This window comes from Rattus norvegicus, chromosome 2 (assembly GCF_036323735.1).
Source record: "Rattus norvegicus strain BN/NHsdMcwi chromosome 2, GRCr8, whole genome shotgun sequence".
NCBI classification, from domain to species: domain Eukaryota; kingdom Metazoa; phylum Chordata; class Mammalia; order Rodentia; family Muridae; genus Rattus; species Rattus norvegicus.
This window is the reverse complement of record NC_086020.1, coordinates 182,757,382-182,829,470: the sequence shown is the minus strand read 5'-3', so window position 1 is coordinate 182,829,470 and position 72,089 is coordinate 182,757,382. Positions and strand designations below refer to the sequence as shown.

At 40.4% G+C, this 72,089-nt stretch overlaps 1 protein-coding gene and 2 pseudogenes across 1 annotated transcript; 2 read left to right on the top strand and 1 right to left on the bottom strand.

Annotated features, from left to right (window-relative positions):
* The first annotated feature begins 14,451 nt into the window (after positions 1 to 14,451).
* LOC120101030 (TD and POZ domain-containing protein 1-like) lies at positions 14,452 to 44,071 on the top strand. The gene is made up of 2 exons (XM_039103928.1): positions 14,452 to 14,531; positions 43,336 to 44,071. Exons 1-2 carry the CDS (start codon positions 14,452 to 14,454, stop codon positions 44,069 to 44,071), a joined length of 816 nt encoding a protein of 271 aa, XP_038959856.1.
* Positions 44,072 to 57,458: 13,387 nt separating this feature from the next.
* Nip7-ps10 (nucleolar pre-rRNA processing protein NIP7, pseudogene 10) lies at positions 57,459 to 58,132 on the bottom strand (annotated as a pseudogene).
* A 12,047-nt stretch (positions 58,133 to 70,179) lies between these two features.
* Positions 70,180 to 71,259, top strand: LOC134485748 (TD and POZ domain-containing protein 2-like; annotated as a pseudogene).
* The last annotated feature ends 830 nt before the right edge of the window (positions 71,260 to 72,089 follow it).

The window sequence follows — 72,089 nt, the reverse complement described above, 5'->3', positions numbered from 1 at the left end:
CTGTAAAGGGGGTTGCTTGCCCTCTTCTGTCTCTCTTACTCCTCTCTTCCTTTTCCTCTTTTCATGCCCTCCTTGTCCCTGTCCCTTCTCTCACCATCCCCCCATTCCCTTTCCCTCACGTGTCTGTGACTGGTCTTTCCTCTCTTCTTCTACTCTTCTGTCATTAAACCTCTCCACACAGAACCATATTGGCTTGGTGTGTTCTGTCTGAGTGCAAGCCAAGATTTAAGCCCCAACAGGGGCACCTTTTCATACCTCATTGTTTTAAATTCTCTTTTGTAAGTCTCCTTTTAGGACAAGAATTACATAAAATATTATCCCAAATTAGAAGTATCTATAGAGACCTATTTGCACAGTTGATTCATGATATGTGTTGTCTAGAATGACTCTAACCCTGAGTCACAGGTTTTAAGCCAACTTTCTGTTACCAATGTTACAAATTTTTAATCATATCCAATAACTTATATGCAAAAACTCTACAACCAAGACTTTTAAGACTAGTCAGAAACAAATATGAGACTTCTACACACATTTACTTAATTAAACCAGAAATTTTTTTCTTACTTTTTCTAGGTCTAATTTCAAAAGAAAAGCACCGGGTCATATGCTGAACTCAATAAACACAATCACAGAGAGTTTTCTAGGAAAACAACCATCAACTTGCTTACCATAGAAGCTGAGAAGCAGGGGGCCCCTTTAAGAGCAGCTCGTGTAGACAGTCGGGCACTGGCAGAGCTTCTCCAGCTGTCCTTGACTCCTATCTCCAAGTGCAGAGCAACTTAGCAGTTTTTGTTGCGCACACTGAGACCACCTGTTGTTTGTTGTTTGTTTTGTTTTTTGGGGGGTTGACATAGGTTCAAACTAAATCAAGAGGTGAATTAGCAGATAAAAGTTTTAACTATTTTTTTGCATTGAACATGAAACACAGAGAAACAAAACAAAAACACAGACATAAACTAACAAATATGGACAAATTGGTGTGTCATGGACAAACAATAGAGAGAGAGGGTAGAGAACGAAATGTGTCACTAAAGGGAACCACATATCCTACCGAAGGGACCCAGAACCAGAACTAATTATACCTCCAGTAGGAGCCAGAGAGGAAGCATGAAGTTTCCTGACTCCTTCTGTCTCTGGGAGAGCTCCTGAAGAGATTAAGTTCATTTTCCTTCTCTTTCATTAAACCATCCCCTACAGGTGATAGAATGGTTTTCTGAAATCTATTGTCCCTCTAATGTCCAGGACTAAACTGTCTCTAATCAGGGTCCAAAGACTAAAACCACATATGTGAATTATCTTCACTTCTCTAAATTTTAGCATAACTCTAGCACATGCACAAAATGCATTCTACCATTACCTTGTCCTGTTCCTCCTTGCTGGATGTTGAAAACTGGTATCTGGCCCTGGTTCCCTCTGCTGACTTGCTAAGCAGCCCAAACCTGTTCTTCCACAGAATTCCTGGAGCTAATGCTCTCCTTCTACCCAATGCCTGGTCTGCAGACCACCAAGGACCACTCTGCAGTTTCACCCTCTCTCTTGCTCACATAAATCATTGAAAGTGGAAAACACCAGACAGCATTAATATTTAATACCAATTACATTTTTATCAGTAAATCTCCAACCCCAATATTCTGGGGCAAAGAACACATAACTCAGCTATAACATTTATAAACTGCACATCTAAACTAGGTAAATAGACCACTCTACTTCTCTATTCCCAGCAATGAGATCCTGTATATTTGTACCCTGTAGCAGTATACTCCAGGACATGTTACTCTGCTCCATCCCCATGTCCTCTTCCCCCATCGTCCTTTCTCCCTGTCCTTCCATCTCATCCGCACCCCCCCATCCTCTCTCCTCTAAAACTTCTTGACTTTCTTTTCCCTTCCACTGCCCAATGATAGGATCTAGCCTTTATTTGACCAGTTTAAACAGGAAGCAGGTTTACATGGAATCACCTGAGTACAAGATGTGCTCCTCATCAAAATGCACCCGAAACCCAGGCAACCCACAAAAATAATCCATAACCATTTCAATAGTTTTCATATCATATTTGATTAGGATATGGTTTTGTCTAAAGAGCTGGTGTGTCCATTGTCTTAGTTGGTGTTTCAGCGCTGTGAAGAGACACCATGACCAAGACAACTTTTAAAAAAGGACATTTAATTGGTGCTGACTTACAGTTTGAGGTACAGTCCATTATCATCATCACAGGAAGCATGATGGTGTCCAAGCCAACAGTGTCCAAGCCCACATGGGGTTGGAGGAGGAACTGAGTACCTAGATGTGCAGGCAGTCAGGAAGAGACTGTGTGACACTGCCTAGAGCTTGAGCATATACAGTACCTCAAAGCCATGTCTTTACAGTGACAAAATTCCTATAACAAGAGTACACCTCCTCCAAAGATGCCACAGTTCCTAAGAGTGGCTCTTCCCATGTGCTGTGCATATTTAAACCACCAAACTTGAGTGTTTTTTTTTTTTAAAACCAAGCCTTCTTTCCATTTCCCTTTTGTTAATACTAAACATTCATATTTGGCTTCTTCTTTGCTCTGAGACCCTGGTCATCTTTTCTGCTTAGTGCAGTGCAAACAGGTTTCTCTGACAAAACACTTTTGGTCAGTGCTTCCAGGACATCAGTCTAAAATCAAACAAGAACATCAACAAGGTAGATGTTAGGTAGTGTCCCAGACTCCAGTGCTGTCATTTCCCCCACCCACCATTCCAACTTATTTAGAGCCATTTTAAGTCCTGAGACACCACACTGCCTTCCCCTGTATCAGTGTAAATGCTCCAGCAATACCATTGTCTAACCAGGAGTCACTGGGTACAACACAGGTTCTTGCTATTGGAAGACAGGTGTAGGTCATAGCTGGTCAGGTATTAAAAAAATCACTTAAGTAGTTTCAGAGGGAAAGCCCAGAAAAAAACTCTTCGCAGAAGCTAGGGAGTGGAATGCTTCAGCTACCAAGTGGGGATGTGACTCTACCATTGACTCTCACCCTGAGGTCTCAGAGACCTCAGAAGCATGAAATGTAATGAAAGCCAGGGCCTGAGTCTTTAGCTGCACTGTGCTGTGGAGGTCAGCCAGGATGAGAGTGTGTGCAGCACTCCTCACAGAGATTTTCCTACAGAGGACATCCTTACCTATGGCCTTTATTTATTCCAGGCCATACTTGTTAGCAGCTGCAGAAGTCCAGGGACAATGGAGAGGCTGTAGACATGTGGAGCCTTCCTGGTATAAATGAAACCCATCATCTTGAATACTTGGGGATCCAGGTCATAGATTTCAACTTGTTTCTTTAGGCTCTCCTGCCATGTTCAAACGTGGCTCTGAAAACTGGAGAATGAGTGGCTAGGATGAACTTGTGAGCTCTGAATTCCTGGCCAGATACCAGCAGGCAGCAGGCTGTGAAGAGGGAATTATCCCACAGCTCACCTAGGTCATCTGACAATGTGCACCTTGGAACCTTGATCACAGGTCTTGTGTTCTGTCCAGAAATGCTGAAGGAGCCTTGGACCACACTCACATTGCAGAGGGGGTAAGTCTGTCATCTGGAAATATCAAATGGCTTTGAGACGAGAGAATATCTGGAAGGATGAACTTTTTGTAACCATAGTATTGGTGTGGCAGTAAACGATAGACACCTGATTTCCTAGCATTATTGCTCCCCCACCCTTTCGCAGTTAAGATACCGAAGTGTGTGTCTGCTCAAACTGGGCTCTTTTCAGAGCTGAGCAACATCAGGTAAAGTGACAGGTAACCTTTGCCCTCTTAATCAACCCATTTGGGTGTACATTAAAACACCATGCCCCCATCGGCCTTTGATGAGAACACTGGGCTTGTAATGTATTCTACCATTCCCTCAAGGAAAAAAGAGAAGCTGCTAATCATCCACCTGTTGCAGAATTTCTGGTTGCTGCTACTCGGTGTGTAGTACCTGTTCTTGGCATTCAGGTCCCCTGACATTTCTGCCTAAGGTACTTTGGATATAAAATTGGAACCTGAAAATAAGAGCTAGAAATTGTTTACTCTTCAACCTATAGGATACAATTAGTGATATTTTTATATTTAAGTTTTAATTGCTCCTAAATTGTCTCTTCTATGATATTGAAAACATTTCTCTGTAAATTGTTCTGTCTAGACTTCAATATTATTTTAAAGAAAACAATCCAGGCTGTTAAATCATGTTGAATCTCTCTCTCTCTCTCTCTCTCTCTCTCTCTGTGTGTGTGTGTGTGTGTGTGTGTGTGTGTGTGTGTGTGTGTTGAGTTGTAGGAGAGTTTTGGTTATTGTTAGCATCTAGGCTCTACCCAATTGCCAAGTTAGGCGTGGCTCACTGTAGAGTGGCTACTTATCCCTGCCCCTAGCACTATTTCTGCCTCTTAGTCTGTTACTCTCCCTGAATCCCTAATCGCTTTCCTTTTTATATAGAGGTTTTTTTTTTTTTACCTTTTCTTGGTTATTTGTATTGTATTTCAAATGTTATCCTGTTTACCAGGTTCCCCTCCAGAAAGACACTATTCAATCCCCCTTCCCCTGCTTCTATGAGAATGCTTCCCCACTCACCCACCCATTCCCTCCTGCCTCCCTGCCCTGTCATTCCCCTACACTGGGAAATCAAACCTTGACAGGACCAAGGGCCTCTTCTCCCACTGATTTCTGAAAAGGCCATCCTCTGCTAGATATGCAGCTGGGGCCATGGATCCATCCCATTCCTGTGTACACTTTAGATGGTGGTTTATTCCCTGGGAGGAGCTCTGGGGGTGTTGATTGATACTGTTTTTCTATCTATCTTGTTGATTTTCTCAAAGAACCACCTCCTGGTTTTGGCGATTTTTTTTATATAATTCTTTTTATCTCTGCATGATTGATTTCAGCCCTGAGTTTGATTATCTCCTGCCCTCTAATCCTCTTGGGTGTATTTGCTTCTTTTTGTTTCACAGCTTTCAGGTGTGCTGTCACACTGCTAGTGTGTGCTCTCCAGTTGCTTTTTGGAGACACTCCAAGCTACAATTTTGCCTCTTAACACTGCTTTAGTTGTGACCCATAATTTTGGGTATGCTGTGCCTTCATTTTCACTAAACTCTAAAAAGAATTTAGTTTATTTCTCCCTTGACCAAATTATCATTGAGTAGAGGATTGTTCAGCTTCCATGTGTACGTGGGATTTCTGTTTTTGTTGTTATTAAATACCAGCCCTAGTCCATGGTGATCTGATAGGATGCATGGGATTATTTCAGTCTTCTTGTATGTGTTGAGACCTGTTTTGTGACCTATTATATTGTGAGTCTTGGATAAGGCACCATGAGGTGCTAAGAAAAAAATAGAATCTTTTGTTTTAGGATGAAGTGTTCTGTAGACATCTGTTAAATCCATTTGGTTTATAACTTCTGTAAGTTTTTCCTTGCCTCTGTTTAGTCTGTTTCCATGACCTGTCCATGGATGGGAGAGGAATAGGGAAATCTCCTACTATTATTGTGTGTGGTAAAATGTGTGATTTGAGTTTTAGTAAAGTTTCCTTTATTAATGTGGGTGCTCTTGCATTTGGAGCTTGGATATTCAGAATTGATACTTAACCTAGGATTTTTCCTTTGAGTTTGAAGTGTTCTTCCTTCTTTTTTGATAACTTTTGGTTGAAAGTCTATTTTGTTCTATATTAGAAAGGCTACTCCAGCTTGTTTCTTGGGACCATTTTCTTGGAAAACTATTTCCAGCCTTTTACTCTTAGGTGATTTCTATCTTTGTCTCTGAGGTGTGTTTCCTCATGCAGCAAAATGCTGGTTCCTCTTTACATATCGAGTCTGTTAGTTTATATCTTTTTTATGGGGGAATTGATTCCATTGACGTTGAGAGATATTAGGGACCAATGAGTGTTGTTTCCTGGGGTTGTTGTTGTTGTTGTTAGAGGTGGAATAATGTTTGTGTAACTAACTTTTTTGGGGGTTAGTTGAAAGAAGATTATTTTCTTGCTCTATCTGTGGTGAAATTTTACTCCTTGTGTTGGAGTTTTTCATCAGTTATTTTTTGTACAGCTGGATTTGTGTAAAATATTATGTAAATTTGGTTTTTGTCATGCAATATCTTGTTTTTCTATCTATGGTAATTGAGAGTTTTACTGGATATAGTAGCCAGGGCTGGCATTTGTATACTCTTATGGTCTGTATGACATCTGTCCTGGCATTTAGAGTCTCTGTTGGGAAGACTGATGTAATTCTGATAAATCTGCCTTTATATGTTACTTGACATTTTTCCCTTACTGCTTTAAATATTCTCTTTGTTTTTTGGATTTGGTGTTTTGACTATTATGTGAGTGGAGGAATTACTTTTCTGGTCCAATCTATTTGGAGTTCTGTATGCTTCTTGTATGTTCATAGGCTTCTCTTACTTTACGTTAGAGAAGTTTTCTTATATAATTTTGTTGAAGATATTTACTGGCCCTTTAAGTTGGGAGTTTTCACTCTCTTCCGTATCTATTATCTTTAGGTTTGATTTTCTCATTGTGTCCTGGATTTCTGGGATGTTTTGGATTAGGAGCTTTTTGTGTTTTGCATTTTGACTCTTGTCATTGTTTTCTATGGTTTCTTCTGACCCTGAGATTCTCTCTTGTATTTCTTGTATTCTGTTGGTGGTGATTGTGTATATAACCCCTGCTCTCTTTCCTAGGTTTTCTATTGCCAAAGTTGTCTCCCTTTTTGATTTCCTCATTGTTTCTATTTCCATTTTTAAATCTTAGATGGTTTTGTTCAATTCCTTCACTTGTTTGTTTGTATTTTCTTATAATAATTCAAGGGATTTTTGTGTTTCCTCTTTAAAGGCTTCTATGTCTTTATCTGTGTTGTCCTGTATTTCTTTAAGGGAATAATCTATGTCCTCAATGTCATCTAATATCATCATGAGATTTTAAGTCAGAATCTTGCTTTTCTGCTGTGTTGGGGTATGCAGGTCTTGCTGTGGTGAGAGAACTGGGTTCTGATGATACTAAAAGGCCTCAGTTTTAGTTGCTTAAGTTCCAGCTCTTGCCTCCCCAATATGGTTATATCTGGTATTTGCTGGTCTTATTTTCTCTGGCAGTGGCTTGAACCTCTTCTAAGCTTGTGTGTCAGCACTGCTGGGAGATCAGCTCTGTCTCCTGACAGGATTTGTGAACGGAGATCTCTAGCACAGGTTCAATTCTGTGTCCAGACAGAAACTCAAGGGATCCTGTTCCAGACTGCTTCTTCATTCCTGTGTCCTGAGGGTTCCAGGTAGGTCCCTCTGAGCAGAAGTGATGGTCTCACCTGTGCTTTCATGTGTGTCAACACTCTCTCAGGGATCTGGGTACAGGGAGCTATGGCACAGGGTCATCTCCCCTGAAGCTCCTTAATCCTTTCTTCCCTCCCCCTCTATTGTATCTCTTACTGGAGTTTCCTCTTTTTCCCCTTCTTTCTCTTCCCCTTCCCCTTCCTCCTCCTACTTTTCTGCCTCTCTCTCTCTCTCTCTCTCTCTCTCTCTCCTCTCTCTCTCTCCTTTCTCTCTGCCTCCATTTTTTCTCATCTCTACTCGACTACCTTTCCCTTTCTCTAAGTAAATACAATTCTATATGAAAGCTATACTAATTATATATATATATATATATATATATATATATATATATATATATGTATATCAAACTATATAATAACCTCTATTCTATACTATTGCTGGTACCTCAGGGGGAAGGATGTCACAGCATTTTCAGGAATTCTTTCCCAGATTCACTTAAATATGTGGTTTGGGAATATCCTAAATGCTTCTCAATTCAACCACTTTAATTGGCAGAATTCAGCTTATCAATACCTCATAGCCTGCATCCTCTACAGGTTAGTTCTGACCTCTTCAGATTTGGAACTGCAGTGATTGCTCTGCTGGTCCCGAAAAGGGACAGGGTATTCTGTTTTCCAAGGGCTATAGCATATCAGATATCAAAGAGTAGGATTTGGGATGTCTGCCTTTAGGTAAAGTGAAATGTAAAATTCTGGATACATTTCTCATCTCTCTCTAGTTTGACATGTCTTAGAGAGTCCCTACAGCCTAGAGGACATAGAAATAATTACAGTGATTCAATCAGCTCTGCAGTTCCTAGCTCTCCTGTATGTCTTGCTCCAATTTTGCTTATCCCTCAAAATTGGATAAACCAATTGATTTTGATTTTTTATTCCTCCATTAGACTTATTGCAAACTATGAGCATCAGTGACTTTGTATCTAGTGCTTTGGGGGCCTCGATAGATGGATCCTCTGTTTCTAATCTGAAGTTTAAAATGCTTGTATGTTTCACTGTGAAACATACCCCCTCCTCCTTTGCAGAATCTAATTTATTCTTTTCTTAACTCTCAGGAGCATGTACCTATATGGTAGAAGTCGCTTCTTAGAGGAGAACTGAGAACCCCTGAGGAGGAAACATGGGCTCTGCTCATGCAGTCTCTGTCACACAATGGGACAGGTGTAAAGATTTTTTTAAAGAGGTTGAGGAGAGAAGTGATTTTATGGGTGATCTGCCAGATCCAAAAAGACAGCAGGACAACAGGTGTTTTAGCCAGAAAAAGTAGTCTCCTACCACAGAAAGCAACTAGACATTACAGTAAAACCAAACTGAAAAATGCACACAGAAAGCTAGAGACAGAGAGACAGAGACAGAGAGACAGAGAGACAGAGAGACAGAGACAGAGAGACAGAGAGACAGAGAGACAGAGACAGAGACAGACAGACAGAGACAAACCTAGACAGAGACAGACAGATGTACAGAGAAACAGACAGACAGAGACAGAGACAGAGACAGACAGAGACAGAGACAGAGACAGACAGACAGAGACAGAGACAGAGACAGACAGAGAGACAGACAGGGAGAGGGATGGACAGGCAGGGAGAGGGATGGACAGGCAGGGAGAGGGATGGACAGGCAGGGAGAGGGATGGACAGGCAGGGAGAGGGATGGACAGACAGAGGGACGGACAGACAAAGACAAGCAGACGGAGACACAGAGACAGGCAGACAGAGACACAGACACAGGCAGACAGAGACACAGAGACAGGCAGACAGACAGAGATTCAGAGACACAGAGACAGACAGAGAGACACAGAGACAGACAGAGATTCAGAGACACAGAGAGACACGGAGACAGACAGAGAGACACGGAGACAGACAGAGAGACACGGAGACAGACAGAGACAGACATGGAGACAGACAGAGACAGACATGGAGACAGACAGAGACATGGAGACAGACAGAGACATGGAGACAGACAGAGACATGGAGACAGACAGAGACATGGAGACAGACAGAGACACGGAGGCAGACAGAGACACGGAGGCAGACAGAGACACGGAGGCAGACAGAGACACGGAGGCAGACAGAAACACGGAGGCAGACAGAGACACAGACAGAGAGAGACAGACAGAGAGAGACGGATGGATAGAGATGGACAGAGATGGACAGAGACGGACAGAGACAGACAGACAGAGGGAGACAGAGGGTGACAGAGGGAGACAGAGGGAGACAGAGGGAGACAGACACTATGTAGATAATCAATGGTGGCTGCCATACATCTTAACTCCCAGAAAGAGGAGAATCTGGTGATATCTTTCACAGTTTCTAGAAATTGGTATCTAAATTGAAGATGCCTTAACCATATTTTACTCCAGAGGTGAAAGTCCAGGCAACCTTCAAATATTTTCCTGTAAAAGTAACTTTTATTTGCACTATTCATTGTGCAAATGAGACATTCTCCCTTGATGTACTGACATAGGACTAGTCCTTGAAGTTTCGAGCCTCCTTCAAATCAAATTAGGCTTTAGAATGTTCTCAGCTTCTGAGGCTTATGACTGAATAAACTCACCAATTTCTAGTTCTTACTGAACTTTGGCTTTCTGATTTCATTTGTTCTGGCTCAAAACTCCTCTCCACTGTAACTGATACAATCTGGCTTTCTTCAGCTGCCCAAGAATTGCTCACCTGGACTCATACTAACTTTGAAAATCCATCCTAATCTTCTGTTTCCACCTCACTCTCTGGCTTGTTTAGTCTTTACCTAGACATATCTCTCTTGTTCTCTCCTCAACTGGTATCTGTACCACTGTCCCAGTAAAACTGTCCCCTCTCCTTTTCTCTTTCCACTGATCTCTTAAATAGCTTCCCTTTCCTCTCTTATAACAGTTGAACATATCATTTTCCATCTAATCTTTCTCTGATTTTTTACTTTCTCTACACACTGGTGCTTCTTTGTAGAAACTAACCTTACCTTCAGTGTTTGGAATTAAATGTGCATGCTAAGGTTATGTCTGTTCTGGTAAAAATAAAAAAAATAAAATTGCAGAACTGATTTCCTGCATGTACCCTAGCAATCTGGTTTCTGCTAATTCGAGCTCTAGGTGGGCAATTGGAACTAGCAATAATTTATTTGAGAAGCTAGATGATCACCCCAGGTCTCAGTGGCAGCTATTCTCTCATAACTCTCTGCCTCTGCCCAACACCTACCCCCTAATAGTTGTAGTAGAAACTCCTAATAGTTGTAGTAGAAACTCCCAAAATCCATTAAAATCAGGACTCAACAAACCAGATTTATATGCTAAATTCTCAATCCACAATACATCCACACAATAAACTTAGAACCAACTGATAAGGATATAAACTCCCTAAGTATATAAGAAAAAAATATGCCTATAGAAATCTATCCCAGCTTCCTTGGCAATGCAGGACTGCTAAGATCTTGGTCATCCTTCTCCATCTCGATCTCCATCTTGATTCTCCTTCCTACTTTTTCTCTCCTGCTTTACAAAAACTTTGTACCCATATTATGACTGTCCAATCGTGGCCTTGACCTAACTGGCACCAGTCCTCACCTGCATATTGACATCAACCTACATATGTCTGTCTGTATTCCAGCAAGAAGGATGAAAGACGTGTGCCCAAACTGAGCCAATGTACAAATAAAATCAGTTTTTTTTTCAGTAAATAACAGAATTTTGGAAGTCACACAATGATCAAATTGGTGAAACAGTTTTCATTTGGGGTGGAGGTGTCAAGCTCCTCCTCAGTGTTTTGGGAACAAATTGATCAAACAAATCTTGGCAATCTGGATTACAGGTTGGTAACCCTCTGAAATTCCTTGACCACTAGCCTCTTTTTGCACTTAGAGACTCAGGTCTCTAATGTCCTTCAAAGTCAATCTCTAGAATTTCTGTGGTTGAGAAGAAAACAATGGAGACACAAGTGAAGATATACTGATTAAGAGAATGAGAAGGAGCCAGAAGAGTAGAACAGATGGTCACAGTTAATATGAGGCCAAGCAGAGCAGTTCAGGAAAAACTACAACAACCCAGATTGAATCAGTTACACTGGAGAGGAGTTTTAAATCACCCAGCCAGAGTTCTGAAAGAACTAGGAAGGAGTGGCTTTTTCAGACACAAGTGTCAGATGCTGAAAATATTCTAGGACTTGAATAGAATTTATGGAGGCTAGAAGCATTGAGTACTAGGTCTATATTGTCATGTGGAGGCAGAAAGCCTTAGAGATGACAATAAATACAGATGAATAATAGTTATGATTACAACAAACATATTAGAAAGCCAACTGCTCTGTCACCTCTGGAGGTATGTCTTGAAAGAACAAAGATTTTTTTTTTTGTTTTTTTTTTTTTTTTTTTTTGGAGCTGGGTACTGAACCCAGGGCCTTGCACTTCCTAGGCAAGCGCACTACCACTGAGCTAAATCCCCAACCCCCAAGAATAAAGATTTTTAAACTATCCCCCACTGACCCTGCTGTGAGGGTCAGTGCACCTCACAAAAGAATAACATCACATGTTACGGGGAAGTAGTCCAGCCATAGACCACCTGACCTCGCTAAAGCCTGGCTGAACATAAAAAGAGTTGGGGTCAGCTCGCCCCAGAAGCAAGGTGGCCTGGAGTTGAACTGAGCCCAAGTTAGATCATGTGTGCCAATGTAAACAAATGAGTGAAATTGCTTTGCTTTGTGTAACTGTTGCCAACTACCTATGTAATTTTCCCTATAAATACCATCCCCTATTTGGGCTCTGGGTCAACTCCTCTATCTCCTGTGTGAGATATGTGTCATCCCCAGAGCTCTGGTTCCTCAAATACACCTCTTGTTTATTACATCAAGACTGGTTTCTCGTGAGTTCTTGGAAGGTTGCGTCCTCTTGAGATTTGAGTGGGGGTCTTCCCCACCCTGGTGGTCTTTCAGTCTGATAAAATTATCTTCATTTTAGATACCAGTGTCTAAAAATGGTGAAAGATCTGATTCCAGTCTTTTGAGGATTCGAAGAACCCCTGATGCTAATACTAGCAATAAGTCTAAGGGACAAATCAAAAATCAAAACCAATTGATTGCGTAATCCTGTATTGAGGAATACGTGGCATTGGAGCCAGACATACAGGAGAGCTGGGAGTGACTGAGCTGATTGAATCACTAGTCATTTAGGTGTCCTCTAGACTGTAGGTCTAAGATATGAAGAACTGGAGAGATTAGAGTGGTAGGCAGAGTTTTACATTTCATTTTACATAAGGGTGGAACTTACAAACCCTAAACTTTGATAAATTTTGAATATGTGCTGCAGGTATTGGCAAACAGCAAAATCTCTCCCTGATGAGGCCCAGCAGAGCATGCACTGCAGATCCGAATCTGAAGAGGACAGAACTCACCAGTAGAGAATGGAGACTACAAGGTATGGAGAAGATGAATCCTGCCAATTAAAGGGATTAAATTGAGAAGCATTTAGGGTATTCCTGAACTCTGGAGTGACTCTGAAAAGGGATTTCCAAGGACAAATTCCTGAGGGGGAAGTATAAGACCACCAACCAAATTGGGCAGAGCCATCACAAAGTCTGTGGGTCTGATTGGAGTAACACACAGGAAATAAGAAAGCCACCTGCAGAGGTTTGGGGCTCTGCTTCCTGCCCACCAAATAAAAACTTTTCCTGCTGCTCTCCATTTTGTGACCACTCAGACATCTGACAAGGTAAGTGAAATATTCCTTCCCTGATCATGTTTATGTCAAAAATCAATGTAAGACCATCCCAAGGGAAAATAATAGCCGTGCAGAGATGGACATTGTCCCCTTGGTTATGGAGCATTTACCGCAGAAAGCAAAGTACACTGGTGATGGCTATTCTTCCTGTCTGGAGTTAAGTAATGAATAAAACTGTTGGTCATGCCTTTTAAATTATTTACTTAAAATAAATTAGATACAGTTTAAATACCAATGCTTTAGGTAGAAAAATGCACCTTTAATCTAGATCTTGAGACTAGAATACACACCTTCAACTGGGCCACACCTTTTGCTGGAGGCCTATGTAAGCACATATGTAAGCACATGGAAGAAGGAATCATTGAGTCTTTGCTTGCTCTCATCTTACTAGCAAGCCCATCTTCAGAATTTAGGTACATAAAAAAGAACACCTGAGACTTCAAACCTCATGGAATTAGTTAGTACTAGTTTTATCCATTGTAATATTAACATAACAGTACCCTGCATGGTATTCTCATATTCCACTTTATATTTATATAAAGGAATTCATTCTGTACTTTTTCTATAGGACCCTGACTAATACAACACACTTGAAATAAGAATGTATAAAATTTTCTAAACACTTCCAATGTTGGATAGACTGGTCAAAACTAGTTACCATTGACCAAAGAATCAGTAAATACACACAGACGTATTCACATGCAGAGGCAAGAACAGAGACAGAGACACATGCAGAGAGAGAGAGAGATGAGACAGAGAGGAGGAAACAGAGTTAAGTCACTACATGACAGTATAGTCTTCTAGAAAACAAATATTGAAACCTGGAGAGAAAATTGCATAAATACACATTTCCAACATTGGGGAAGGAGCAATTTTGGAGAAATTGAAAGTAAAGGCTAAAATAGATCTACAATTGTATCCTATAGGATGAAGAATAAATAACTTGTACTTTTTCTCAGATCAACATTAACCTCTACACTACCTCCAGCCGAAATGTCAGGGTACCTTGAAGCCAAAGGCTGAGGCTACACACATCAGTGTTCAGAAATTCTGTTACAAGTGGATCATTAGCAACTTTCCATTTTACATGGAGGGAATTCAGGAAAATATTACAAGCCCAGTGTTTGACATCTACATCTTCCTGAACACCAGCTCACCCTGTGCTGCAAGGTAAGCATATCAGGACCCTTTTTTAGCAGGCCTGGACAGAACATAAAACCTGCAATCAGGGATCCAAGGCAGATGTTGGCCAATGACCTAGGAGAGCTGTGGGAGAATTCCCTCTTTACAGACTGCTGCCAGGTGGTATGTGACCAGGAATTCAGGGCTTGCAAGGCCATCCTAGCAGCTCTTTCTCTAGTTTTCAGAGCCATATTTGAACATGAAATGCAGGAGAGCCTAAAGAACTGAGCTGAGGCGATGATCTGGATCCCCAAGTCTTCAAAGAGATGATGGGCTTCATTTACACAGAAAAGTTGCCACACTTCTACAGTCATTTCGTGGTCACTGGTATGCTGGCAGCTATGGACAGGTATGGTCTGGAGGATTTGAAGATCATGTGTGAGGATGCCCTGTGCAGGAACCTCCCTTTGGAGAATGCTGCATACACACTCAATCCTGGCTGACCTCCAAAGTACAGAGCAGCTGAAGACTCAGGCCCTGAATTTCATTACAGTTCATGTGCCTGAGGTCTCTAAGACTTCGGGTTGGAAGTCATGGTGGAGTGTCATCCATACTGAGTGGCTGAAGCACTCCACTCCCTAGCTTCTGCACAGAGTATTTTCTTGGAGCATTCACTCAAACACCTTAAATTGTCTTAAGACCTAATAAACAATGACCTACAGCTGACTTCTACAATCAAAAACCAGTATTGTTAACAATTACACCTGGTTAGATAATGCTAACTATTGCTGGAGCATTTACACTGACGTTGTGGGAAGAAAATATGGTGGCTCTGGACTTAAAACAGCTATAATAGGTTAAAATGGCAGGTGGGAAAAGGCAGCATTAGAGTGTGGGAAATTCTACCTGATATCTACCCTGTTGATGTTCTTGTTTGCTATTTGTCTGATGTCTTGGAAACTGGGATTCAATTTAGTTATTGGCCAGAAGCTAGCCCAACTCACTTTCATCAGAGAAACCTGTCTGCATTGAACGAAGCAGAACAGAAACCAGGACCCAGAGAAAAGGAAAATCAAACATGGTTACTCATCAGAAGGAAAAGACAATGAAGACTTTTTTTAAGATTCAGTTTGTGGAAACTCAGCTGAAAAAGCAAATACTGCTCTCTCAGAAAACTCTGGTTAAAGTCCGTGCCTGCATAGAACATGATACCTACAATCACGAGCATACACAGAGGAGTTTTTATCCGTCTATAACTGATGATCCACAGGATCTGAGACCATCTTCTAGTGTCCATGGCCATATAGAGATCTCTGGAGAAGTCCTTAACATCATAAAATATAATATAAATAAAACTTGTGAAATTAGTTTGTGGGGTCCAGAGATGTTTATGTTCAGAGAAGTCATGTGTATTCCTATCAGCCAAGCTCAACTGCATTTGTCTGTGTAGACCCTTACTGTTGTCCAAGTATTAGAAAACCTATCAATTTTTTCTTAGCATTTAATGTTGGAAAATTGGAACTCCACCATCATGCTCCTTTGAAGTCTGGGAAGAGTAGGCCAAAGTGAAAGGAGTCTCCTCCTCCTGGGAGAGAAGTGTCTGTGGGTCAAGGCATGCAAAAAAATATTTATCAGTTTTGAAAGCATTAGAAGGGATTGATTCATTGCAAATTCATATGACTTAGGTGAGTGGTTTTCAAACTTCCTAATGCTGTGACACCTTAATAAAGTTCTTCATGTTGTGGTGAACCAGAAGTACTAAAGTTCTCTGTAGCTACTTCATAACTGTAATGTTGCTACTGTTATGAATCATACTGTAAATAGCTAATATACAATATATATGATATTCAACCCCCGTGAAAGGGTCATTAGACCACCAAAGAGGATGGGGTCCCACAAGCTGAGAACCATGGCTTAGGCCATACCTGTCAGCAAACCAGGTCGGCTGCCCACAGATCACCTATTAAATTCCTACAGACCCAATCACACAATTTCAACCCCACCTCTGTAGCACACCACTGTTAGAGTCTTCACTGCCCATTCTATCCATATCCTGTGCATCCCACAGATCTTCCCCTTCTAACACCCCTCCCCAACTCTTTGTCTTGTCCCAGCCCCCAAGCCAAGTATGCACCCATGCTAACACAAGTGCCACTCTTCCCCTGGTAATAGAAGGCTAAAGGCAGATTCACACCTCTCCTTTACTCCCCCACTTACAATTTTTCCATTCTCATTCCAAGCTCTTTGGCAGGAAATCTGTTGTGCTTTTACTTACTAAAGTGACAACCTCAATGGATCACAAAGAACTTTTGCCCCAATCTTCCTTTCCCCATCTCAGCCCATCATTTCTTCCTCAAACCAAAGCATGCATTCAGTAAAAAGACAGCAAAAGAACAGCCAGGGAAATAGGATGGAAATTTTAGAAAATCATCACTCCCTCCTCTATGCCAACTTCAACCCCTTAATGTCATCTATACACCTGTATCATTACACCAGCTGTAGCCTTCCTGCTTGCCTACATCTCCTGTGAGTCCCACAGACAATTCCTTTTAAAGCTCCCTCCCCCTAATCCCTTGCTGTATTCTACCATCTAACTTCAGCATGCACTCACTGATAACTTACTGAACAAACTTACAGGGAAGCACGGAAAGTGCCTGTAGATTGTCCGGTTCCTTTCAGTTCTTGTAGCTCTACAACTACTAGTCTATTTCCCACTCTACAGGAAAATTTCTGGGGTAATGTCTTTCTACTACCTACCTCAATTCCAAGGAGACAAAATAAGCAGATTCTGGTGGAATCTCCTCCCTCCTGTGAACCTCTTTAGACTTCTAACTTATGTGCATTCCTAAGTGTCAGCTCCCTGTTCAAAGAAATCTGAAACCACCAGTAGCCAAAACTGTTGGGTCCAAAGAAAAGTTCTTGTCTGGCAGCAGTGATGGCTGTTCTCAGGTGTCAACTTGACTACATCTAGAATGAACTACAATCCAGAATTTAGAAAGATATTGTAAAAATGTAAAGAGACAATTAGATGTAGACCTAAGTAGTACAGGGCTTTAATCCCAGCATTCAAGAGACAGAGGCATGTAGATCTGTGTCCAAGGTCAGTTTACAGAACAAGTTCTAAGACAGCCAAGCCTAGGCAGTAAAAGATGTAATAATAGATCCAAGGCAGCATGTTCTAATCCCAGCAAGCAGCAGCAATGGGCAGCTTGGGCCATGAGGCTCTAAGTTAGAGTCACCTTTTGGTCAAGATTTAGTGCTGTTGGATCTTACAACACCAAGCCTACCTAAATGACGGCATGTTCCCTATCATGATGATAATGGACTGAACCTTCAAAAGGGCAAGCTGGCCCCAGCTAAATGTTTGCCTTCATGAAAATTGCTTTGGTCATGATGCCTCTTCATAGCAATAAAACCGTATCTAAGACAACACACCACAATCACACTTTTCAAAAATTCGTAGTGGAAACAGGAGACAAGGAATAGAGGTGCAACTTGTCCCAGACAAATGTAGAAATTAGAATATAAATCTTTAATCATTGCAAGCCCAATATCTAAGATATTAGCATAAACAAAACAATAACAGCCAGAGTAATCCTAACACAGCAGTTCCCAAAAATTCCAGTATGACTGAAGTACAAAAAGAAAAGACTTTAAAACAATATGAGTGAAGGTAACAGAGGTAAATAGGGAGAGAAGGAAGAAATCCGTGAAAAATCCATGATACCACATACTAACTGTGAGGAAAGAAAGAAATCCATTAACAAAATCTGGGGGCTGGGGGGAGATAGTGGAAGGAAATGAAAAAAAATTAAGGCCCGAAAATGTAAATAGAATTGATAAGCAAATACATACTGAGTAAATTCTGGAAATGAGAACCTTAACATTTCCATGCAAAGAATTAATGAAATTAAGAATGGGTTTTTTAAGAAAAGATTAATGCATCCTTATCCAAATTAACAAAAGTGCAGAGAGAATATACAAATTCACATAATCAGAAATTAAATGTGAAACATAACAGACACAGACAACCCAGAGGCTCACAAGGTCACACTTTGGCAAACTGTGCATTACCACCTTGGAAAATTTAAAATTATGTGATAGTTTTCTTGATTGGTAACACTTATCAAGGTCAAATCACAGGGAGATGTTCAATTCGACAAACATAACTCCTGATAAAGTAGAGGCAGTCAATAAAAGTCACCTCACTTGCCCCACTTCGAAACAGTATCCCCATCCCCTCTTTTCTCCTTGTTGCTGTGTACAAGCCTCTTACTCTGTGGTAGTTTCCTTGCTGGACTAGAGGCCATGAAGTCCATGCCATGAGAATACCAGTTAGGCCACCTTCTCACAGAAATATTGTACTCTCTTGATTACCCTCCACTCCATGATGACCCCTAATCCATCTTTGCCTCTCCTTCACTGTGTCACAGTTCTCAAAGTGGACTTAGAAACCATGGAATGGATACAGAAAATGTGGTACATCTACACAGTGAAATATTACTCAGCTATCAAAAACAATGACTTTATGAAATTCATAGGCAAATGGATGGAACTGGAAAATATCATCCTGAGTGAGGTAACCCAATCACAGAAAAACACAGATAGTATGCACTCATTGATAAGTGGATATTAGCCCAAATGCTCCAATTACCCTAGATGCACAGAACACATGAAACTCAAGAATGGTGACGAAAATGCGAATGCTTCACTCCTTCTTTAAAGTGTTCCCTTCTTTAAAGGGAACGAGAATACCCTTGGGAGGGAATACGGAGGCAAAGTTTAGAACAGAGGCAGAAGGAACACCCACTCAGAGCCTGCCCCACATGTGGCCCATACATATATAGCCACCAAACTAGATAAGATGGATGAAGCAAAGAAGTGCAGGTCGACAGGAATTGGATGTAGATCTCTCCTGAAAGACACAGCCAGAATACAGAATACATAGGTGAATTCCATCATTAAACCACTGAACTGAGAATGGGTCCCTCATTGAATGAATCTTAGAAAGGACTGGAAGAGCTTGAAGGGGCTTGAGACCCCATATGAACAAACATGCCAACCAACCAGAGCTTCCAGGGACTAAGCCACTACCCAAAGACTATACATAGACTCACCCTGAACTCCAACTGCATATGTAGCAATGAATAGCATAGTAAGAGCACCATTGGAAGAGGAAGCCCTTGGTCCTGCCAAGACAGAACCCCCAGTGAATGTAATTGTTGGGGGGAGGGTGGTAATGGGGGAAGGATGGGGAAGGGAACACCCATAGAGAAGGGGAGTGGGAAGGGTTAGGGGGATGTTGGCCAGGAAACAGGGATGGGGATTAACAATCGAAATATAAATAAGAGATACTCAAGTTAATAAATATTTAAAAAAAGAAAGAAACCATGGCTGTCTTATGTACCTTACTTAGTTGGTTCAGAGGGTCTTGTTCTACTAGTATCCTCCATCCCCTCTTCCTACACTTATTTTGCCTCCTCTTCTGCAGTCTTCCCTGAAATCTGATGGAGATTCATATCCTCTCTCTCTCTCTCTCTCTCTCTCTCTCTCTCTCTCTCTCTCTCTCTCTCTCTCTCTCTCGTTATAATATATTGTTTTAGGACTCTGAATATATTCCCACCTGCTGCAGGAGGAAGCTTCTCTGATGGTGACTCATTTATGGCTACTTATTAATGAGTAGAGCAGAATATCATTTGGTTTGTCTTACCTTTTTTTAAAGACCTGTTTTCTTTGTTTGAATCCTAGGTTTCTGGGCTATCTGGTTTCTGGTTTTTATTTACCTGAGCAGTGTCGAGTATGGGTCCTGACTCATGAACTGAGCTTATATCAAATCAACTATTAGTTGGCTACTATTAGAGGTTCTGAGCCACTATTGCCCTACCATACTTTCTAGGCAGGACAAGTTATAGGACAAAGGATTTGGTGTTTATGTTTCTCTTTTGGTAGTCCACAGAATTACTTTCCTTCACCAAAGCCACTAGAGCAGAGGGGGAACGCTCCATGAAAGAACCAGCTAGAATTCTTCATATTAAATGTGTGTGTGTGTGTGTGTGTGTGTGTGTGTGTGTGTGTGTGTGTGTGTGTGTTGTCCTTGGCAATGGTGTCCTGCTGTCAGTTTGCAGACAGCAACTCATTGTCTTGGTGACAGCCTGGATCATTTGTAAGCTTCCATGGGATCCTCTTGGTTAAACAACTCAATCGAATGCAACCCAGTCCCAGTACTGGAAGCTTTATTTGGTAACAAGGGATGACTAGTGACTAGTTGAGATTCTTATCCCTGATAAGATCACCTTGGTGTATTTTAGGAAGTTTGTGCTGAACGATGTATCTAAATCATCACTCAAATGCTTTAGTAAATCACTCATTTACTTAGCTCCTGGTAACCACATATCTGAGAATACATACCATATTTATCTTTCTGAGTCTGAGTTAACTTTTTCAGGATGAATTGTTTTGGTATTATCCATTTGAAAATTCCATGATATCTTTTAAAAAGAGCTGAGTTATAATTTATTGTGTTAATGTACCACATTTTCTTTATTTTTTTTCTTTTGAGGGACAGAAGTTTGTTTCTAGTTTCTGGCTATCATGACTAGAGTAGTTTGAACATCTCTTAGCAACTCTCCCTCTGCTAGGGTGAAATAACCTTGGGCATATGCCCAAGAGGAGTTTAGATGGACCTTGGCGTAGAACAATTCCCACATTTCTGAGTACACACATGCTGATTTCCATAATGTTTGTATAAGTTTGCACCATAAATGGAGAATTATTCCCCTTAGGTCACATACTCAATAGCATGAGCTGTCACTTGTATTACTGATCTTAGCCATTTTGAACATTGTATGATGGAATCTCAAAGTAGTTTTGATTTGCATTTCCCTGATGACTAAGGATATCAAACTTTTCTTTACGTGTTTCTAAGCCATTTGAGGTTCCACTATGGGAAATTCCCTGTTTAGATCTGTACCCTATTTTAAAATTGGATTATTTGGCTTTTTGATATCTAGATTTCTAAACTATTTGTCTATTTTTGGCACTAGTCATTGATTAGATGTGGAGTATCCCATTCTGTATGTCTCCTATTGTCTGAATGATGGTGTCCTTTGCCTAATATAAGCTTTTAAATTTCATGAGGTTCCATTTATTTGTTGTTGATTGTAGTGCCTGTACTATGGGTATTCTGTTCAGAAAGTATTCTCCTATGACAATGATTTAAAGACCACTACACCCCACTTTCTCTTCTATAAAATTTAGTGTATTTTGCTATTATCTTGAGGTTTTTTTTGTTCACTTAGACTTCAGATTTGTGCAGGGTGGAAAGGATGGATCTATTTGCATTCTACTACATGCAGCCATCCAGTTAGACCAGCACCATTTATGGAAGATACTGTCTTTTTTCCAATATGTATATATTTGTGTCTGGGTCTTCAATTCAATTCCAGTAATCAATGTATCTGTTTTTATGCCATCCCATGTGGGTTCTATTACTATAGTTCCATGATTCAAATTGAAATCAGTAACAGAAATTGAAATGGTGTAAACTTCTACAGTTCTTTTATTGTTAAGGATTGCTTTAGCTATCCTGGTTTTTGTGGAGGTAGACGGTCCATATGAAGTTGAGAATTGTCTTTCAAGATCTGTGAAGAAATGTGTTGCAATTTTGGTTGTGATTAAACCCAATGTGTAGATTGGTTTTGGCCATGTTTACTATGTTAACCCTGATCCATGTGCATGGGAAATTTTCCATCTTCTGATAGTTCCTTCAAGTTCTTTCTTCAAAGACTTAAGATTTTTATCTTACAAGTTCTTTGCTTTCTTTTTTAAAGTTAGTCCTAAGTATTTTATATTGCTTGAATGTGTTGTGAAAGGGGTTGTTTCCTTGATTTCATTCTACTTCTGTGTACAGGAGGGCTGCTGACTTTTGTGAGTTAATTTTGTATCCAGGTACTGGCTGAAAGTGTTCATTAGCTGTAGGACTTTTCCAGTAGAAATTTTAGAGCCATGTGTCTACCCTAATATTAAATAAATATAAAAATATTTGACTTCTTCATTGACAAATATTTGTGTATTCTTGATCTTCTTTAGTTGGCTTATTGCTTTAAGACAGTAAGTGCTCTATTTAATAGGTATATATCCAGAATAGTCAACCTTACCTTGTCCTGATTTTAGTGGAATATCTTCAAGTTTCTCTCCATTTATGTTGATGTTGGCTTCGTCTTGATCTATTGCTTTATTATATTCAGTTATATCCCTTGTGTCTCTTAGTACTTTTGTCATGGAGGATGGTAGATTTTGTCAAAGTCTATTTTTGCAACTAATGAGAAGATTGTGTGGCTATTGTCTTTCAGTTGTTCATATTTTAGATTGTAGTACTAGTGCCGAAGCACTTGTGCCAACTACTCCAGCTACTCCTATCCCAAGCAGGATGGATAATACTACTTAAGGCACTACAACCATTTTCACTTGGAAATTTATTGGGAATGCTTTCCCTGTGTAATAAGTTATTGGGGGAACTAGCTGTACCAGGATACAGAAAGCAAAAGATATTTTACAACTAGGGTGTGTATACAAGGGATGAATCCTGTTGAGCAAGTCTACAAAGCATCCTCTGTAGTCAGGATGCACCCATACTCTATAGTGGCAAGAGTTACAATGATTTTGCAGAGATGTGAATTTTCTGAGAGTATGTGATTTCCAATACAAAGGCCTTCTCATATCATTGATTATATGTCACATTGTCTCTTTCTGATGGCTGCCATCTACACTGAGTACTCCCTATGGTCTGTGAATAGTTTCCAGAGATAGTTGTTCAATCATAATAGGGGGGCTGGGCATTTAAGCATAACCAACAGTCCTGTGTCAATCAGGACAAGAGGAATTAAGTGTGTGGAAAGAAGCTTCCACAAATTGAAATGTGCTGATCAAAGTGTTGGAGTGGGATTTTGTTGAAACAGGAAGCTAGTAAAGTGGGTGACTCCCATGATAGGGCAGTGGTACGCAGAGGCGGAGGCAAGGCCCTGAACTCCAGCATCAGCAGGCCTTTTTGGGCCCAATGTTTACCCCTGGAATCTGTCTAAAATCTTTTAAGACAGAAGAGAGTATTTCCAACGGTTACCTTAGAATCTGTCTAACTTAAGCACCTCCTTTTCATGTATATCATCTCAATCCCCAAATATAACCTGAATCCCATCTGGTGGTCTCTTTTCTTCTTTCAATGAAGCTGAGTGTCATGTGGTTACAAGGTGAGTAAGCTTGAGAGAAATGTGGGAGTTTCCATTTCTAACTAGCTAGATGGAATCAGATTTCAGTGAGGGTCCCAGTAGATGGAGCCTCTGCTTTCATAATGGCAGTGTGCACAGTAGTAGTCTAAGTCTCCTTTGCAGCATCTCTGATGGGGCTGCTGCTCTGGGTACATGTAAAAATATTTTTGGGGTGGGATTTTCTCCCACAGTGGTCTAACAGGTGATGCAGAAAATCTTCCAGGTCAAAGTGTAAGTATGGGAATAAAGTCCCAACTGGGGGCAGTGTGGTTGACCTGGTGGTTGGCAATAGTTTGTCAATGTTAGCAATTATCCAAGCGAAAATGAGGGGCTAATGGGAAGTAGCTGAGAGGGTTGTAAGATAAAAGCATAAAGGAAGCAGAATTAAAAAAGTTGAAGGTGCAACTTTAACAGATCAAGTGGGCATGAGTTGATGTTCCATTGTTCTTGTGACAATTCACCTTAGAGCGTCTCTCTCCTGGGAAGCTTAAAGTGGAAGGTTGTTTCCATGTCTCGATTCTGTCCACCTTAACTGCTCTTGGCATGGTCAGCATCATGGTATAGGCACTTCCCAGTGGGTGGCGGGGTGGCAGACATAAAACATGGTGTGTGGCAGGCCAGAGTTGCTTCTGGACCCTATGGAGAGTGTTCAAGGATTTTAAGAACAAATGTTGGTCATATTTGGCTAGATTTCTAGACTGAAATTTAACGAGCATGGGAAGAAATCTCCCATATAGGATCTAAAATTGGGTAAGACCCAAGGTATATGGAGTATTCCTGACCTTTTGTAAGGTCTAAGGTAAGAGAGACACCTAATCACTACCAGTTTCAAGTGTTAATTTAGGCAAGGCCTCCTTCAATGTCCCATTCACCTTCTCTATCCCAGAATCTGCTATAAAGTATCAGATACCTGAGAGACAAAGCCTGGTCCATTGTCAAGGAGAGTAAGCAAAGTATACCTGGTATTATGTCTTCCAGGGTTTTTTTTGCTTCTATACTGGTAGTCTCCTTCTTTGTAGGGTAGGTTTCTGCCCCTACTAAAAAGCAGGTATAAAATCTAGCAGATATTTATATCCTTATGTTCCAGGCTTAATTTCTGTATATTCCATTTACATTTAGCCCTTGGCTGTTTGCCCCTAATTCTATTTCCTGGAGCTCCTTGATTAGGACTTGAGGAATTTACAACCTGACGGGTAAGATAGTGTGAGATTACCTAATCAACCCAATATCCTAACTGAAATATTTTATATCTTGCCCCATGTAGCAATTACTTTACCTTTTGGTGACCTAGAGGTGAAGCTTACTGAATCAAATGATTGGAATGCTTAGTAACTTCCTTAGAATGGTAAGAACCTCAGAGGTTAGCAATGATCCATCTCTTTTTTATATTTCATTACATTTGTTTTGATATTTTAGTCTTTGGCAGTATATCCAGGGATGGCTGGGAGGCTAGAGGGTAGCAAGCATACCAGCATGTTGGTGGTGGAAGCCTTGGCAACATCTCTTGTGGCTTTATTATCTTGTCTGTTTCCTTGGGCTATTTCTGATGTTCCCTTTTGATGCCCATGTCAAAGCACTATGGTCACTTTGAGAGAAAGTCATAATGTCCCCAGCAAAGCAAATATTTCTTCCTTATTTTTAATGGTATTGACTTCAGCAGTTAACAATACTCTCTCTTGATATATAGACCCATGTATAGGAGCAATGGCAAAGACATATCTGCTGTCAGTATAAATATTAGCTGTAGTCCCCTCTGCCAACTTCAAAACCTGAGTTAGAGCCGTCAACTCAGCCTTTTGTGTTGATGTTCCTAGAAGCAAAGCAGTTGCCCAGATAATAGAGTCCAAGTTCACCACTGCCAACCCTGCATACCTGATTCTGTTCTGGATAAAGCCTCTCCCAATTATGATGCAGATTTGCTCTGTATCTGGCCAGGATATGTCAGTCAAGTCCAGCCTGATGTTCTAGATATGCCCAAAATCTATAGAGAAATCATGCTGTACATTTGCAGATAGGCAACGGACAAGGGGGACTGGGTTTGGGGCAGATGATGAGTTATGTCTTATGTGAAGGGTACCCAAAAGTAGCACCTGGAAGTGAACCAATCTGGTTTTGGACAGCCATTGGCTAAGAGGATTCTTGAGGCTCCTCTCAATAGCACAGTAGGTGGTGATAACAAATTTCTGTTTCATGGTTGTCTTGTCAGTGTCCTTAATGAACAGGGCAGTAGTAGATCCAAAGGCAGGCTGGCCATCCTTGAGTCACAAGGCTCAGCTTCTCAGCTATGTAAGCCTGTTCTTTTTTAATGACCCAAAGTTTAGGTGAGTACACCCTTGGCTACCCCTTTTCTTTCACCTATGTACAGGTGGGAGGGTTTGTGTATAATTAGAAAGGCCAGGGCCAGTGACTCTAACAAGGGTGTTTTCAAGCTCTTTTTTTTTTAATCAACTTGAGTATTTCTTATATATATTTCGAGTGTTAGTCCCTTTCCTGGTTTCCGGGCAAACATCCCCTTCCCCTTCTTTATGGGTGTTCCCCTCCCCACCCTCCCCCCATTGCCGCCCTCCCTCCAACAGTCTAGTTCACTGGGGATTCAGTCTTAGCAGAACCCAGGGCTTCCCCTTCCACTGGTGATCTTACTAGGATATTCATTGCTACCTATGAGGTCAGAGTCCAGGGTCAGTCCATGTATAGTCTTTAGGTAGTGGCTTAGTCCCTGGAAGCTCTGGTTGCTTGGTATTGTTGTACATATGGGGTCTCGAGCCCCTTCAAGCTCTTCCAGTTCTTTCTCTGATTCCTTCAACAGGGGTCCTATTCTCAGTTCAGTGGTTTGCTGCTGGCATTCGCCTCTGTATTTGCTGTATTCTGGCTGCGTCTCTCAGTAGCGATCTACATCTGGCTCCTATCGGCCTGCACTTCTTTGCTTCATCCATCTTGTCTAATTGGGTGGCTGTATATGTATGGGCCACATGTGGGGCAGGCTCTGAATGGGTGTTCCTTCAGTCTCTGTTTTAATCTTTGCCTCTCTATTCCCTGCCAAGGGTATTCTTGTTCCCCTTTTAAAGAAGGAGTGAAGCATTCACATTTTCATCATCCCTCTTGAGTTTCATTTGTTCTAGGCATCTAGGGTAATTCAAGCATTTGGGCTAATAGCCACTTATCAGTGAGTGCATACCATGTTTGTCTTTCTGTGATTGGGTTAGCTCACACAGGATGATATTTTCCAGATCCAACCATTTGCCTACGAATTTCATAATGTCATTGTTTTTGATAGCTGAGTAATATTCCATTGTGTAGATTTACCACATTTTCTGTATCCATTCCTCTGGTGAAGGGGATCTGGGTTCTTTCTAGCTTCTGGCTATTATAAATAAGGTTGCGATGATAGTGGAGCACGTAACTTTTTTATATGTTGGGGCATCTTTTGGGTATATGCCCAAGAGAGGTATAGCTGGATCCTCAGGCAGTTCAATGTTCAATTTTCTGAGGAACCTCCAGACTGATTTCCAGAATGGTTGTATCAGTCTACAATCCCACCAACACAATGGAGGAGTGTTCCTCTTTCTCCACATCCTCTCCAGCATCTGCTGTCACCTGAGTTTTTGATCTTAGCCATTCTCACTGGTGTGAGGTGAAATCTCAGGGTTGTTTTGATTTGCATTTCCCTTATGACTAAAGACATTGAACATTTCTTTAGGTGTTTCTCAGCCATTCGGCATTCCTCAGCTGTGAATTCTTTGTTTAGCTCTGAACCCCATTTTTTAATAGGGTTATTTGTCTCCCTGCGGTCTAACTTTGAGTTCTTTGTATATTTTGGATATAAGGCCTCTATCTGTTGTAGGATTGGTAAAGATCTTTTCCCAATCTGTTGGTTACCGTTTTGTCCTAACCACAGTGTCCTTTGCCTTACAGAAGCTTTGCAGTTTTATGAGATCCCATTTGTCGATTCTTGATCTTAGAGCATAAGCCATTGGTGTTTTGTTCAGGAAATTTTTCCAGTGCCCATGTGTTCCAGATGCTTCCCTAGTTTTCCTTCTATTAGTTCGAGTGTATCTGGTTTGGTGTGGAGGTCCTTGATCCACTTCAACTTAAGATTTGTACAGGGTGATAAGCATGGATCGATCTGCATTCTTCTACATGTTGACCTCGAGTTGAACCAGCACCATTTGCTGAAAATGCTATCTTTTTTCCATTGGATGGTTTTGGCTCCTTTGTCAAAAATCAAGTGACCATAGGTGTGTGGGTTCATTTCTGGGTCTTCAATTCTATTCCATTGGTCTATCTGTCTGTCTCTGTACCAATACCATGCAGTTTTTTTCACTATTGCTCTGTAATATTGCTTGAGTTCAGGGATAGTGATTCCCCCTGAAGTCCTTTTATTGTTGAGGATAGTTTTAGCTATCCTGGGTTTTTTGTTATTCCAGATGAATTTTCAAATTATTCTGTCTAAGTCTTTGAAGAATTGGATTGGTATTTTGAGGGGATTGCATTGAATCTGTAGATTGCTTTTGGTAAAATGGCCATTTTTACTATATTAATCCTGCCAATCCATGAGCATGGGAGATCTTTCCATCTTCTGATGTCTTCTTCAATTTCTTTCTTCAGTGTCTTGAAGTTCTTTTTTTTTGTTTTGTTTTGTTTTGTTTTGGTTTTTTATGTGAATTTAATCTTTACTTAAACTTTTATTAAAATTTTTTTTAATAACTTGAGTATTTCTAATATACATTTCAAGTGTTATTCCCTTTCCCGGTTTCCGGGCAAACATCCCCCTCCCCCCTCCCCTTCCTTATGGGTGTTCCCCTCCCAACCTTCCCCCCATTGCCGCCCTCCCCCCATAGACCATTTCACTGGGGGTTCAGACTTAGCAGGACCCAGGGCTTCCCCTTCCACTGGTGCTCTTACTAGGATATTCATTGCTACCTATGGGGTCAGAGTCCAGGGTCAGTCCATGTATAGTCTTTAGGTAGTGGCTTAGTCCCTGGAAGCTCTGGTTGCTTGGCATTGTTGTACTTTTGGGGTCTCGAGCCCCTACAAGCTCTTCCAGTTCTTTCTCTGATTCCTTCAATAGGGGACCTATTCTCAGTTCAGTGGTTTGCTGCTGGCATTCGCCTCTGTATTTGCTGTATTCTGGCTGTGTCTCTCAGGAGCGATCTACATCCGGCTCCTATCGGCCTGCACTTCTTTGCTTCATCCATCTTGTCTAATTGGGTGGCTGTATATGTATGGGCCACATGTGGGGCAGGCTCTGAATGGGTGTTCCTTCAGTCTCTGTTTTAATCTTTGCCTCTCTCTTCCCTGCCAAGGGTATTCTTGTTCCCCTTTTAAAGAAGGAGTGAAGCATTCACATTTTGATCATACGTCTTGAGTTTCATTTGTTCTAGGTATCTAGGGTAATTCAAGCATTTGGGCTAATAGCCACTTATCAATGAGTGCATACCATGTATGTCTTTCTGTGATTGGGTTAGCTCACTCAGGATGATATTTTCCAGTTCCAACCATTTGCCTACGAATTTCATAAACTCGTTGTTTTTGATAGCTGAGTAATACTCCATTGTGTAGATGTACCACATTTTCTGTATCCATTCCTCTGTTGAAGGGCATCTGGGTTCTTTCCATTTTCTGGCTATTATAAATAAGGCTGCGATGAACATAGTGGAGCACGTGTCTCTTTTATATGTTGAGGCATCTTTTGGGTATATGCCCAAGAGAGGTATAGCTGGATCCTCAGGCAGTTCAATGTCCAATTTTCTGAGGAACCTCCAGACCGATTTCCAGAATGGTTTTACGAGTCTGCAATCCCACCAACAATGGAGGAGTGTTCCTCTTTCTCCACATCCTCTCCAGCATCTGCTGTCACCTGAGTTTTTGATCTTAGCCATTCTCACTGGTGTGAGGTGGAATCTTAGGGTTGTTTTGATTTGCATTTCCTTTATGACTAAAGATGTTGAACATTTCTTTAGGTGTTTCTCAGCCATTCGGCATTCCTCAGCTGTGAATTCTTTGTTTAGCTCTGAACCCCATTTTTTAATAGGGTTATTTGTTTCCCTGCGGTCTAACTTCTTGAGTTCTTTGTATATTTTGGATATAAGCCCTCTATCTGTTGTAGGATTGGTAAAGATCTTTTCCCAGTCTGTTGGTTACCGTTTTGTCCTAACCACAGTGTCCTTTGCCTTACAGAAGCTTTGCAGTTATATGAGATCCCATTTGTCGGTTCTTGATCTTAGAGCATAAGCCATTGGTGTTTTGTTCAGGAAATTTTTTCCAGTGCCCATGTGTTCCAGATGTTTCACTAGTTTTTCTTCTATTAGTTTGAGTGTATCTGGTTTGATGTGGAGGTCCTTGATCCACTTGGACTTAAGCTTTGTACAGTGTGATAAGCATGGTTCGATCTGCATTCTTCTACATGTTGCCCTCCAGTTGAACTAGCACCATTTGCTGAAAATGCTATCTTTTTTCCATTGGATGGTTTTGGCTCCTTTGTCAAAAATCAAGTGACCATAGGTGTGTGGGTTCATTTCTGGGTCTTCAATTCTATTCCATTGGTCTATCTGTCTGTCTCTGTACCAATACCATGCAGTTTTTATCACTATTGCTCTGTAATACTGCTTGAGTTCAGGGATAATGACTCCCCCTGAACTCCTTTTATTGTTGAGGATAGTTTTAGCTATCCTGGGTTTTTTGTTATTCCAGATGAATTTGCAAATTGTTCTGTCTAACTCTTTGAAGAATTGGATTGGTATTTTGCTGGGGATTGCATTCAGTCTGTAGATTGCTTTTGGTAAAATGGCCATTTTTACTATATTAATCCTGCCAATCCATGAGAATGGGAGATCTTTCCATCTTCTGAGGTCTTCTTCAATTTCTTTCCTCAGTGTCTTGAAGTTCTTATTGTACAGATCTTTTACTTGCTTGGTTAAAGTCACACCGAGGTACTTTATATTATTTGGGTCTATTATTAAGGGTGTCATTTCCCTAATTTCTTTCTCGGCTTGTTTCTCTTTTGTATAGAGGAAGGCAACTGATTTATTTGAGTTAATTGTATACCCAGCCACTTTGCTGAAGTTGTTTATCAGCTTTAGTAGTTCTCTGGTGGAACTTTTGGGATCACTTAAATATACTATGATGTCATCTGCAAATAGTGATATTTTGACCTCTTCTTTTCCGATCTGTATCCCTTTGATCTCCTTTTGTTGTCTGATTGCTCTGGCTAGATCTTCAAGAACTATATTTAATAAGTAGGGAGAGAATGGGCAGCCTTTTCTAGTCCCTGATTTTAGTGGGATTGCTTCGAGTTTCTCTCCATTTAGTTTAATGTTCGCAACTGGTTTGCTGTATATGGCTTTTACTATGTTTAGGTATGGACCTTGATTTCCTATTCTTTCCACGACTTTTATCATGAAGGGGTGTTGAATTTTGTCAAATGCTTTCTCAGCATGTAATGAAATGATCCTGTGGTTTTGTTCTTTCAGTTTGTTTATATAATGGATCACGTTGATGGTTTTCCTTATATTAAACCATCCCTGCATGCCTGGGATGAAGTCTACTTGATCATAGTGGATGATTGTTTTGATGTGCTCTTGGATTCAGTTTGCCAGAATTTTATTGAGTATTTTTGCATCGATATTCATGAGGGAAATTGGTCTGAAGTTCTCTTTCTTTGTTGGGTCTTGTGTGATTTAGGTATAAGAGTAATTGTGGCTTCATTGAAGGAATTCGCTAGTGCTCCATCTGTTTCAATTTTGTGGAATAGTTTGGATAATATTGGTATCAGGTCTTCTATGAAGGTCTGATAGAATTCTGCACTAAACCCGTCTGGATCTGGGCTCTTTTTGGTTGGGAGACCTTTAATGACTGCTTCTATTTCCTTAGGAGTTATGGTGTTGTTTAACTGGTTTATCTATTATTGATTAACTTCGGTACCTGGTATCTGTCTAGGAAATGGTCCATTTCCTGCAGATTTTCAAGTTTTGTTGAATATAGGCTTTTATAGTAAGATCTGATGATTTTTTGAATTTCCTCTGAATCTGTAGTTATGTCTCCCTTTTCATTTCTGATTTTGTTAATTTGGACACACTCTCTGTGTCCTCTCGTTAGTCTGGGTAAGCATTTATCTATCTTGGTGTTTTTCTCAAAGAACCAGCTTTTGGTTCTGTTGATTCTTTCTATGGTCCTATTGGTTTCTACTTGGTTGATTTCAGCTCTGAGTTTGATTATTTCCTGCCTTCTACTCCTCCTGGGTGTATTTGCTTCTTTTTGTTCTAGAGCTTTTAGGTGTGCTGTCAAGCTGCTGATATATGCTCTTTCCTGTTTCTTTCTGCAGGTACACAGCGCTATGAGTTTTCCTCTTAGCAGAGCTTTCATTGTGTCCCATAAGTTTGGGTATGTTGTACCTTCATTTTCATTAAATTCTAAAAAGTCTTTAATTTCTTTCTTTATTTCTTCCTTGACCAGGTTATCATGGAGTAGAGCATTGTTCAATTTCCACCTATATGTGGGCATTCTTCCCTTATTGTTATTGAAGACCAGTTTTAGGCCGTGGTGGTCCGATAGCACGCTTGAGATTATTTCTATCTTTCTCTACCTGTTGAGGCCCGTTTTTTGACCAATTATATGGTCAATTTTGGAGAAAGTACCATGAGGAGCTGAGAAGAAGGTATATCCTTTTGCTTTAGGATAGAATGTTCTATAAATATCTGTTAAGTCCATTTGGCTCATGACTTCTCTTAGTCTGTCTACGTCTCTGTTTAATTTCTGTTTCCATGATCTGTCCATTGATGAGAGTGGGGTTTTGAAATCTCCTAATATTTTTGTGTGAGGTGCAATGTGTGTTTTGAGCTTTAGTAAGGTTTCTTTTACGTATGTAGGTGCCCTTGTATTTGGGGCATAGATATTTAGGACTGAGAGTTCATCTTGGTGGATTTTTCCTTTGATGAATATGAAGTGTCCTTCCTTATCTTTTTTGATGACTTTTAGTTGATAATTGATTTTATTTGATATTAGAATGGCTACTCCAGCTTGCTTCTTCCGACCATTTGCTTGGAAAGTTGTTTTCCAGCCTTTCACTCTGAGGTAGTGTCTGTCTTTGTCTCTGAGGTATGTTTCCTGTAGGCAGCAGAATGCAGGGTCCTCGTTGCGTATCCAGTTTGTTAATCTATGTCTTTTTATTGGGGAGCTGAGGCCATTGATGTTGAGTGATATTAAGGAATAGTGATTATTGCTTCCTGTTATATTCATATTTGGATGTGAAGTTATGTTAGTGTGCTTTTCTTCTCTTTGTTTTGTTGCCAAGACGATTAGTTTCTTGTTTCTTCTAGCGTATAGCTTACCTCCTTTGTTGGGCTTTACCATTTATTATCCTTTGTAGTGCTGGATTTGCAGAAAGATATTGTGGTAGATTTGGTTTTGTCATGGAATATCTTGGTTTCTCCATCTATGTTACTTGAGAGTTTTGCAGGATACAGTAACCTGGGCTAACATTTGTGTTCTCTTAGTGTCTGTATGAAATCTGTCGAGGATCTTCTGGCTTTCATAGTTTCTGGCCAAAAATCTGGTGTGATTCTGATAGGTCTGCCTTTATATGTTACTTGACCTTTTTCCCTTACTGCTTTTAATATTCTTTCTTTATTTTGTGTGTTTGGTGTTTTGACTATTATGTGACAGGCGGTGTTTCTTTTCTGGTCCAATCTATTTGGAGTTCTATAGGCTTCTTGTATGCCTATGGGTATCTCTTTTTTCAGGTAACGGAAGTTTTCTTCTATGATTTTGTTGAAGATATTTACTGGTCCTTTGAGCTGGGAGTCTTCACTCTATTCTATACCTATTATCGTTAGGTTTGATCTTCTCATTGATTCCTTGATTTCCTGTATGTTTTGGACCATTAGCTTTTCCCGCTTTACATGATCTTTGACAGTTGAGTCGATGATTTCTATGGAATCTTCTGCTTCTGAGATTCTCTCTTCCATCTCTTGTATTCTGTTGGTGAAGCTCATATCTACAGCTGCTTGCCTCTTCTTTTGGTTTTCTATATCCAGGGTTGTTTCCATGTGTTCTTTCTTGATTACTTCTATTTCCATTTTTAGTTCCTTCAACTGTTTGATTGTGTTTTCCTGGCATTCTTTCAGGGATTTTTGTGACTCCTCTCTATGGGCTTCTACTTGTTTATTTATGTTTTCCTGGAATTCTTTCAGGGATTTTTGCGATTCCTCTCTGTAGGCTTCTACTTGTTCTCTAAGGGAGTTTTTCACGTCTTTCTTGAAGTCCTCCAGCATCATGATCAAATATGATTTTGAAACTAGATCTTGCTTTTCTGGTGTGTTTGGATATTCCGTGTTTGCTTTGGTGGGAGAATTGTGCTCGAATGATGCCATGTAGTCTTGGTTTCTGTTGCTTGGGTTCCTGCGCTTGCCTCTTGCCATCTGATTATCTCTAGTGTTACTTTGTTCTGCTATTTCTGACAGTGGGTAGACTGTCCTATAAGCCTGTGTGTCAGGAGTGCTGTAGACCTATTTTCCTGTTTTCTTTCAGCCAGTTATGGGGACAGAGTGTTCTGCTTTCGGGCGTGTAGTTTTTCCTCTCTACAGGTCTTCAGCTGTTCCTGTGGGCCTGTGTCTTGAGTTCAACAGGCAGGTCACTTGCAGCAGAAAAGTTGGTCTTAACTGTGGTCCAGAGGCTCAAGTTTGCTTGTGGGGTGCTGCCTATGAGCTCTCCGCGGTGGCAGCAGCCAGGAAGATCTGTGCTGCCTTTCCGGGAGCTTCCGTGCACCTGGGTTCCAGATGATGTTTGGTGTTTTCCTCTGGCATCAGAGATGTGTGCACAGTGCAGTCTCTTCTGGTTTCCCAGGCGTCTCTGCCTATCTGAAGGTTTAGCTCTCCCTCCCATGGGATTTGGGTGCAGAGAACTGTTTATCCAGTCAGTCCCTTCTGGTTCTAGGGGTGTCTCAGACGCACAGTTTCCTCTTCAGCCAGGGATGTGAGCAGGGGTGGGCAGTGCTGGTGGTCTCTTCCGATCTGCAGCCTCAGGAGTGCCCACCTGACCAGGCAGTGAGGTCTCTCTCCCACGGGGTTTGGGAGCAGAGAGCTGCTGTGGGCAGGGATCCACCGGTTTGGGACTCCCCCCGCTAAATTGGCAAGAACTTTCCTTCTGCTCCAATTCTTCTACAGACTAATTACTGAGACAAGCCCATGGGTGAGGTATGGCCCCCACCCCGTCCGACCCTTGCAGGTCGCTTTCTCCACGTGCACTGGTAGGTGCACGGTGGCTGGGGACGCACCGACCCAGTGGGCAGGGCCCACCTCCCACCAGACCGGAGGCATGATGACCTGTCTGGAGGTTCTAAATAACAATCATGACTTCCTGTGTTAGTCTAGATAGTACCTAGACTGTTATACCATCCTTATGAGGACATACTGAACTATAGGGATCCTGATGCTAAAGACTTAGTAAGACACAAAAGAGAGTTGGGGATTACACTGGCAATTATCTTAGGGTTGAGTTTCAGTGCTGCAGGGGCAGCCACAGGGACATCTGCCATTGCCCTGCAACACAACCTTATGGAAAATTGAGAGCTGCCATTGACTTAGAAATAGAAAGAATAGAAAAGACTTTAACTGACCTCCAAGAATCCCTAACTTCCCTCTCAGAGGTAGTCCTTCAGAGTAAGAGACGATTAGACATACTGTTCCTCAAAGAAGGAGGCCTGTGTGCTGCATTAAAAGAAGGATGCTGTTTTTATAGACCACTCAGGAAGAGTTAAAGGCAATTTAGCTAAGATTACAGAAGGACTGGAACAAAGTTTTTACAAAAAAAGAGAGAGCTCAAGTCAAAAGTTGTTTTGAAACCATGTTCAATTTTTCCCTGTGGTTCACAACTCTGGTTTATTGCTTATTAGAGAACATATTAGTATGGTACAGTTAATGGTGTTAAGACAGCAATATGAGCTTGTCACTAGTGATGAGATTGAGTTATGATTTTAAGATTAAAATCATGACAAAGAAAAAGGGGGAATGAAGAAATAAAGTTTCATATATATAAAAAACAAAGATGTATAAACAAGGTTTTGAGAAATACATCTGATGTCAGGTTGCTTAGTGATATGACAAAGTTTTGGTGATCAAGATGTCAATCAGAAGAATGACCAAGCTAAGATAAGACAAAACAAAGATAACTCTTCTCCGAAAGACCCCCTAATCCTCCCTATGGTCAATCCTGAGAAAAACCACAAGATGTCATCCTGATCCTGCCAGACCTCCCAATTTCTCCCCCACCCCACTTCTAAAAGACTTGCCAACTTAGTCCTTTCCCAGTAATTTTCCAAGGCCAGGTGTAGGGCTGTATAAGGAAAGTGACTAACTAAGCCAAGAACAGGCCTTTGAGCAGGCCATCCAATACCTGATAAGATCCTTTGTCCTGTGCACCAACAATGACAATGAGCCAGCTAGTCCTGTTGCTAAAGTCTGCCCTCTATAAAGAATAAAAGTTGTGTGCTTTTTGAGTTCACAGTTGCCTCTCCCTGCATGGATGAGCAACCCCACGTACATGGATTATTAAACCTCTTGCTATTGTATTGTTCCCTTTGTCAATTTGTGATCTGTGGGTTGCTCTCCTGAGGTAATACAACTATAGGGTCTTACAACACACTCAGCATTCAGACATGTTAGGAAACACTCCTTCTCTTAATATGTTTATGGTAGGAATCCATGTAAGATCAGCACAAGGGTAAATAAGAGCTGTGCAGAGATTGACATGGTCCCTTCATTTGTGGAAGACTGACCACAGTAACTGAAGTACACTTGTGATGCTTATGCTTTCTCTCTGGCCTACCTGTGAATTGAAGTAGCATACAAACTAGATGGTGCCTTTTAAACATTTTTTGGCTTAAATTGAAAATAGATAGATCCAGTTTAAATACAGACTCTATGTGCAGAAAAGCACACAACTTTAATCTGAGTCTTCAAGCAGGAAAACACACACACACATTTAATTCAGGAGGTGAAACAAGAAGACACACCTTCTTCTGGAGTCCTGTGTAAGCACATAGAGGAAGGAAGCTTTGTGTCTTTGCCTGCTTGCTTTCATCTTACTAGCAAGCGATTTCTTCACTGGCATTAGAACCTTCTTGAGGATTCTGCTATATACTGAGGAACACCTGAGACTTTAAACCTTGTGGACTAAGTAAATACTGGATTTAGACATTGTTTTATGTATATATCTGTCTGCATAGTTTTTCTGTTTTTTAAACAAATATTTTTATTGGATTTTTAAAAATTTACATTTCAAATTTAATCCCATTCTCTGGATTTACATCCATTAACCCTCATCCTAAAACCCCTTCTTCTATTAGGGTGTTCCCCAACCCATCCACCTTGACATCCACCCACCCCTTCCTGCCTCCCCACACTTATATTCCCCTACTTTGGGGGGGGGGTTCCAGCTTTGGTAGGACCAATGGCTTCTCCATTGGTGCCCAACAAGGCTATCCTCTGCTACATATGCATCTGGAGTCATGGGTCGGTTCAGGTGTATTCATTGGATGGTGTTTTAGCCCCTGAGAGTCTGGATGGTTGGTATTGTTGTTCTTATGGGGTTGCAAACTCCTTCAGCTCCTTCAATCCTTTCTCTAACTCCTCCAAAAAAGACCCTGTTCTCAGTTTAATGACTGTTTGTGAGCATCTTCCTCTGTATTTGTCATGCTCTTGGCAGAGTCTCTCGGAAGACTGCTATATCACGCTCCTGTCACCATGCTCTTCTGGGCATCAACAATGTTGTCAGTGTTTGTTGGCTACATGTGAATAGGCTGGATCTCCAGGTAGCGCAGTCTCTGGATGACCTTTGCTTCAGTGTCTGCCCCAAACTTGGTCTCTGTATTTCCTCCTAAGACATTTTTTGTTCTCCCTTCTAAGAAGGACTGAAGCATCCACACTTTGGTCATCCTTCTTCTTGAGCTTCATGTGGTCTGTGAATTGTTATCTTGGGTAATTTGAGCTTTAGGGCTAATATCCCCTTATCAGTTAGTGCATACCGTGTCTTTTTTTGTCTGATTGGGTTACCTCACTAAGGATGATATTTTCTTTTCTTTTTTTTTAAGATTTATTAAATTTACATGAGTATACTGTAGCTGTCTTCAGACACACCAGAAGAGGGCATCAGATCTCATTGCAGATGGTTGTGAGCCACCATGTGGTTGCTGGGAATTGAACTCAGGACCTCTGGAAGAGCAGTCAGTGCTCTTAACCGCTGAGTCATCTCACCAGCCCAGGATGATATTTTTTAGTTCCATCCATTTGCCTATGTATTTCATGAAGTCACAGCTTTTGAAAGCTGAGTAAATGTACCAAATTTTCCTCTATTCTCTATATCTATTCCTTTGTTGAGGGACATCGAGTTCTTTCCAGCTTCTGGCTGTTATAAATAAATCTGCTATGAACATAGTAGAGCATGTGTCTTTAGTGTATGTTGAAACATCTTTTGAGTATATGCCCAGAAGTGGTATAGCTGGGTCCTCAGGTAGTACTATGTCCAATTTTCTGAGGAACCTCCAGGGTGATTTCCAGTGTGGTTGTAGCAGCTTGTAATCCAACCAAAAAGGGAGATGTGTTCCTCTTTCTCTACATCCTTGCCAGCATGTCTTCTCTCCTGAGATTGTGATCTTAGCCATTCTTACTGGTGTGAGGTTGAATCTCAGGGTTGTTTTTATTTGCATTTCCCTGATGACTAATGGTGTTGGAGATTTCTTTAGATACTTCTCAGCCTTTGGAAATTCCTCAGCTGAGAATTCTCTGTTTATTTCTGTACCCCATTTTTAATAGGGATATTTGATTCTTTGGAGTCTAATGTCTTGAATTCTTTGCATATATTAGATACTAGCACTCTATCAGATGTAGGGTTGCTAAAGATCTTTTCCCCATTTGTTGGTTGCCATTTTGTTCTAATCAAAGTTAGTGTCCTTTGCTTTCCAGAAGCCTTGTAATTTTATGAGGTCCCATTTGTAAATTCTTCATTTTAGAGCATAAGCCCTTGATGTTCTTTCTTTTCAGGAAAATTTCCCCAGAGCACATCTTCAATGTTTTTTTTCCCACTTTTGTTCTATCAGCTTGAGTGTATATGGTTTGATATGGATGTCCTTGATCCACTATGACTTGAGCTTTGTACTGGGTTATATGAGTGGATCCATTTGCATTGTTCTACATGCTGACCACCAGATAAATGAGCACCATTTGTAGAAAATTCCGTCTTTTTCCCACTGGATTGTTTCATCTACTTTGTCAAATATCAAGTGATCATAGGTGTGTGGGTTCATTTTGGGTTCTTCAATTTTATTCCATTGATCTACCTGCCCATCTCTGTACCAATACCATAAGATTTTTTTATCACCATTGCTCTGTAATACAGCCTGAGGTCAGAAATTGAGACGCCTTCAGAATTTCCTTTATTGTTGAGAATAGTTTTCACTATCCTGGGTCTTTTGTTATTCTAAATGAATTTAGAAATTACTCTTTCTATGAAGAATTGAGTTGGAATTTTGATGGGAATTGCATTGAATCTGTAGATTGCTTTCAGCAGGATTGCTATTACTACATTACTATATTAATCCTGTCAATCCATGAGCATGGGAATTCTTTCCATCCACTGAGATCTTTGATTTCTTTTCCTTCAGCGACTTGCATTTCTTGCCATACAGATCTTTCACTTACTTGGTTAGAGTCACACCGAGGTATTTTCTATTATTTGTGTCTATTTTGAAAGGTGTTGTTTCCTTAATTTCTTTCTCAGTCTGTTTTTCCTCTGAGTGGAGGAAGGCTACTGATTTGTTTGAGTTAATTTTATATCCAGTCACTTTGCTGAAGTTGTTTATGAGATGCAAGAGTATTCTGGTGGATTTTTTGTGGTCATCTAAGTATATGATCCTATAATCCTCACATTGGGATATTTTGACTTCTTCCTTTCCAGTCTGTATCCCTTTGTCTTCCTTTAGTTGTCTAACTGCTCTGGCTAGGATTTCAAGTACTATATTGAATAGGTAGGGAGCAAGTGAAGAGACTTGTCTAGTCCGTGATTTTAGTGGGATTGCTTCAAGTTTCTCTCGGTTTAGTTTGATGTTGTCTACAGGTTTGCATTATATTGCTTTTATTATGTTTAGGTATGGTCCTTGCAGTCCTAATCTTTCTTAGACTTTTATAATAATGGGGTATTGAATTTGTCAATTACTTTCTCAGTATCTAGTGACATGATCATGTGCTTTTTTCCTTGAATTTGTTTTTATATTGGAGTACATTGATGGATTTCCTCATATTGACCCATCCCTGAATCCCTGGGATAAAGCCTACTTGATCTTGATAAATGATCATTTTGATGTGTTCTTGGATTCAGTTTGGGGGAGTTTTCTTGAGAATTTTTGCATGAGGGAAATTGGTCTGAAGTTTTCTTTTTTGTAGGGTCTTTGTGTGTCTTAGGTATAAGCATAATTGTGACTTCATAGAAGTAATTGGGTAGAGTTCCTTTGGTTTCTATTTTGTGGAATAGTTTGAAGAGTATTGTTTGTAGGTCCTCTTTGAAATTCTGGCAGAATTCTGTACTAAATCCATCTGGCTCTTGGCTTTTTTTTTTTTTTTTTTTTTTTAGTAGGGCGTCTGTTAATACCTGCTTCTATTTCTTTAGGGGCTTATGGGACTGTTTAGATAGTTTATCTGGTCCTGCTTTAACTCTGATATCTTACATCAGTATAGAAAATTTCCCATGTCCTCCATATTTTCTAGTTTTGTTGAAGATAGACTTTTGTAGTAACAAGTGATATTTTTTTTTACTTTCTTCAGTTTCAGTTGTTATGTGTCTCTTTTCATTTCTGAAATTTTTAATTTGGATACTCTCTCTTTCCTCTAGTCAGTATGGTTAAGTGTTCAATTTTCTCAAAGGACCTGCCCCTGGGTTTGTTGATGTTTGTATAGTTCTTTTTGTTTCTACTTGGTTGATTTCATTCATGAGTTTGATTATTTCCTGCCTTCTACTACTCTTTGGTTAATTTGCTCCTTTTTGTTCTAGAGATTTCAAGTGTATTGTCAAGGTGTTTGTGTATGAGCTGTCCGGTTTCTTTGTGGAAGACTTAGAGCTATGAGGTTTCCCTCTTAGCACTGCTTTCATTGTGTCCCATAAGTTTGGGTATATTCTGCCTTCATTTTAACTAAATTTTAAAAAGTCTGTAATTATTTTCTTTATTTCCTCCTTGACTAAGTTGTCATTGAATAGAGCATTGTTTGGCCCACATGTATTTGTGGGTTTTCTGTTGTTTTTGTTGTTATTGAAGACCAGCCTTAGTTCATGGTGATTTGATAGCATGCATGGGATTATTTCTGTCTTCTTGAATATATTGAGGCCTGTTTTGTGACCAATTATATGGAAAATTGCTGAGAAGTTACCATAAGGTGTTGAGAAGAAGGTATATTCTTTTATTTCAGGATGAAATGTTCTATAGATATTTGTTAAATCCATTTGGTTCATGACTTCTGTTAGTTTCTCTATGCTTCGTTTAGTTTCTGTTTCCATGATCTGTCTTTTAATGAGAGTGTGGTGTTAAAGTCTCCCACTATTATTGTGTGAGGTGCAATGTATGATTTGAGGTTTATTATGCTTTCTTTTATAAATGCAGATGTCCTAGCATTTGAAGCATAGATATTCAAGATTGAGAGTTTATCTTGCTGGATTTTTCCTTTGATGAATATGAAATGTCCTTCCTTACCTTTTTGATAACTTTTGGTGAAGTCAATTTTATTTGATATTGGAATGGCTACTCCAGACTGTTTCTTGGGATCATTTCTTTGGAAAATTGTTTCATAGCCTTTTGCTCTGAGGTAGTGTCTGTATTTGTCCCTGAGGTGTGCTTCCTGTATACAGAAAAACCTGGGTCCTCATTCATATCCAGTCATTTAGTCTATGTCTTTTTACTGGGTAACTGAGTCCATTGATGTTAAGAGATATTAAGGAATACTTGTTGCTGTTTCATGTTACTTCTGTTGTTAGAGGTGGAATTAGGTTTCTGAGACTTTTCTTTTGGGTTTGTTGAAAGATTACTCTCTTGCTTTTTCTAAGTTGTAGTTTTTCTCCTTGTGTTGGAGTTTTCCATTGATTATCCTTTGTAGGACTGGATTTGTGGAAAGATATTGTGTAAATTTGGTTTTGTCATGAAATATCTTGGTTTCTCCATCTATGGTAATTGAGTGTTTTGCTGGGTATAGTATCCTGGGCTGGTATTTGTTTTCTCTTAGGGTCTGTTGGATATCTGTCCAGGATCTTCTTGCTTTCAAAGTTTCTGTTGAGAAAACTAGTGTAATTCTGATAGGTCTGCCTTTGTATATAACTTGATCTTTTTCCCTTATGGCTTTTAGTATTCTTTCTTTGTTTTATATATTTAGTGTTTTGACTCTTATGTGAGGAACAAAAATTTCATTTCTTTTCTAATCTGTTTGAAATATTGTAAGCTTCTTGTACATTCATGGGCATCTTTCTTTAGGTGAGAGAAGTTGTCTTTTATAATTTGGTTGAAGATATTTATTGGTGCTTTAAGTTGGAAATCTTTGCTCTCTTCTATATCTGTTATCCTTATGTTGGTTCTTCTCATTGTGTCCTGGATCTCCTGGAAGTTTTGGGTTAGGAGCTTTTTGTTTTTGCATTTTCTTTGACTATTTTGTCAATGTTTTCCATGGCGTTTTCTGCCCCTGAGATTATCTCTTCTATCACTTGTATTCTGTTGGTGATGTTTGTATCTATGACTCCTGGTGTCTTTCCTAGGTTTTATATCTCCAGGGTTGTCTCCCTCTGTGATTTCTTTATTGTTTCTAGATCCATTTTTAGATCCTGGATGATTTTTTTTCATTCTTTCAGCTGTTTGGTCCTGTTTTCCCATAATTCTTTAAGGGATTTTTGTGTTTGTTCTTTAAAGGTTTCTACTTGTTTACTTGTGTTGTCCTGTCTTTCTTTAAGAGACTCATTTATGTCCTTCTTAAAGTCCTCTATCATCATCATGAGATGTGATTTTAAATCCAAATCTTGTTTTTCTAGTATGTTCGAATATCCAGTTGCTGTGGTGGGAGAACTGCGTTCTGATGATGCCATGTATTTTTGGTTTCTTTTGCTCAGGTTCTTTGGCTAGCCTCTGGCCATCTGGTTATCTTGCATGTTATATGGTCTTACCTTCTCTAACTGAAAATTGTCTCTACTTTGGGCCTTTAAGCCTGTGAACCTGTGGTCCTAAGAGTGAGAGCACTACTAGGGAACCAGTTCTCAAGACCAGTTCTCTCCGGTAATCTTTGCTGGAGGGCTGTGGAACAGCCTTTGGGAGAAGTTAGAGACTAGAAGTGTCTTGTACTAAGTCCTGCAGGCTACAGCATCCCCCCAGCACTGCCAGTGAGACTCTTGTTGGTCAAACATTGGAAAGAAATTGTGGTCCCACTTGTGGGCTTAGATGTGAGAGTACCCCTGGCAGATCAATTCTCTCTGGGCAGGCTTTGTGTCCTAGGGCTGTGGGACTGCTCCAGCTCTCAGCACAGATGGAGGATAGAGGGGAAGAAGTAACTTCTCCTTCTTGTTTTCAGATCAAATTTACCCTCCAAACTACCTCCAGCAGAAATGTCAGAAGACCTGGGACTATACATGTACCAGTGTTCAGAAATTTGAGTGGACCATTAGCAACTTTTGATTTTGCATGGAAAGAAATCAGGAAAGGATTTCAAGACCATGATTATCATTAAAGAACAATGACAAAGTGGCATGGTGTTTGCAAATGCATCCAAACAGGAATGATGAAGAAAGCAAAGATTACCTGTCAGTTTATGTGGGGTTGCTCAGATGTCCAGAGAGCCCATTGTGGGCAAAGTTCCACTTTTGGATTATAGATGCCCACAGAAAGAAATGTCAAATTATGAGGAGCCCCAAAGTAGTAAGCTTTCTGTGAAACCAACACAGGGGATTCAAAAAGTTCATCCTTCAGAGTTTCCTACTCTCTCATCAGCATTTGCTTCTTCCTGAGGACCAGCTCACCCTCTGCTGCAAGGTGAGCATAGTAGGACTACACTTTAGTATGCCTGGAGAGAACATGACACCTGCAATCAAGGATTCAAGGCACATACTAAAAGTTGACCTAGAGGAGCTGTGGGAGAATTCCACCTTCACAGACTGTTGCCTGCTTGTAGCTGGTCATGAATTCAGAGTTCACAAGGCCATTCTAGCAGCTTGCTCTCCAGTTTTCAGAGCCATGTTTGAACATGAAATGCAGGAGAGCCTAAAGAACCATATTGAGGTTGACCTGGATCCCCAAGTCTTCAAGGAGATGATGGGCTTCATTTACATGGGGAAGGCATCGAACATTCACAGCCACTCCATGGCTATTGGTGTGCTGGCAGCTGCTGACAAGTATGGCCTGGAGGACTTGAAGGTCATGTGTGTGGATGCCCTCTGCAGGAACTTCTCTGTGGAGAATGCTGCACATACTCTCATCCTGGCTGACCTCCACAGCACAGAGCAGCTCAAGACTCAGTTTCTGGATTTCATTATACTTCATGCTTCTGATTTCTGTGAGACCTCAGGGTGGAAGTCAATAATGGAGTCACAACCCCACTTGGTGGCTCAAACATTCCAGCTCCTGACTTCTACACCTTGCCCTTTCTTGGAGCCCTCACTCAAATGCCTAAAGCAATCTTAGGAGCTGGCCAACTGTGATCTACACCTATCTTCCAACAGCAACATCCACTGTTACCATGGACTTCTGGTTGGACAATAATATTGCTGGAACATTTACAGTGAATAAGTGGAAAGGCAGCATGGTGGCTCAGGATTTAAAACAGCTGTAATATGTTAATATGGTGGGTGCAGTAGGGCAGTACTGGAGTCTGGGATACTCTACCTTACATCTACCCTGTGATGTTCTTGTTTGTTTTTTGTCTGATGTCTTGGAAACTGGGATTCTATTTAGGTGCTTGCCCTAAGCACCACCTAGCCGAATACTTTCAGAGAAACCTGTCTGCATTGGACTGAGCAGAACAGATGACTGGGGGCAGAGAGAAATAGAAATCAAACATGAACGTTTACTCATCAGAGAAGGAAAAGTCAATGAAGAGTTTCTTTTTAAAGACTCAGTTTGTAAGAAGTCAGCTGCAAAAGCAATTAATGCTCTGTCAAAGGACTCTGGTTCACTTCCTATCATACACAGGAGGGTTTTCAATCACCAGTAACCGGTAGTCCAGAGTATCTGAGGTCCTCCTCTGGTCTTCATGGTGACAAACATCTCTGTAGGCAAAACTTCAAACTTACAAAATATAATAAGAATAAAAATTTTGAAATCAATCTGTGGATTCCAGAGATGTTTATGTTCAGAGAAGTCAGGTGTATTCCTATTAGCCAAGGTCAGCAGTGAATGTTTGTGCACACCCCTTGCTGTCCTACCAGGATCATCAACCCTTTCTCTTTTCTCCTGATATATAATGATGGCAAATTAGAACTCCACCATCATGCTCTTATAACTACTGAGAAGAATTGGCCATAGTTGGGTGAGTCTACTCCTTCTGAGTGAGAAGTGTTTATGAGTCATGGCTTGCAAAAATCTTTTATCTGTTTGAAAATACTAGAAGGGATTCACTCATCATGGACTCATACTCCCTAGAACAGTGGTTCTCAAATGTCCTAATGCTGTGACCTCTTAATTCATGTTGTGGTCAACCAGAATCATTGAAATACTTTTTGGCTACTTGACAACTGTAATGTTGTTACTGTTATTAGTCACACTGTAAATAGCAGATATACAGGATATTTGATATTCAACTCCTATGAATAGGATGCCAAAAGAATAGGGACCCAAAGGTTGAGATACACAGCTCCAGGCCATGTGTACCAGCAAACCGTGTAAATGAGCTATAGATCTTCTCTTACTTCCTTTTCTCCAGACCCCAATCCCAAAATCTTAACCCCATGTCTAGCACACCAACTGTGGGAGTCTTCACTGCCTATTATTCCCATATCCTGTGCATTCCACAGATCTTCCTCTTCTAACCTCCCTCCTCCCACTCTTTGCTCTGTCTCAGCCCCCAAGCTAGGCTTGAACCACTGCTAACATGAGTGCCACTCTGGTATCAGAAGGCTAAAGCCAGATCCACACCTCTCTCATTGTTCCTTCACTGACAATATCCTCATTCTCACTCCCAGCTCTATAGCAGGAAATATGCATGCTTTTTCTTTCCTGAAAAGCACCAACCCATTTACCTTAGGACCCAGCTATCCAACTCCTGACATATACCACAAAACATTCCATCCTACCACAAAGATACTTGCTTAAATATGTTTGTAGCAGATTTTGTCAAAATACCCCAAAACTGGAAACCTAGATGACCCTCAACAGAAGGATGGATGAAGAAAATTGGCACATTTAATCAATAGAGAATTACAGTGTTGATATAAAAAATAACATCATGAATTTTACAGGCAAATGGATAGAAATATCCTATTGCCTTTGTGAGGTAACCCAGTCCCAGATTTTCACACAGAAATGAACTCACTTGAAGGTGGTAATCACCTGTAATGCAAAGAAAAATCATACAACAGACCCATGGGGCCAATGCCAAGGAGAGCTTCAGTGTGAAATGCAGGGATCTCTCCAGGAAGGAACAACAGAATAGATTCCCTGGGGACAGTGGGCAGGTAGGGAAAGATAACGGAAAGATGAGGGAACATAATGGAAAGAGAGAGTATAGGGAGAGATCACTGGAATTTAGAATCATTTCAGGGATGAGAAAAGAAATCAAGTGCAATGGAAACTCCCTGGAATCTATAAGGGTATTCCTAGTGACCCTTAGTAGGGATATGAAGCCTGAACTGTCCATCTTCTGTAAACAGGCATGGTTTCCAGTGAAAGGTTTGGAACCAGCCTAGCCACAAAACCTTCAAACTATAATCTCTCTCACCTGAAAGTTGGCCTAGGGTAATAATCACACAGAAATAGTGTGCATGGATACCATGTGACTGGTACAACTTGACACCCATGCCTCAAGAAGGAACCCATACATGCCACTGCCTGGAGGGCCAGGAACCAGAGGAGAGATACGCCAGAGACCTAAGATAAAACCAAGGATAACTGGGGAAAAATTCAATGGAGTAATTCCTAATGATCCTCTGCTATACTTGCATACAGGAGCGTAGCATAATCGTCATCAGAGAAGCTTCATTCAACATCTTTCCCTATACTCTCTCCTTCCATTATGTTCCCTCATCTTTCCTTTATCTTTCCCTACCTGCCCACTGTCCCCAGGGAAGGGAACAGATGAAAAAACCTAAAAGCAAATATTAGGCAGAAGTCAAAAAATCCTATAACAGAGGGGGAACAAGAATTTAAGAAGGTAGAAGTGTCAAGGAAATCACAAGTACAGGACTCACAGAATCAACTAATCTAACCTAGTTCCATGGAGGCTCATAGAGCCTAAACAGACAATCAGGGAGATCAAATGGGTTCCGACACTAGACCATGTGCATATATATTATGGTTGATTCGCTTGCTACTCTGGTGGAGTTCCTAAGAATGGGAAGACAGCCTGAATCTCTTCTGGATTGCTGTTTGTATTGCTGATTGAGTTCTGCTCCCTCAAGAGTGCCTGCATTCAGGTGCAGTAAGGTAAAATCTTAATTAGTCAGATAAGGCTACAGGCTGTGATTGGGCAGTGGTATAAGGGGGCAGATCTGAAAGTTTTAGAGAGGGAAGAGACAGAGAAAGGGAGAGGGAGTGACAAGACAGGAGATTGAGAGAAGATGGAGGAAAAAAATGAACCAGAACCACATGGCCTAAAAGAGCCCCAGGTAGCTGTGAAAGGGCAATAGAATAATGTAGGGTACATTTGCCTCATCTGGGTGTGCAGCTTGTATTTATATCCACTGAGATTTCAGTTCTTTGTTTAGGCATTTTGGCAGTTGAGAATTTACTGTTATCAATCTGGCTGATAAATTACAAGTCGCTGGAATTTTCATTTCATGGGGTGACAGGGACTTGTGGGAAGAGCAGCCAGTTTTCTGCAGGATTTAAAAAGGATACAGTTTGCCTGAGAAGATCTGGGCATTTCAGAACCCCACTAGCCACAGAAACCATGGGAGCATGTTAGACCACAAATACTGATTAGCTGGACACACATTGATTGCTTTTTATAATTACATGCTCCATTTTTCTGATTCTTTTGCCTGCTTTGGGGACCCCTTTCCTCCTATTGGGTTTCACTGTCATGCCTTAGTAAGATTGATCACAATATGCAAGGTACACTGGTGATGGCCACTCCTATTCCCATATGGACTAACTCTGGAATTAAGTAAAGTCTAAAACTGGAAGGCATAACTTTTTTTTTCTTTCTTAATTGAAGTAGATAGAGCCAATTCAAATACAGACTCTTTGGGTTTATTATATAGTTTAGTGTATACTTTATATAGTATGTAGATAGATGATATTAGTAAATAGATATAGATATACTACATGTACAGTTTAATATAGCATTAGTATAGAATCAGGTTTATACAGAGCATAGGAAGTGGAGTTGAGTAGGGAAGAGAAGGGAATAGAGGCAGAAAACGACAGACATAAATACAGAAGGAGTGTGAGAGAAAGGGAGGAAGAGGGAAAAGAGAGAAAAAGAATGAGAGTTGCTGGTCAGGAACACATGGAAAAAGAGGGGGAAAGGGGAAGACAGAGAGAGAGAGAGAGAGAGAGAGAGAGAGAGAGAGAGAGAGAGAGAGAGAGAGAGAGCGCAAGCAAGCAGTTCTTTTTATAATGAGTCATGCCTACCTGACTGTTGCCAGGTAACTGTTGGGTGGAGCCTAGGGGGAATGCTAACATTCCTTTATCATGGATGAATTTAAAATAAAAGGAAAAATTAGAGAGATGATGGTGGAGCAGGAATAGGGTCATCATAATCTTTACCTACTTCCTGCTGACTTTGGGTTGATGTATCTCTCGGAAACCAAAGAAAATATGGATGGGGATGTTGATCCAGTCTTAGGAGAGTTGGTTGTTTCCTTGTTCTCATGGACTGTGGAACCATCTGTAGGTAGAAGGAGCAGGTGAAGTTGAAGAGTCTGTGCCTGTGAGAGTAGAGTGAAGTATGTTGGTTGCTTCTCTGGAACTGTCATGAATGTTGATTTTAAGTAATCTCCTGGATCTGACAAGATGCTGAAACATGTGTGTGTGTGTGTGTGTGTGTGTGTGTGTGTGTGTGTGTGTGTGTGTGTGTATCTGTATGTAATAGTACTAGTAATGGTAGTAGTAGCAGTAGCAGTAGCAGTAGCAGCAGTAGTAGTAGTATATTGTATATTGTAGAGAATAAAGTTACATGATTTTGGGAGAAAAGAAGTTTTCCTAGGAGTACATTTGAAACACATAGATATCGGTTGTTGGTGTGTGGGAAGTGTCAATTCCAGGGAACAGGAGAGGAATCCCATCCTCTGGAACAGATCACATGTGGGAACTTAGGCTATTGATTGACATGTTACTTATGCAGTCTGACTGGTCAAGGGGAGGTAGATTTGATTGTGTTTCTTGGAGCTTATAAGTTTCCAAAAGGGATACATTTATTAACAGAGTGAACAGTCTTTAAAATGAGCTTAGGGAAGATAAAACCTTTCCTGGAACAGAAGGAGTGAGAGGACTTTTACTTCTGTCGAGGAGATTGATTATATATAACTTTAGTATAATGAGAAACATTTGGAAGTATTTATTGAAAAGACAAGGAAAGGAAACTGGAAAATTTGACAACTTTGTGAAGATGACAATTGATCATATAGTTTAGCATGAGAAATACCTTAAGTATATAGTGAAAAGATAACCAAAGGAAACTTATATTTTAAGTATGACAGCTTATAGTATAAATTTAGCACATGGAAAATTTGAGCTTGTGAAAACTTGGATCATATAGGGGAATGTTTTATTTGGATTAGGCTAATTCATAATAACTCTATTGGTTAATATTAGGACAGTGGCATAACAAGTAGAGGATATATGAAGCATATACTCACTGGGAATACAGTGTGTGTGTGTGTGTGTGTGTGTGTGTGTGATATTATATTTTTTCATAGTAAATTATATATAGTAGAGAATAAAGTTAAGTACATTTGGGAGAAAAGAATTTTTTTAGTTCTACCTAAAGAAGAATTAATTAGGTTTAGAAAAAAATGTTTTAGATACCCTTAGATCTTGGTTGTGGAGGTGAGGAAAGTTTCAATCCCAGAAAACAGGGGAGGAAACCCACCCTCTGGAATAGGTCAAAATGTAAACTTAAGGCTACTGATTGACAGGTTTACTTGTCCAGATGGAGTCTGTTTGATCTATGGGAGATACACACGATTGTGTTTCTTGAAGATTATAAGTTTGCAAAAGAGACACATTTGTTAACAGCATGGGCAGTCTTTAAGCTAACCTTAGGGAAGACAAAAACCTTTCTTGGAAGAATGGAGCAAGAAGCACTTTTACTTCTGTTTAGGAGACTGGATATATATAAATTTAGTATAATGGGAAACATTTTGAAGTATGTACTGAAAAGGCAATTAAAGGAAACTGTAAAATTTGACATCCTTGTGAATATGATAATTGATCATATAGTTTAGTATGAGAAATAATCTTTTTTGTACTTTTTTTGATTTATTTCTTTATTTATATTGCAAATGTTATTCCTGTTCCCAGTTTCCATTCCATAAGCCTCCTGTCCACTCCCCCTCCCCGATAAGTTTGTTTCTCCCTCACACAACGCCCTTAGCACCCCTCAACATTCCCCTGCACTGCGGGTCGAACCTGGGCAGGACCAAGGACTTCCACTTACACATGATGATTCCCAACAAGGCTATTCTCTACTACGTATGCAGTCAGAGCTCTGAGTAAGTCCATGCATTGTCTTTGTGTAGTGGTTTAGTCCCTGGAAGCTCTGATTGGTTGGCATTATTGTTCTTTATGGGGTTGCAAGGCCCTTCAGCTCTTCAAATCCTTTCTCTAATTCTCCCAAAGGGGGTCCCATTCTCAGTTCAGTGGCTTGCTGCTAGTGTTCACCTCTGTATTTGACACACTTTGGCTGTGTCTCTCAGGAGAGATCTATATCCAGTTCCTGTCAGCATATACTTCCTAGCTTCATCAATTTTATCTAGTTTTGGTGGCTGTATATATATATATATATATATATATATATATATATATATATATATATGGACCACATGTAGGGCAGGCTCTGAATGGCTGTTTGTTCACTCTCTGTTCTAAACTTTGCCTCCATATCAACTCCTATGTATATTTTTGTTCCCCCTTTTAAGAAGGAGTGAAGAATGCACATTTTACTCACCCTTCTTGAGCTTCATGTGGTCTATGGATTGCATCTTGGTAATTCTAGGTTTTGGGCTAATATCCACTTATCAATGAGTGCATACTATGTGTGTTTTTCTGTGACTGGGTTACTTCATGCAGGATGATATTTTCTAGGTCAATCCATTTTCCTATGAATTTCATGAAGTCATAGTTTTTGATTGCTGAGCAGTACTCCATTGTGTAGATGACAACCTTGTAAATGTGATAATTGATCACATAGTTTAAAATGAGAAATATCTTAAGTCTATAGTTAAAAGGCAACCAAAGGAAAACATATTTGTAACTATGACAACTGATAGTGTAGATGTAGCACAAAAACACTTTAAGTCTATAGTTTAAAGGCAATCAAAAGAAACTTAAATTTGGACTTGTGATATAAAAGTTGGATTGTATAGTGTGATGTTTTATTAGAATTAGGCTTATTTATAAGAATTCTAATGGTTAATGTTAGGACAGTAGCATAACAAGTGGAGAAAATATGAAGCATTAGTCACTGGAAACTGAGTTTAGAAAAGGAAGTAACAGAAGGTTATATCTGTGAAAGGTTGCAACTGAAATTGTGTATCCTTTATCCTGAAGCCTGTGAGTACGGCAACCCTGCCTGTTTTTGGAAAGAGATCTGGTTTTCTTAACTAGTTAATGAATTGAATACTGAGCTAAGAAGGTTGTGGATTACCTTGGAGTAAGCAGCTAGAGGTCTGTTTTCTGGGTGTAGTTAGCTTAGCTGTCAGAAATTTGGGAAAAATAAATTATAATCAAATGTCATTAATTAAAATGACAGAAGTTGGCCAATAGTCTACTACCTAGACAGTTTTCCCAAGTCCCTGGTGTCCATCACAACTTGGGCAGAGTTAGTGTGGTCATTAGGCCCAGAAGAGGAGAAGAATTTTCCTGTGGAGTAGTAACTTTGGAAAAATGGCTCACCTTGTCCTAGGCAATATGAGACATTTAACTCTCTTGTATCCTCAGTTTGACAGCAGTGTGGGCTGAGCCCTGGCAGCAGCAAGGCAATGGAATACTGTTTCTCAGTGGTTACCATACCACAATCTAGGCAATCTTGTCACTGTGCCTACATCTTCTTGGAGACCTTGATGGAGGAGGGCGGATTGTAACTGTTATAATTTTGGAGTCTCTGTCTGTCCTAATAACTTTAAACATTTAACGTTACATTTCCCAAGTTTCTTAAATGATTGAGAGCTAGTATTTATTAAGCCTATCAGAGTTACCCAGTATTTATCTTAAGGCAATTGTCTATAACTTTTCCTATTGTAAATCTTTTAATCAATATTAAAATAATGATTTACCAATTTAGGATAGAAATCAGACTCTAAGCCAGGTTATTCTAGAGGCAGTGAATATAAACCGCCTGTAATACATATGGTGGCCGGTCATGGGACTGTCAGTAATTCAGATGGCACTGAAGCTATCAGGAGTCATGTCACCTGCCTCAGTTAAAATGGTGCAGAAGAAATAGCATAGGAAAACTTTATATGACCACAACAAAGATGGGAGACACTCAGGAGACTGCCCCAAACCAAGATGGTGCTGAAGCTACAACTCTGTCTGAAGGAAAGTCAAATGTTTGTTACATCTTGTAATGGCAGAAATGGCTGTGTATCAGCAGATAAAAACACATAAACAGAAAAACAGTGAAGTAAATGGGCATGTTTTGTCTAAGGGACAAGTGGGATTTGCTTTCCCCATAGTCATTCATCCTCTGTTGGTGAATGCAGAGCAGTGGGTCTGACCTGTGCATGGAGCAACTCAACTGTCACACCTGTTTTAGAGCTGTTGCAGACTTTCTGGTATTCTTATTGTAAAAATAACTATTATTCATCTGTATTTATTGTCATTTCTGAGGTTTTCTGCTTCCACTTGTCAACATAGGCCTAGAGCTGGAAGCTTCTAGCCTCTCTAAAATCCACTCTAGAGCAAAGAATGATTATAGACTCTGAGATTCATAGCTGAATAAGTAGCTCCTGCCTAATTCTTTCTGAGGTCTTGCTGAGTAATTTAAAACTCCTCTCCAGTATAATTGATTCCTGAGATAAACTTCCAAATCCTAGATGCTTCAGAGAAGCTGCTATCAATTTGGCCTATAAATTTATGTAAGGGAGCCAGGTGAAGTAATGAGAGCACTATCGAATATCTTAAAGACTTCCCTGAAGCCTATAGAACCTAGACTACATTTGACCCAGGAACAAATGGAAAGAAACTTCCCTGATCTCTCTTAGGAGATTCAGTGCCTGGATGGTTTTGCTGGTAAGCAACTACTGTATAAGTTCATATAGGAAGAATTATATGACTGAGAACCTTGTGGCACAGCCCCATTCCATGAGCCCTGGGTAAACAAAAGGAGGAGGGGAAAGCCAGAAAATTTTGGTGGGCACAGGTCACAAAATTCTGCTTGAAACAAGCACTGGGGCCAATTTCAAATAAAAACATGGGTATAGTGCAATGGACACCAAGACCTGTCCATGGACTAAGCAAAGAAAGATTGATTTTGGAGTAGGTCAGATAATCCATTCATTCATGTATATTTCTGGTTGTCCATACTCTCTGATGGAAGAGATTTTCTCACCAAATGGGAGCTCACAACCACTTTGACTCAGAAGGAGTATAAATGCTAGATATGTATGGCTTCATCCATGTTGTCACTTTGCCCCTGGAACAAACACCCACCCCTCTAAGACTCTCTTTCCCTTCAGAGGTTCCTGGAAGAAGTTTTTGAGGTATGCGCAAAAAAGGTGCCAAAAGGGAAATGGAATAACACTCGAAATGTAAATAAGAAATACTCAAGTTAATAATTAAAAAAAAGATTTATTTTAAAATTAAAAAATAGGTGCCAAAAGGACTTGCCCATCATAGTACCTCAGTTCTAGTCCAATTGAAGGGTGAAGTTACCCAAGTCAGAATTGGGAAATACCCAATGTCCAGAGAGTCTAGAACAGGGATTATTCACATATCACTCCTGAATTGGAGACATGTCAGGAGTTCACATGAGACCTGCTACAGGAGCTGAGTCAGCTGGGCAAACAAGTGTCTGCTAAGAAGGCCCAGCTTTGTCAACTTGAGGTCACCTACTTTGGGTTCATATTCAAGGGGGGGCAACAAATAATGTCAAATGCCCAGATGCAATCCATCCTTAGCATCCATCCCATCATGAAGAAAGTATGGGAATTTCTGGGATCTCTCAGCCTCTAGGGTTCAGGTTCCACTGAGATAATCAAACCACTCTATGAGGCCACCGAAGGGTCAAGAAGATATGATAAAATAGATCTCTGAGATAGACACGGCTTTTAATACCTTGAAAAAAGTCTTGTTGGAGTCACTGGGCCAGGCCTTTCTGGATATACACATACGCTCCCACCTGTACATAGGTGAAATTGAAGGGATAGCCTAGGGTGTTCTCACTCAACAGTTGGGCCATGGAAAAGAACAGGGCTTTTATATCTGAGAAGCTGAGCCTGGTGGCCCAAGGATGGCTAGCCTGCCTCTGGATCTACTACTGTCCTTCTCATTAAGGATGCTGACAAGGAAACTGTAAAACAGAAATTTGCTATCACTACCTACCATGGTATTGTGGTGAGCCTCGAGAATCCTCTTGACAAATGGCAGTACAATGCCAGATTGGTGTACTTCCAGGTGCTACTTTTGCAACCCCTTCACATAAGATATAACCCATCATCTGCCCTAAACCCAGTCCCCTTGCTACCTAGCTTATCTTCAAATGCACAGGAGGTTTGCTCTATAGATTGGAGCATATCTAGAACCAAACAAAATTAAGTATGCAGGGACATGGTTGACATGGACTCTTTTGTTTGGGCAACTCCTCTGTTGCCAGGCACAGCAGTCTAAAAGGCTGAGTTGACAGCTCTAACTCAGGTTTTGAAGTTGGCAAAGGGGACCAAGGCCAACATTTATAATGACCGCAGATATCAAAAGAGAGGATTGTTGACTGGTGAAGTGAATATCACCAAAAGTAAAGAAGAAATATTTGCTTTGTTGGAGGCATTGTGGCTTCCTCTCAAAGTGGACATAATTCCTTGCCCTGGACGTCAAAAAGGAACATCAGAAATAGTCTGAGGAAACAGACAACCTAATGAAGCCAAAAGAGAGGCCCCAAACTTCCAATATATATATATATATATATATATATATATATATATATATATATATATATATATATATGTGTGTGTGTGTGTGTGTGTGTGTGTGTGTGTGTGTGTGTGTGTGTGTGTGTGTGTGTATAAATCCAAACAGCTTTATATGAACATTTTCACTGCAAGGAGTCATTGGTTTGGTTAAAGGTTTCTGGTTTCTGAAACACTCTAAGACTGACTCCTCCATGATGTCCTGTAGCTGGTAGATTTAGTAGGTTGTGGGGTGGACGGTATCAAAGCACTGGATCTGGATGTGGATTGGAGCAGGGAAGATTCGTCCAGGCCTTGTGTCCTGGCTTTCTTGTTATTATTTTTAACAACAGAGTAGCATTCTCTTTTGTGAATGTACCACCTTATCTTTATTCAGTATTCTATTGAGTGCTATCTAGGTTTTTCTAATTTCTGCTCTTGAAGAATAAAGAAGCAATGAATATGGTTGAGCAAGATCACTGTGGTAGAAAGAAGCATCCATTGGGTATTTGCCCAGCAGTGATAGAGGTGGTAACTTAAGGTAAACTGAGTCCTATCTTTCTGAGGAGTGACAACAGTAATTTACATAGTGGCTGTAAAAATTGTCACTGCCACCAGCAATGCAGGAGTGTTCTTATTGAACTGCATCCTAGTCAGCAGGAGCTTTCACTCATGTTACTGATCTAGACCATCCTTACTGATGTAAGACGGAATCTTAAAGTAGTTTTGATGTTCATTTCCCTGAATCTAATAATGTTGAACATTTCATTAGGTGATTTTCAGCCATTTGAATTCTTGTCTATTCTGAGTTATCTATTTACATCTATGTCTTGTTTTTAGTTGTATTATTAGATTTTTCAATAATTTTATATTTCTTGGATATTTTATGTATTTACATTTCAAATGTTATCCCCTTTCCCCTCTGTACTATACCGCATCCCCCTTCACCCTCCTATGAGGATGTACCCATTCCCACCCCCTACTCAAAGTTCAACACCCTGGGGAATCAAGCCTTCACAGGACCAAGGGCTTTTCCTCTCACTGATGCTGGACAATGCCATATTCTGCCACATATGTGGCTGGAGTCATGGGTCCCTCTATAAGTATTCATTGGTTGGTGGTTTAGTCACTGGGACATCTGGTGGCATTTGTTTGGTTGATATTGTTGTTCTTCCTATGGTAATGCAGACTCCTTCAGCTCCTTCAGTCTTTACTCTATGGAGATTGAGGCTCCTGTGTTCAGTCCAATGGTTAGCTGCAAGCACCCTCATCTGTATCAGTAGGGCTCTGATAGAGCCTCTCAGGAGATACCCATCTCTGGCTCCTGTCAGAAAGCAGTTCTTGGCATCAGGAATAGTGACTGGCTTTGGTGGAAGCATATGGGATGGATCATCAGGTGAGGCAGTCTCTGGATGATATTTCCTTAGGTCCCTGCTTCACTATTTGTCTCTGTATTTCCTCCTATGAGTATTTTGTTCTCCTATTTAGAAGGAATGAACCATCCAAATTTTGGTTTTCCTTCTTGGGCTTCATTCTGCTACATACAGCCATCCAGGAAATTTTGATAGACATTGCATTGAATCTCTATAGTACTTGTGGTAGGATATATGTTATTTTACTATGTTAATTCAACTGATTCATGAACATAACAGAACTTTTTCTCATCTAACACAATCAATTTGTTCAATGCCTTGAATTTTTTTTTTAATCATAGAATGCTGAATTACAAAGCCAGCTTGATTTTGATGGTCATAGTTTGATGCAATTTAGTCTAGCAGCTTTAAATGCTTGGGACAAAATTGAATGGTCCTGAGAGAGGTCTGTGTCATTTATTGAAATTATACAGGGTCCAGAGGAAGTCTTCCCTGATTTTTCGCAAAAATTGACTTCAGCAATAATAGAATAATATCAGATTCAGAAGTCATAAAAGACTGATTGAATCTTTGGCTTTTGAAAATTGAAATTCAGATTGAAGGGTGTGATTAGACATTTAAAGGCAAGATCAGCCCCAATAGATGAATATATTAGAGATACAGCTGATATTGGATCTCATCTTTATAGTGATAATATGATAGAAGTAATTTCTAAAGGTATTAAGAAAAATCAAAATGGCAGATATTTTTTAAACCATTAAAATTTATTAAACTTCATATGTAAAACCACAGGCATGGCACACTATCCTTAAAGTCCACTGTGCTATTATCATCCTGGAAAAGTGGTTTCACAGGTAACAGTAAGATTACCTCTGTCCTCACTGAAGTATCTGAGAAACTGTCACTCAGAACAAGTCTCCTGATTCAAACAAACATGATGTAGATACAAAATAGAAACACTCTATTTGTTCACACAAACACTCACAGGTTCTCCTTTGCGTGTTTTAGATTTTTGACAAAAATCTCACTAGGTAGCCCAAGATAGCCTTGAACTTGCCAAGTAGCCTGGGCTGGCCTTCCCCTTGTTATCCACCTGGATTTGACTCTAGAGTTCCAGAAACACTATTTTTGAGCCATTTCTGTTGATAAGAATCCAAGCTGCATATCTCAGTGTTATCATGATTTAACATGAAGGCTAGCACATAGGAAACAAAGCTAAGTCCTCTCACACAGCAAAATGTTCTTGGGATGCCTACTGTAAATCAATGTCTCTTCTTGGCATACGTACTCTCCAATATCTGCTTGATGGAACACGACCACTGCAATGAGGTCCACTTTTCTGCACTCTTGGGTAGACTTCGCTGCCACCCTAAAACCCAAAGGAACATCTGCCATGGAATAAACCACTACTCCCTGGTACTGAGACATGTATTCAGTGATTCGACTCAGGCAGGATTTCACACATGGTTTCCATACAAGAAGGAATGCTCTGCTCCAGGCTTCCAGGCTTTATTCATACTTGGCATAGGGTGCAAGGTAATCCAGTGTTGTAACATGCAACCAGAATATGTGAGTCTTAATAAACTTTCCAAAACACGTCCCCAGGGACACTAGCTTATTCTGGATATGTTGGTGTCCAGTTTAGGGCTCATCTCACTCACATAATACACTTGGTCTTTGTGGAGCTGGAAACAGTAGGTGCCTTCCAGTCTGTCCAGTAGGAGTTGTAGATTCTCTCCAATGTATTTTACAATCTTCTCAAGCAGAACCCAGGCCTCTTTTTCAGTCAAAGGACCGTTTTTCAGTGAATGGCCTCTTTTTTCCCTAGCTTGGCTCCCGGGATCTTCATGCCTAATGGGAGATATTCTAATTGTGGTAAGGAAGGTCATTTGAAAACGGATTATAGGCAAGACATGACTAGAAACAATTTTTTTAAACCTAGAAACAATACAGAGAGAAAACTTCAGCCTTCTGGAAAAGGCAAAAAGTGTGTCAAAGTCTGACACTGGACTGATGAATTCAAATCAACCAGGGATAGGCAAGGTTACCCTTTAACATCAGAAAAGGAGTGCTCCTTTTGGCCCTGGTATCAAATTTGATTTAATAATTCTTTGCTGGTAAATGTGGTGTGTTGGAGGGGCCTGAGCAAGCTAGAATAGATTGAAGACCCTGATTTAACTTGTTTCAGATTAGCTTCTGTCTGTGTTTTAGGAGATTACTAACATTTCCCTGGCACTACACTCCAAGACTATGGACTATGATCAAATACTCCTTGGTTTTTGATTTGACAGGTAGTGCATTGTGTGTGCTGAGGTTGCAGCCTGAATGACTTACACTAAAAGTCTGGTAGCATCTTATACATGTCCTGGACACTGAATCAGCTGGTCCTGGCTTAATTCTATCTTTCCAAATAGAAGTTGTATTACCCATCTTGGTGAAGACATAATAACCCAGGTGGGGGCTTCACATTTCTTGGAATGTTGATTACAAACTTCATCGTTTGTCCATAAATGCTAAAAGTCCCTTCAACTATGCTCATGTTGAAGTAGAGCCTGGGCAGGTCTTCAGGGAGAAACCAATGACCATGGGACAGTAGAAAACTCAATAAATGAACTTTTTGAATCCCCTCTATTGGATTTACAGAAACTTATTTTTTTGTTATATTACAATTCTTGATGTAGATGATTTTGACCTCTAAGTAGTAAAGATTGCTCTGTCTTATACTCTGCAGTGCTGGGATTACAGACCTGAGCTCCTCCATGCATTGATACTACAAATTATCGGTAACATCAGTCTCAGAAACACAGTATTATATGCTCTGTGTCCTTCTTGAACCAAATTTTCTTTAGAAAATCTGGTTAAGAATTTTTATTTTATTATTGGATATTTTATGTATTTACTTTTCAAATTTTATCTCCTTTTTCATTACCCTCTCTCCCATCCCCCTCCTCCTGCTTATATAAGGATGTGCCCCTTAACACTTTTCTCTCCTGCCTTGATGCCCTGGCATTCTTCTACACTAGGGATCTAGCCTTCACAGGACCAAGGGCTTCTCCTCCCAGTGTTGGCAAATAAGGCTAACCTCTGCTACATATGCTGCTAGAGCCAGGGGTCCCTCCATGTGTACTCTTTGGTTGGTGGTTTTGTCCCTAAGAGCTCTGAGGGCTCTGGTTGGATGATATTGTTTTTCTACCTATGGTGTTCCAAACCCCTTAAGCTTCTTCAGTTCTTTCTCTAACTCTACCATTGGTGTCCCATGGTTAGCTGCAAGCACCCCCATTGTATCTGTAAAGCTCTGGAATAGCATCTTCAGGGACATTAATATCAGGCTCCTGTCAGCAAGCACTTCTTGGCCTCTGCAATAGTACTGGATTATGGAAATGTACCACAGTTTCTGTATCCATTCCTCTGTTGAAGAACATTTGGGTGCTTTCTAGCTTCTGGCTATTATAAGTAAGGCTGCTAGGAATATATTGGTGCATATATCCTTGTTATATTAGAGGATAGTACTATGTCCAATTCAGATGAACTGCCAGATTGATATCTACAGTGATTATACCAGCTTGTAATCGCCCAATAATGGAGAAATATTCCTCTTCACATCCTTGCCAGCATCTACTGTCACCTGAGTTTTTCATCTTAGTCATTCTGATTGGTGTGAACTGTAAACTCAAGGTTGTTTTCATTCGCATTTTCCTGATGACTAAGGATGTTGAATGTTTCTTTAAGAGCTTCTGGGCCATTAAATATTCCAAAGTTGAGAATTCTTTGTTCAGCTCTGTACTCCATTTTTAATAGGGTTATTTGTTTCTCTGGAGTCTAACTTCTTGAGTTCTTTGTATGTATTGGATATTAACCCTCTATTGCATGTGAGATTTGTAATGATCTTTTCCAATCTGTTGGATGCCATATTTTCCTATTGAGAGTATCCTTTACCTTACAGAAGCTTAGCAATTTTAAGAGATCCCATTTGTCTACTGTTGATCTTAGAACATATGCCTATTCAGGAAATTTCCCCTGTGCCCATGTGTTTGATGCTCTTCCCCACTATCTCTTCTGTTAGTTTCAGTATATCTGGTTTTATCTGGACCTTATTGATCCTCTAGGACTGGAGATTTGTATCAGGTGATAAAAATGGGTCAATTGTACCACCAATGAGAATAAGCCAGCTAACACTGTTGCTGAATCTGCCCTCTGTAATGAATAAAAGTTGTGTGCTTTTTGAGTTCGGGTTGCCTCTCCCTATGTAGATGAGCAACCCCACATATGTGGATTAAAACCTTATACCCTTAGGCTATTGCACTGGTCACTTAGTCAATCTGTGCTCTGTGGGTGGCACTGCTGGGGTAAGGCCACTATAGGTTCTTACAACAATTTGGTGCGTTGGCCCAGAATCATGCTTCCCTAGACCCCAATAGGCGAAGAGATCAGAGGTAAGCTCGAGCAATTCTACAACTGATAGAGGGCTTATGTCCAAAATATACAAAGAACTCAAGAAGATAGACTGCAGGCAATCAAATAACCCTATTAAAAATGGGGTTCAGATGAAAACAAAGAATTCAGAGCTGAGGAATGGCAAATGGCTGAGAAACACCTAAAGAAATGTTCAACATCTTTAGTCATAAGGGAAATGCAAATCAAAACAACCGTGAGATTTCACCTCATACCAGTGAGAATGGCTAAGATCAAAAACTCAGGTGACAGCAAATGCTGGCGAGGATATGGAGAAAGAGGAATACTCCTCCATTGTTGGTGGGATTGCAGACTGGTACAACCATTCTGGAAATCAGTCTGCAGGTTCCTCAATAAATTGGATATTCCACTTCCTGAGGTTCCAGCTATTCTTCTCTTGGGCATATACCCAAAGATGCCCCAACATATGACAAAGACACGTGCTCTACTATGTTCATAGCAGCCTTATTTATAATAGCCAGAAGCTGGAAAGAACCAAGATTGCCTACAACAAAGGAATGGATACAGAATATGTGGTACATCTACAGAATGGACTATTACTCAGCTATCAAAAACAATGACTTTATGAAATTCATAGGCAAATGGTTGGAACTGGAAAATATCATCCTGAGTGGGGTAACCCAATCACAGAATAACATACATGGTATGTACTCATTGATGAGTGACTATTAGCCCAAATGCTTGAATTATCCTAGATGCACAGAACACATGAAACTCAAGAAGGATGACCAAAATGCGAATGCTTCACTCCTTCTTTAAATGGGAAAAAGAATACCCTTGAGAGGTAATAGGGAGGCAAATTTAGAACAGAGGCAGAAGCAACACCCATTCAGAGTGTGCTCCACATGTGGCCCATACATATACAGCCACCCAATTAGATAAGATGGATGAAGCAAAGAACTGCAGGCTGACAGGAACTGGATGTAGATGTCTCCTGAGAGACACAGCCAGAATATATCAAATACATAGGCAAATGCCAGCAGCAAACCACTGTACTGAGAATGGGACCCCTGTTGAAGAAATCAGAGAAAGGTCTGGAAGAGATTGAAGGGGCTCGAGAACCCATATGATCAACAATGCCAAGCAACCAGGGCTTCCAGGGACTAAGCCACTACCCAAAGACTCTAGATGGACTGACCCTGGGCTCCAACCTCATAGGTAGCCATGAATAGCCTAATAAGTACACCAGTGGAAGGGGAAGCCCTTGGTCCTGTCAAGACTGAACCCCCAGTGAACGTGATTGTTGGGGGGAGGGTGGTAATGGGGGGAGGATGAGGAGGGGAACACCCATATAGAAGGGGAGTAGGAGGGGTTAGGGGGATGTTGGCCCGGAAACAGTGCAGGGGAATAACATTCGAAATGTAAAGAAGAAATACATGGAGTCCCACACCCGTGGATCCCGGGCTGCAGCAGCTCTCTGCTCTCAGACCCCGTGGGAGAGAGACTTCACCGCCTGGTCAGGTGGGCACTCCTGAGGCCGCAGAGCAGAAGAGACCACCAACACTGCCCACCCCTTCCCACATCCCTGGCCCAAGAGGAAACTGTATAAGGCCTCTGGCTTCCCCTGAAGGAGGGCCCAAGAATGGCAGGACCCCTGCGCCTGAGATACCACCAGAACCTGAAGGAACAAACCGGATAAACAGTTCTCTGCACCCAAATCCCGAGGGAGGGAGAGCTAAACCTTCAGAGAGTCAGACACGCCTGGGAACCCAGAAGAGACTGCACTCTGCACACATCTCGGACGCCAGAGGAAAACACCAAACACCATCTGGAACCCGGGTGCCCTGAAGCTCATGGGAAGATGGCACAGATCTTCCTGGTTGCTGCCACCGCAGAGAGCTCGTGGGCATCACCCCGCGAGCGAACTTGAGCCTTGGGACCACAGGTAAGACCAACTTTTCTGTTGCAAGTGACCTGACTGGTGAACTCAAAACACAGGCCCACAGGAACAGCTAAAGACCTGTAGAGAGGAAAAACTACACGCCCGAAAGCAGAACACTCTGTCCCCATAACTAGCTGAAAGAAAACAAGAAAACAGGTCTACAGCACTCCTGACACACAGGCTTATAGGACAGTATAGCCACTGTCAGAAATACCAGAACAAAGTAACACTAGAGATAATCTGATGGCGAGAGGCAAGTGCAGCAACCCAAGCAACAGAAACCAATACTACATGGCACCATCGGAGCGCAATTCTCCCATCAAAACAAACATGGAATATCCAAACCCCAGAAAAGCAAGATCTAGTTTCAAAATCATATTTGATCATGATGATGGAGGACTTCAAGAAAGACGTGAAGAACTCCCTTAGAGAAACACAGGAAAATATTAATAAACAAGTAGAAGCCTACAGAGAGGAATCACAGAAAACCCTGAAAGAATTCCACGAAAACAGAAAAGGGGCTCGAGACCTCTTATGAACAACAATGCCAAGCGACCAGAGCTTCCAGGGACTAAGCCACTACCTAAAGGCTATACATGGACTGACCCTGGACTCTGACTTTAGTAAGAGCACCAGTGTAAGGGGAAGCCCTGGTTCCTGGTAAGACTGAACCCCCAGTGAACTAGACTGTTGGGGGGAGGGCGGCAATGGGGGGAGGGTTGGGAGGGGAACACCCATAAGGAAGGGGAGGGGGGAGGGGGATGTTTGCCCGGAAACCGGGAAAGGGAATAGCACTCGAAATGTATATAAGAAATAGTCAAGTTAATAAAAAAAAAGAAGAAATACTCGAGTTAATGAAGATGGAAAAATAAAAGAATTCACTTGTCACATGACCTCGTGCTGAGAACAACCCCAGGTATGTAATCAGAACCAAGTGTGGCAGGGTGTGTAGATATCACTGAGTATTTAGGAGAACTGGCTGCCTGCCATTCAATAGAACCCAGGTTTCATCCCTAATAGCAAAGGCCAACTCATAACCATCTGGATGCCAGTCTCATGGGATCTAATGCCTTCTTCTGGTTTCTGTGGGCAACACACCTGGCAAGTAGTGTAGAGGTACAGTCGCAGGAACAACACTATACACACGAGGTGAACCAGTTTTCTAAAATACAATTGAGAAAATGAAAACCAAAACGAGAAAGATAAAGTTTTCATCGCAATTGGAGAAACAGTGAAGTATCTCAAAGATCAAGCTTCTGTACTATATTTAATCTCTTTTTCTTGTGTTGTGTCCTGTTACATAGTTACCGCTGTATTTAATGTTCCTAATGACATTACACTAAAACAAAACCTGAGGGGCTCTACTTAGTCACACTTCTTATCTCATTCTGAAAGTTCCCGGACAACTACTGTATTTTCTCCTCCCATGTATCTCCTCTTTCTGCCCCTTGTGCAATTAAAAATAGATTCTATATTAATACTCTATCACCTGAGTGAGTAGTGGTTCACTCAATACTACTCATTCTTTCCCATTTCCTCTCCCATATAGATCATCTAACTCTCTGTCTCTCATTACGAAAGGACAGCTTTCTACAAGATAACAACCAAAAATATAGTAATATAAAATGAAAACCATCATATCCAATTGGACAAGATCAACCAACAGAAAAATATAAAAGACCCAAGAAAAGGCACAAGATTTAGAGGCTCACATGTTCACACACTCAGAAGACCCATAAAAGAACTATAGTACAAGCTAAGTTATATATACAGACATCTCTGAAGGCACTGAGATGGCTGTCTCAGTCCGTTTGTTAAAGGGGATTCAAAGGGTTTTGTTTTCCTGATATCTTCCATCTCCTCTGAATCGCTCACTTATTCTTGTTATCTTCTTTGGGGCTTTCTGAACTCTGAGGGCATGGATTCAATGGAAGCATCTCAGTAAGAGCTGTGTGTTTTAAGATCTCTGTTTTCTCTCTTTGTGTGTCTCTGTCTCAGTCTCTATCTCTCTTTTTGCATAATGTCTGTCTTTTGATTTCTATATTTGTTCAAAACCTGCTATAGGAAGAAGTTTCTATGATGATGACTGAATATGTTTTTATTAAGGTGATAACAAAGAATTATTAGGAGTTATTTTACCATTACATTGTCTTAAAGACCAGTTGTTTTTGGTTTTATTCCAGGCCACTGGTTTATATACTGTCTGATTTGTGATTACCACTTCAGTCAGTATTGTTTTGCTGTGAAGAGACACCATGACCACAACTCCTTATATGGAAACACTGAATTAGCACTTGCCTACAGGATCAGAGATTCAGTCCATTTATATAGGATGACATCATTATGTAGGTAAAAGCAGGTACAAAATACAGTGATTCCTAAACGACACCCTTAAGTAAATCTTGGAAAGGATTTTTAAGTAGGAATTCTTCAGAGGGAATTACAACCCCGGCAAACAAATTTGGGGGAGTCACCACAAGGTCTGTGGGTCTTATTGGACTACATGATAGAAGAAAGCCAGTATCAGAGGTTTGGGGCTCTGCCTTATGCCCACCATATAAGAGTTCTTCCACCTGCTCTCCCTTTTGTAAACACTCAGAATTCTAACAAGTTCAGATCCTGTCTCTGATGATGTTGTGGAAGGAATTATTGTAATACCAGCAAAAGTGTACGTAGTAGCCCTGCAGAAAATTCCATTCATTTATGGAAGATTGACCACAGTTCCCGAAGTACACTGGTCATGGCTACTCATATTCCAATCTGGACTAACTCTGGAATTAATTCAAGTCAAAAACTAGTTTTCATACATTACTTTTAATTTTTTTCATTAGTTGAAATACATATAGCTGGTTCATATAGAGACTCGCTAGAAAAACATGCCTTTAATCTGAAAGATGAGTCAGAAACTTACCCACCTTTAATCCAGATTTTGGGACTAGAGGACTGGGCCACACCTTCTGCTGGAAGCCTATATAAGCACTTGGAAGGAGGAAGCCTTCTGTCTTTGCCTGAGTGCTTTCATCTTACTAGCAGCCCATTTCCTCACCAGCATTAGAGCCCACTTCTTCAGAATTCTATTATATATTGAAGAAGAAGACCTGATACTTCAAACCTTGTTGACTAGGTAAGTACTGGCTTTAGCCATTGTTGGATAGCTGGACCTCACCCTTAAATTTTTCTCATATATCCAGTTTCTATTCATACAGACAAACTTATTCTGTACATCCTCTAGAGGCCTCTGACTAACATAACAAATTTGAAATCAGAATGTAGAACATTTTTGAAACCCATTGATAGGTCGGCATTACAACTGTTTTGTTTTATGAAAATTGAGCCAGGATAGATTTGTTAGAACTAGGTATTGTGTGGGTTGGAGGGTTGCACTTTCAGGCCCATCCTGAAGTATCCTTTCCCCCAGGGTTACCAGCCATTGTATAGAATATAGTTTATTATATGGTTTAGATGTAGTTTATTTTTAATATAGATAGTACAGATAGATGATAGATCAGTAGATAGATGGATACACAAATACTATTATATACATACATATGAGGAGACTGTGTGAGTCAGAGAGGGAGGAAGACAAAAAGAGAGAGAAATGGAGATAGAGTTGATGGCCAGGAACATATGGAGAAAGAGGGAGAATGGGGAAAGGGGGAAAGAGATCGAGAAAGTGGTTAACGAATCAGGGAGATTAGGAGTAGGAGAATGAGAGAGTAGGAAGGGGGCTAGCAGCCTTTTTATAGTGAGTCATGTGTATCTGTCTTTTGCCAGGTTCTTGTTAGGTGGAGCCTAGGAGGAATGGTAAAATTCCATCTTTATGAATTAAATTAAAATTAGAGGAATAATTTGATAGAAACTATGGTGGAACAGGAATAGGTTCATCATGATCTTTAACTACTTCTTGCTGACTTTGGGATGATATGTGTCTGGGAAACCAAAGAAAATGTGGATGTTGTTGATCCAGTCTTAGGAGAGTTGACTATTTCCTTGCTATCAAGGGTCTGTGGAACCATCTATAGGTACTAGGAGCAGGTCCATTTGAAGAGTCTGTATCTGTGAAAGTAGATTGGAGCATGTAGCTTGCTCCTCTAGAACTGTCATGAATATTGATTATGAGTAAATTCTTGAACCTGACAAGATTTTGAAACATTATGTGTGGGAGACTGGGGTGTGGAGGTGGATTTAATAGTAATCGTAGTAGATTATATATAGTATAGAATAAAGTTAAGTGTATTTGGGAGAAAAGAATTTTTCTTAGCTGTACATTTGAAACCCTTAGTTCTTGTTGGTTTGGATGAGGAACATTCCAATCCCAGGGAACAGGAGAGGAATCTCACCCTCTGGAATAGGTTACAAGTGGGAATTAGGCTCTGATTGACAGGTTACTTATGCAGATGCAGTCTAATTGGTTTGTGGGATGTAGGTCTTATTGTGTTTCTTGGAGCTTATATGATTACAGAAGAGATAGATAGATTCGTTAACAGAGTGAGTAAACTTTAAGATGAACTTAGGGATGACAAAACGTTTCCAGGAACAGAAAGAAGCAAGAAGGGCTTTTACTTCTGTCTGGGAGACTGAATGGATATAAATTTAGTATAATGGGAAATATTTTTAGGTATGTATTGAAAAGAAAATTAAAGGACCTTGAATATTTGACAACATTTTGAAGATAATTGATCATATAGTTTAGCATGAGTATATCTGAATATGCGTATCCATTGTCCTGAAGCCTGTGACTCATGCAAGCCTCTCTGAAATCTGGTAGTCTTAACTAGTTAATGAATGACTATGAGGTAATAAGGTGGTAGATTACCTTGGCTAAGGAAGTAGACGTATGTTTTCTAGTTGTAGTTAGCTTAGCTACAAATGCAGTCAGAAAGTTGAAAAACATGAATTTTAATCTAGATGTCATTAATTAAAATGTCAGAGGTTGGTCAATAGTCGACTACCTAGAACGTTTTCCCAGGTCCCTGTGGTCTCCATCACAACTCTGCCAGAGTTAGCGCGGAAATTAGGCCCAGAAGAGGAGAAGATTTTTCCTGTGGAGTAGGAACTTTGGAAAAAATGACTCATCTTGTCCTAGGCAATATGAGACATTTAACTCTCTTGTATCCTCAGTTTGACAGCAGCGTAGGCTGATACCTGGCAGCAGCAAGGCAACTGAGCACTGTTTCTCAGTGGTTCTCATACCACAATCTAGGCAGTCTTGTCAGGATGCCTATTTCTTCTCAGAGACCTTGATGGGTGCGGGTGGGGCAGCTGTAACTGCTATGCATGGGATTCTCTGTCCTAATAACTTTAAACATGTAAGGTTACATTTAGCAGATTTCTGAAAAGATTGATAGTGATTATCTATTAAGCATATGAGTTATGCAATCATTAATGCTGTGATCTTTAAGTTTTTACTGCTGTAAATCTTTAAATTAATATTAAATAAAGATTTACCAAGTCAGGATAGAAATTAGAGATTCTAAGGCTGTTCTAATGTAAGGAAGCAGTGTTTAAGTAAGTGCCTATAGCAAATATGGTAGATGGCCATTGTCATTAACTAAGATGGTACTGCAGCTACCCAGTCATATGATCTGCCTTAGCTAAGATGGTGCTGAAACAATAGCATAGGAAAACTTTACCTGCCCACAACAAAGATGGCAGTCACTCAGCGTACTGCCCTTATTGAAGATGGTGCTGAAGCTACACCTCTGTCTGAAGGAAAGTCACAGCTTTGTTATATCTTGAAATTTGCAGAAATGGCTGTGTATCAGAAAAAGAAAAGAAAAACCATAAAAAGAGAAAAACACAAAGAGATAAATGGGCATGTGTTCTTTGAGGGATAAGTGGTCTTTCCTTTCCCTGTGGTCATTCATCCTCTATTGGTGAATGCAGAGCAGACTGTTCGACCTGTTCTCAGAGCAGCTCAGCTGTCACATCTGGCTTAGAGCTGCTAAAGACTTTCTAGTGCTTTTATTGTAAAAATACCAATTATTATCTGTATTTATTTTCATCTCTGAGGCTTTCTCCCTCTATCTGTCGACCTAGGCTTAGAGCTTAAACTTCTAGACTCTTAGTCTATTCTAGGACTAGAGAAAATTTAGCCTCTGAAACTTATAGGTGAATAAGTCACTCCTATTTAGTTTTTTCTGAGGTCTGGATGGGTAGTTTAAAACTCTTCTCCATTGTACCTGATTCAATCTGAATTATTTCAGTTTTTCCTGAGCTGCTCTTCTTTGCCTCATACTAACTTTCACCAACTATTATACTCTTCTGGGTCCTTTCTTGTTCTCTGAATCATTCTGTCTTTCCCTGTGTCTCCATTTCTCTCCCTTCAACCTGTCTCTGAAAAACTCTCCTGGAAAAACTGCCTCTCCTCTCACTTTTCTCTCTCTACTGGTTTCTTTTCCTTTATTATTTATTTAATTTTTTACATCCCAAATGTTACCCCATTCCAGTTTATCCTTGCAGAGTTCTTTACCACACCCTTCCCCCAAATAACAGACAGGAGCCTATCTGACAAAACTCATAGCAGGGTCTTTATTTTCTTTTCTACCTCAGGCACCCCCACCCCTCTCACCACCCCAATGCACCACAGTCTTGAAACTTCATTTAGGTGGTGAAGGAGTACCAAATGTCTTCCTGTTTAGACTACTGTGGACTTAAGTAACCTATAAAGCTGGAGGGGATGACTTTTAACAGTTTTTGGCTTAAGTTGAAGTAGATAAACCCAGTTCATCTACAGACTCTTTTGGTGGAAAAACATACCTTTAATCTGAGTCTAGAAGATAAACCATTAACTGGGCCCTACTTCTATTGCAGGCCTATAAAAGTACATAGAAGGAGGAAGCTGTGAGTCTGCCTGCTTGCTCTCACTTTACTAGCAAGCTCATTTCTTCACTGGCATCTGAACCTACTTCTGCAAGATTCTTTTTAATTCTGAAGAGGACCTGAGACTTCAAACCTTGTGGAATAAGTAAGTATTGACATTAGCCGACTTTATATTAGTTTGACTTCTGCCTACAGATTTTTCTCATACAACCACTTTCTATTTATATAGAGAAATTTATCCCTTATGTTTAGTAGAGGACCCTGATTAGTACAACACAGTTGAAATGATAGTGTTTACACATTCCCGAGCAGTTCCAAAGTTGGATACAATAGTCAAAACCAGTTAACATTGACCTAAGATTCAATAAACATACACAGAGATATACAGAACCACGGTAGTTTTGGGTGGGGGTAGTGGAGACTGAGAGAGACACGAAAACTGAAAGACAGAGACATACAGACACAAACAAACAAGGAGAGAGAGAGAGAGAGAGAGAGAGAGAGAGAGAGAGAGAGAGAGAGAGAGAGATTTAACAGTCATAGTGGGTCTGTTTTATCTTTGGTAGAACAAATATGAAAACCTACAGAACCTACATAGAATACATAGAAATAGACATTTCCAACTATATAAAAGGGGCAATTTAGCAGAAAATGAAAATAAAATCTAAATGGTATCTATAATTGTATCTTACAAGGACTGAGTAAATTCTATTACTTTCTTTCAGATCAACTTTAACCTCCAAACTACCTCCAGAAGACATGTCAGGCGACCTGGAAGCCAAGATTTGTGGTTACACACATATCAGTGTTCAGAAATTCTGCTACAAGTTGATCATTAGCAACTTTTCATTTTGCATGGATGTAATTCGGGAAAATATTACAAGCCCAGTGTTCTCATTAGAGGCCAATGAAGAAGTACAATGGTGTTTGAGAATATTCCCAAATGGTGTTGATGAAGAAAGCAAAGATTACCTGTCTGTTTCCCTGGGTTTGCACAGTTGTCCAAAGAGCCCAGTTTTGGCAAAGGTGCAGTTCTGGATCATAAATGCCCAAGGAGAGAAACATCAAATTAAAGAGATCCCAAATATTTTAAGCTTTAGTCCAAAACAACAATGGGGATTGAGAAAGTTCATCCTTCGAGATTTCCTCCTCTCCCTTAGGCATTGGCTTCTCACTGAAGACCAGCTCATCCTGTGTTGTAAGGTGTCCATAGTGGGACCCTCCTTTAGCACTCCTGGGCATAACATGGCACCTGCAAACAAGGATCCAAGGCAGATGTTGGCTGATGACATAGGAGAGCTGTAAGAAAATTCCCTCTTCACAGACTGCAGCCTGGTGGTAGCTGGCCAGGAATTCAGAGCTCACAAGGCCATTCTAGCAGCTCGCTCTCCAGTTTTCAGAGCCATGTTTGAACATGAAATGGTGGAGAGCCTAACAAACATCATTGAGATCCATGACATTCACCTGCAAGTCTTTAAGGAAATGATGGCCTTCATTTACACAGGGAAGGCACCACACCTCCACAGCCACTCAATGGCAGCTGCTTACATGTATGACCTGCAGGACTTGAAGGTCATGTGTGAGGATCACTTGTTCAGGAACCTCTCTGTGAAGAATGCTCTACCAACTCCGGTCCTGGCTGACCTCCACAGCACAGAGCACCTGAAGACTAGGGTCATGGATTTCATTATACTTCATGCTTCTGAAGTCTCTAAGACCTTGGAGTGGAAGTCAATGGTGGAGTCACATCCCCACTTGGCAGAGGAAGCATTTCTCTCCCTGGCTTCTATACAGTGTTTTTCCTTGGAGCCTTCACTCAAACACCGAAAGGTATTTTAGGAGCTTGACAGATATGACCTACACCTGGCTTTTAACAGCTACAACTAGTGTTTTTAACAATGATGTCTGTTTAGATCACAGTTTTGCTGGAACATTTACAGTGAATCTGGGGCAAGATAGCATGATGGCTATGGATTTAATACAGCTGTGATATTTCAAAATGGTGTGTAGGGAAAGGGCAGCACTAGGGTCTTGGACATTCTACCTGACATCTATCCTGTTGATGTTGTCTTATTCTTGTCTGATGTCTTGGAACTGGCATTCAACGGGCCTGAAGCAGAGCCTAACTGACTTTCTTTGGAGAAACCTGTTTGCATTGGACTGAACAGAATATGTGACCTAACATATGCATTAACTGACATGTAAAGTTTCCACCTAATTCATGTGTATTATCTATCCACAAATAAAAATTCTTTCAACTTTACTGTATTTGTCCTCTTAATTGCCAGTTGCCTTATTGTTCTAATTAAGACTTCAATTCTTATATTGAGTCTACTTAAGAGAATGAGAAACCTTGACTTACCTTTGCTTTTGTATACTGGCTTTGAGTTTCTCCCCATTTAAGTTGATCTTGACACGGGATTCTTCTATATTATCATTATTATATTTAGCCATAATCTCTGTGCCAATCTCTGGAGAACTTTTATCATTAAGGGATCGCTTCTTAAAGTCCATGTCCTGATCCAGTTTAATGATCATGTTTTTTGCTTTTTCTTTGTTTCCTTTTGCTTTTCTTCTTTCAGTTAGTTTATGTGGTCAATTGAATTTTATTGATTTTTGCATATTGAACCACCCTTACTCACCTTCAGACAAAGCCTACTTTGTTTTTG

What these genes read in the sequence shown, in the direction of transcription:
- LOC120101030 (XM_039103928.1), top strand. Translation starts at nt 14,452, where the DNA reads ATGGGCTTCATTTACACAGAAAAGTTGCCACACTTCTACAGTCATTTC. An exon ending in ATGCTGGCAGCTATGGACAG is followed by an intron (nt 14,532 to 43,335) that starts GTATGGTCTGGA and finishes AAACCAACACAG; the next exon opens with GGGATTCAAAAAGTTCATCC.